The following is a 72,089-nucleotide window of genomic DNA, read 5'->3' on the forward strand; positions in this document are numbered from 1 at the left end:
TCTTAGCATGAGTGTTTAGAGAGTTTTTGTTTCAGGGGCAGTTTAGGAGTTTGGGTAGTTAGGTTCAGCTTGTTGAATCTTATGGATTTTGATGTAATGACAGGCTATTTGGTTCTCTTTATTGATGTGTTTCGCTTGTCTTCACATTTTGTTTAATTTCATGCTTGTTTAAGGATTATTCTTCTAGCATGATAGCTTGTTATTTTGCTAGACTTTCTCTTGCTTTATTGATATATGATGTAAATTGCCTAGTATGATAGGGTGTACTTCAATTCATATCTCTCTATTCTATTATGTGTTGTCATCAATCACCAAAAAAGGGGAGATTATAGCATTTAGGCTCCTAAGTAAATGGTAAGTGTTTCGGTGATTAATGATAATCGTACATTGTGGCTAACAAATTTGTTTTGAAGGGTATCCAAAAACTTACTTCACAATGATGGCTGGATATTTTTGGTCCCTAAGTTGATTACATGCACGATAAAAGGACATGTGCATCAAGATTAAGGATCTTCTAGTTCTAAGTGTCGCAAAAGAGATGAATAACACTTAGAGTAGTATATGTCTTCTTTCTTAATCTTTTTAATTGTACTATGAAGAGGGGCTAAGAGTAGTAGTTTGATCTAGTTAAGTCTAGACTTAGTTTGATGCATACATGTAAAATTCTAGCACTAGGTAGCTCATAGAAGCTCATGGTTGAGATATCATAAAGTTAGAGATTAAGAAAAGATTGAAATGGATGATCTCAGTGAATTTAGCCCCACCGAATAGTCCGATGTTGTATTTTTCTGTTCTCACAGGATCATTATCCCTTGACCTAGAACAAAAGACATCGAGTGCACATGATGATCCGGTGTATAAGTATGGTATTCAACAGAAACTTTTCTCAGTGACATGTGACCAAAGTTTTGAGAAGTGTTACACCAGATAGCCTGGTGATAGTATGGTGGTAGCACCAGCCTATTTTCCATAGAAGCGAAATTTTCCAGAGAAATTGAAGTTGAACTCACCGGATTATCTGGTGATGAAAAATGAGACCACAGACTAAGTTTTGTAGAGAAATTGCTTTGGACAGTTTAAAGTTGCTCAGTTCACCAGATAGTCAGGTGATGGATAAAGTGAGCACATGAGCAATTTTTGTAGAGAAGGTTGTAGCTATTTGAAAATGGAAGATTAACTGATCGGATGGTACGGTGCTAAAGGTGTGATCACCGAATGGCTACACCGTTCTATTATCAGGAGTAACGGCTAATGACAGCTGGCACAGTGTGGTTTTGAAAGTTGTGTTCACCGGATTGTCCGATTGTGAGGAGATGCTCATCGGATCATCCGGTGTTAACAGAAAATGTGGGTTGTTAGGCAACGACTAAATTTGGATCTCTAGCCTATAAATATCCCCTCACTTGGTTTCAGTTGTCTCTCCGGCGACCCCAGAAGAGCTCATATATTATGTGTGTCATCAAGAAGCAAGAGAGTGCACTTGAGTGAATTTTAAAGTTCTTAATTGAAGGTTAAGGACATATGTAGTGCTTAGAGAGTAGCAAATGTGCATCTAGCTATAGTCTAGGCTTGATCTTGGTCAAGTGAAGCTATTGACTTGTTACTCTTAGTGGTTAGCAACACCTAGTCGGTCTTTGGTGATTGGAGGTGTCTCGGTGAGCTCTTGGAGTTCTTGTAGGAGCCCCGGGAAGAGCTATATACTTGGTTTGATACCCGCTAATCTAGAGATGGAGAAGTAGCAATCATAAGTCAGCACTTGAGACTTCATGACTCAAGGGGGAGCAATATACTTTGTGGATGCTCCAACGAGAACTATATGGAATGCCAACTCCTCGATAACTCGGGAAAAAATCGGTGTTCTCTTGTCCATCTCCTTACTTTCCGGTATTTACATTTAAACATTTTACTTACTTGCAAGCTTTACTTTCCACATTTACTTTGTGTTCTAGCTTGCTTGTTTTTCATGCTTCCGTCAAGTTTGATCGTGTAGTCGTATTTCATTTCATCATGGCTAAGGTTGCTACTTGTTCTAGAATTCGATAGGAGTAAATTTTTATTTAATAGCCTAATTCATCCTCCTTTTGGGCTATTCAATCTTTTCAGCGGTAGACGGCTATGGAGGAAACCCTAATCACCAGGTCGAGTTAGGTGTTGGTGCAGACGTGCAACGCCGAGTCGAGCCAGGGGTGGGGTGACGGGGTATAGTGATGACAATTATGGGTAATTTTCTCTAAGTTTTGAGGGCAATTTCATTTTATGGGTCCGCAAAAGCCACTATCTAGTGAGAGAAGCGGGTCCTCAGCTGCTTTTCGCTTCTAGTTCAGTGGGAAAAAGCGTAGTTGGGAGAAGCAGGTCAAAGCGAGCCATTTGGGAGCACGATGTTTTTTTTTTTTTTTTTGGATGAACTGACCGAAAAGCTGTGGCAAACAGGGTGTTGAAACTTTGAGGCGGCGGTCATGCTGTTGAAGCTTACACGAATAATACCCACAGCTTCTTTGCCGGCTGCTCTCCAACTGCACAAAATCATGTGCCGGTGAGGGCCACTTGGATGCAAGAAACGACCAGAGAGCGAGCTTCGGGTGTGGAGCCTGCAAGCTCCGGCCGTGGGAGAGCAAAGAGCGCGGAGTCTTCCCCGTGTGCTCCCATCTTCTCCATGCCGAATAGTTAAATCTAGATATGATGATCTAGTTCCTCGGCCTCGGTATTACGTGATGCACACAACCAAACTAGAGAAGCGCCTGCTCACCGCCGACGCCATGGACGAAGAGAAGAAACTAACAACACACGTTCCTTGTTATGATGCGTACTCTTAATTACCAGCAGGGACGACGGTTCCCATCTAAGGAAAATAAAGAGGCAAAAAAAGGGGGAGGGGGGGGGGACGAAAATATGCAGCATTATACACCATGCATGCACATAAGCCACACGTTAATTCACAACCAGCTATCTGGTAGGCCGATGTTTTGGAATCTGAAGGAGGAGTCCCTCGAGTCCTTGCTGCTGTGCCCTGGTCCCTCGCCGCCGCTGTCGATTTCGTCGGCCTTCTCTGAGCTCATAAGAGGTGACGGCAGCAAGAGCACCGGCGGCGGCTTCTCGATGTCGCCGTCCCTGGGGAGCGCGGCGGCGAGTTTGCGGTCCCACATGAGGAAGTGCAGCGTGATGGGGCGCAGCGCGTGGCGGTGCAGCGACAGCTTCTGGCTCAGCGACACGGTGTCGAAGCATTTGACGTCGCCGGTGGTGGACACCATCCAGGGGAGCACCTTCTCGCCGCCGACGCGCGACACCACGAGCAGCTTCGACGACCCACGCGCCGCGCGGTACAGCTCCAGGAGACCCGTCCGCGCTGACGCCACCCCGGGCGTGCCTTCCTCCGCCACCGACGACACGTAGATGAACCCTTCCTCCGTGCGGCTGATGGCGAAGCCCAGCCGCGTGTCCCCGGGCCGCAGACGCAGCTCCAGCGCCGCCTCGCCGGCCGCCGGCGTGTACCACAGCCGCACCGCGCGCACCACGCCGATGTCCACGCCATGGTAGTCCTCGAACCCGTACAGGCTCGCGTTCGCCATGCCCGCCAGATCAGACAGCGACCCCATGTTCACCGTCGAAAGCGCCATCTCGCCGGAGATCTTGGTCAGCAGAGCCTCCGCTTGCACGTTCATGAACACGATGGGCACACCGGAGGCCCGCGACGACAGGAGCCAGGCGTCGGCGCGGGCGAGGGTGTCGTCCAGAGAGTTGTACCGCGTGGTGGACCCGTCCATCGCCTTGGGCAGCAGCAGCAGGGAGAGGAAGCAGCTCGCCTCCGGCACTGGGAGCAGCTCCCTCATCTTCTTCTCCCATGGGAACGGCTCGAATGCGTGCCCGATCTTCGCGTCGCGCAGCGCAGACAGCAACTTGACGTTCTTGGAACCTTAATTCATTTCAAGGCAAGTATGAGATTGTGTAAATATGATGTCACTAGTTTCAGTTAAGCAGTCGTGTTTGTGTTCTTGACCACCGCAACTTGACAATATTATAGAAGTCAATTTGCATCCTAGTTTATTTGTGCTACGAAAATAGAAAAAAATGTGCAAATAATGAACAGAAGAATGCAATGATGAAACAAGCCTTGGATCCAGGAACAACAATTACTAAAATGACCACATGTTAATCTAGTGAAATTGAAATCTTGGTGTTTGTTTCTTTGACTTTCAGAAGGTCACAAAGCTCAAGACATGCTTACAATTTGCAAGCCATTTTCTTGTTAGTATCACTTAAAAAGGTTCAAAGATACGGAAGTCTGATTGTGCACATTCAAAAGTGACAATAAGCTATGCCGTTTAGAGCAAACTATCTTCCTAGGAATTATAGAGGAACACCTCTATGTCATGGTACCATTCTAGGAAATTTTACGGTCCAAATGAAACCTAACACCAAAACAAAATGTTCTGAAAATGCCAGTTCTTTCTACAACTAGTATCAGGCAACCCATTTATGACCTCACATTTAGAACCCCTTCAACGTTGCTTGCACTCTCAGGTGTAAGAATACAAAGCAAACTATATTATTCTCATTTCAGTGGATATAAGCCAGCAATGACCTATTGACAATTTTATCTGTGAGAAAGGGACTAATTAACAAATGAGATCTGCTACCGAATTGATATAGGCCGCCAATTTGATACCATGGGTCCAAAGGTATTGTTCTCATGGTCTAGAACCTTAGAAGGAGGCAGAGCACTATCTGCCTGTTGGACTTTCTGAGCTAAGAAAGCAACAAGTGGGAAAGAGACTTTCTCATTCCCAACTAGTTCTGCAGGGGACAATAAGAACTTCAGAGTGAAGACTTCTTTTAATTTTCTCTTGTGCACTTATAGGAATCTTGCAAGAAGTACAAGACCTAAAAGGGTGTTTAAGAAATTATCCAAATTCGAACTAACATTTTTCAGGTAGAATAATCAAACCACACCCTTTTGGCAGAAAATTAAACTACTTTTAACAACAATTAGAAGAGAATGGAAAACCCAGCAAAGATAATGTTCCAAGAAATTGAAAATGTCTTGTAACTTCCAAGAACATGACCCTTTCTTGTTGTATGGATTAGAGAAAATTAAGAAGACTTGCTTAGTCATAGCTGTTTACGTCACTGATACATTGGAAATTATGGCAATATCCAGGTACAAATCTAATGTCCTTGTCGTGAGTACATAGCCTTCCAACACACAAATCAGCCGTGATAGAATTTTATATCTAAAGGAATTCAGTGAAATTGGAATTTACAGCCTCTGCAAGTACCAATTCCTGACAGGACCACGACAAACCAATCACAAAATATAGCTTGTTGCGTAATTTTCTTTTTAGTAAAAAAGTAAAAACACTTTACTGTTCAACTTATTTCTCATTTTTCTAGTCGAAAACCATAACTTCCGCAAATGCAGTAATTCAATTAACAGAGAGAATCTGCAGCTTGCTGCATAGTTTTCGAAAGAAACAGTAGTAATAATATATTTTTGCATTCTGTAAGTACAATTTACAGCTCAACTTATTCTTATTTCTCAAATGCAGTAATCCAATTATAAGAGAGAATCTACACATACTTCATGATATATTAGATTTCACGCGAACGTTGAGGTTTATCTGACAGTATTACACAATGTCATGAGTAGGCTCGCAAAAATCCCCTTAACTGGAACTTACACAATTTTTTCTACCTGCGGTTGACTAGGTAAGAAAAGCACAAAACTCTACAAATAAAACGTTATAATTCTGTTTTACATAATTGGATTGTTGGTTTTCATTTCAAAATCGAACTAATTCTGAAATCTTTCCAACAAGATATCCTTCATCCAAGAATTTGTTTAATTTCACTTTGTTTTGGAAACAAGAAGTCCAGTTTTCACCAAAAACCAAGAAGGGATCAAACGGAGCAAGCAAGGGAAAAGGTAAGGAAGCCCGCCTCACCGTCGAGGTCGAAGCTCTCGCGGCTGGACCGGTCGCCGTCGACGGAGCCGTCCCCGCCGCGCCGCCTGGCCCGCCTCCCCGACGGCGGGCGGCTGCTGCTCGCCGAGGACGACGACTCGGACCCCGACCGGCTCAGCTGGTCCGCCTCCTCCCCGCTGCCCGCCGAGGGCGAGTCGCCGCGCTTGAACGCCGACCGGAGCAGCTTCTGCATCTTGCCGCTGCTCTTGGCCGCCGCCGGAGGCGGGGCGGCGGCGGCCTGGAGCTCGAGCGGCGCTAGCAGCTCCGGGTTGTCGCTCGGCATGGTGCCTCCGCCGCGGCGTCGACGAGACCTTCCCGGTGGTTTCTTGGGGCTGCTGGTGGTGCGTGAGAAATCGACGGGGAGGGAGAGAGGAAGCGCACGGTGTTTATATTGGCAAAATGGAAACGGAGGTCAAACGGCCCTGGGATCTGAGATGAGTATCTGGAATCTAAGCCGCTCGATCGTGCGCAGCGGCCAATGGAAAAATATGACTTTTTTGTTCGGTCAAATTTGTTGCGGGCGGTTCGATCTCCGCCGTACATCTGTCGATCCAACGACCCTCATGACTCGGAAATATCTTCCCCTGGTCCTCGTAACTAAATGGGGGGTGGGTGTGCTGTGTTTTACTGGATCACTAACAGTTCATAAGTGTGCAATGCTTTACAAGGAATGTGGTTTAACTTTTCTTGCTTCGATCACTACTAATCGAACAAGAATATGAAAGAAGAAGCACACAGAGAACACCGAATATAATCCGACACCACTCAATGATAATAATTTAAGTAGATCTTCCACCAATTTGTAACGGAGTTCTTGGGGCATGTTTGAATAACCAGAGTGAGGTTGGTTCCACTTTTATTTTGATAGGCCACTAGCTATTGCTTTCTTAGATCCTATGTAAGCGATTCCTCTTGTATTTCTCTTCTAGAAAATAAATATATTTTGGTGACTGTTTATTGATGTTTTTCGTATCACCACCTACTATCAGAGGCAGACCCACCCTAGGGTCAAGTAGGGCCGGCCGTTTCGGTCCGTGGGCTGAACCTAGAGTACGTGTCTATTGCCCTAGTCTAGTCTATTTCTTATGGGCTTGAGTTGCTCATTTCAGACATTCAACCTTTTGCTTCTCGAGCGGTCTACGTTGCAACATGCTCCCGAAGTGAGGCCCGATTTGCTTGCCGACTCACAAGCGGTCCACGTGCAACTGCAGCGTGCTCCCCAGAAGAGTTGGACAACATGTAGCAGGTGGCGGCATGGCATGGCATGCTGGCATCCATCCACCCCTGCGCCCATTCTCCGGTGAGGTGGTGAGGGCGTGACTCTTTGTGAGGCTGTGATCCTATCCGTCCAAGCCCCGTACAAGTGACGCTAGCACGACACTGAGCCACTGATTGTCCGATGACAATGGAAAGGAGCTTGGACACTGTGTTGCCCATTGCCACTTGATCCCCTATGCCTAATGTTCCATCCTTCCCCACTGACATCGGAATAGTAAGTTCCTCCAAATCATAATCGGCGTAGTGCGATACCGATTATCTAATCTAGAGTTCTAGACATCTATGATAAGTATTGAGAGATGAATATTATATTGATGTGTTGTTCTGTAATTATGAATGTTTGATTCCTTATGTTATCTTGTTTGTTGTAGGCACTATTTGTACAGTCAACGGAGATTTGACACCGCCGATGAATAGTTGTAGGCAATTATGAATGATTAGATTGACATCGGATGGATATGGTTCGTCGACTATAATAAGCCTTAAAATTCAGCCGTCTGACAGTTAGCATCTCCCATTTTACCCTATGGGAAAGCAGGAATCACGAGTCGGGATAAAAGTCTTACCACAAACCGAGGTACGAAAGACTGTTAAAACATGTTGATCTTAGCTGAAGTTCTCGGAGAAAGTAGCATCAAGTTTCACTTCAGAAAGCTCAGCTTGAGGAGGGACCAGCACGCATGCTGTTGTACGAACCGGCGAGGATTAACTTTGGCATTCCAAGAATACCGAATCCCTGTGCTGCTACAAAATTCCCAACCTTGGAATACCAAAGACACACTGACTAGGGTCAAGCATGTAGTGTGGCTCCTGGTCCAAATCTGCCGTCGAACTTCGACTTCTAATAACAAGATCACTTACTTTGACCTTCCTAAATTGTGCCGAAAACAATTCGTTGGTCTGCAGTTATCGCTTCAATAATTTGCATGTTAAGAGTACCAATGTTTGTCCCGACAATAACTCTATTTGCATCTGGTATAGCTCATGGAATATAATTTCACGCTTCCTATTCTTCATATGTCTGAAATTGCATAAGACTTCAAGTGACGTTCAAATTCCGCCAGCGAGGAGAGGTTAGGGTTCCAGGCTTCTGCCGGTGAGCTTTTCAAGTGAGGTCGGTTGGTGGTAGGCCGGTTCGGAGGAGGAGGTGGACGCGGGGTGGAGTGACGAGGCGGTGGGGACACTGCTGGCCATAAGCTAGGTGACAGACAGCCGGTGCTAGGGTAGGGAGCTTCAAAACGAAGATGTTAGCGTAGCTAGGGCAGCAGGCACAGATCCAGTGATGAGGAAATCACCGGAGACGATGGAGGGAGGCGATAGATAGGGGTGTTGTAGGAGGTGTCTGGAGCTTGAAGAAGGCATGATACACATCCGATTTGGATCGGACAGCTCTCCTCTCTCGAATGGGAGAAGGCTAAAAATCAGGCACTGACTTTTAGCATCTACCATATAATTTTCATCAAGAATGTTTCATTTGCATTGAACAAACATAAAGCCTCTAGCCAATTTGAAAGCAATTCCACACTTTGCCCCCGCCCCCCCCCCCCCCCCCCTAAAAAAAGAGTTCCGTACCAGATGAGGTTAAAGGTTACTTTAATCCTAACTGATCAATTAGGCTGGGAAATATCATTTACCTTTAGTTGGACTCGTAGGCGATGAGTTCTTTAGCTTAGGAACGCTCTTGGATCGCTTCATCTTCCAATCCATGCCGATGAAATCGACTTCTTGCAGTAGATTCTAGATCCTGCTTTTTCTAATGCTCCGCTTTAGGGATGAATCGAAGCAATCTCTCTTGTAACTCCTGGATTTCTTCATTGGTATGGTGTACCTGGTTTTACTAAGAAGGCAGGACCTCATATGCTGCCAATTTTCCTTGTCTCAGTGGTGACCTTATGCTAAGAAGCTGCCAAGAGCAAAATGTCATTTCTTCCAATGTAATAGGGTTTTCTGAAAATGAAAAATAGCTTCTACATGTTCGGGCTTCCCATAGAATGTATTTGCATGATGGTGATCCATTTGAAATGATAATAAAATCAAATTATTGTTTTGTATACTTCACCTCCAAAGCTGACTGCAACCCGACAATTTACAAGAAAGCAGATGGGGACAGCAGGAGGTTCATAGAACTCATCTCCACCATTGCAAGGCTAAACTTGAGCATCTGGAACTTACAAATCTGCCGTCAATGCCAAGGTTTGTGCCGAGTTAGATTGCATTGTTCGATAATACTTAGAAAGAAACACGATTGAATTGCCAAATCCACTCAAAAGTTTGGCTAAAGTGTTGGCTTTTTTTTCTTTCAATGTGCATTATTCAGCCAGGTAATCCGACAAGTAGACTCACTCTTCAGGTAGCAGAGTCAAGCTACATGAAATTCTAGTTTTACAGTGGCATGTTTCCAAAAATATAGATACAAATACAAACTGTAACCCTGCTAAATGTGTTGGATAACGTAATTAAAAATACAATATATGATAGCTGGTAGACCCAACATTTAATTTGCATGATTAATGGCTCTAATTTTTTTAGTGTAACAAAAAAAATTCGCCTTCTTTTCTAATGTCGAAACTGCACTCTCAAATGACGGAGAATTATCTTTTCAGGGCCAACCAATGATACATCCTTGACATGCAGGCAACATATCCCAAAGTGTCCTTAGTTTGTTGTGCGCCTTCTTCTAGTGGAATTAGTTTACAATTAGGTCAACTGCAGAAGTTATCAATTAAATACATGATCAAATAGTTGCAGCTTGTGTAGTAGCTTCGAGTTATGTAGTAGTACACTGTATCAGATGGTGTCCGTGGTCTTCGGGGGTTGGAAGTGCTGAGAGCTTCTATATTCTTCGATAAAAACACCGATAAAATATGGAGACCAGAATCCAATGCTGCACATATCGTATAGGTTGCAAAGTCAATAACAGGTATGGAGGTTGTTAACCTTCCACTGGGATTTCTCTTGGGATGTGCAGATGGATGCAAGATCCCTCATGGAATGATGAAAATGGAATCAGTGAATCTTCCTATCTTTTAAGTAATGACCTTTAATATTTTAAATTTTGGATCAGGAGAAGCAATCCAGTATCACTGAAGAAATTTGTGGCACACCATGTCCCATATAATAAAACGAGAGAGCTATAATTTCTGGACTTCGGAGTTCAACTATGACTTGCAAATAATTCAAGATAAAATTGTAACTGTTAATTGACTCGGAGTTGTTATCTTCTTAAAATTTAAAATAGGCTACTCAAAGACCATGGTTCATTTTCTCTGTCGTTAGATCTTTAATGCCTTAGCACATCAGTCCTTGTATTCAAGAACTACTCAAATTTGTTATACTCACTAAAGAAAATAAGAAAATATTTTATTTATCATTTTTAAACGGAGTCTCATTATCCTCCTACACAGAGATGAAGTCAAGCAGAAATATTGAATGAACAGTGTTGTCTTGTTATGTGTGTCCGCATTACATCATATCGATACATACCATCATTCTTATTTCTACACCAGCAAAGAGAAAGTGACACTTGTTATTTTTTTAAGACATTGCTTTCCAGGTTTTCAGCAGGACCAAAGGATATTCTTGCATCTTTCTGTAAGGAGCCTACCTTGAAAGATCCACGTACAGAACTTTGGAGGGAACCCCGCTTTGGATTTTGTGCATCTAGAACATTTACGGGAAAGAGGGAAGAAACAAGGGGCTCTTCTTGGACGATTCCCTAGACTAGCTTGGTTCTAGATAAAAAAGAAGCTTCCCTTCCAGCATGTCATAAGATGAAATAATCCTCAGTTAAGCTACAATCATGATGAACCAAAATTTTCTTGGTTCTGAAGAAAGTTCGACCCAATTTGCATAACTGGATATAGTTGTTTGAAGAAATTCTGAAATCTCTCAAAAAGCTGGATGTATAATAGTCATAAAAAACCAATGATCTATCATAATGGCATGGTAAGATCTGACTTGAAATGACCGGCTCTTTGGGAGGAGTGAAACAAACCCATCTACTAGGCTCACGACACTAAATTCTTCACATTGCTGCCAGATCAAACCCGTGAATTGTTGTGGAGACAAGGGTTTGCATTTTTCTCACCTTGATGCTCCATTTCTGAATACAGTGTGCAGTACATTAGAAATGCAGTGGTCCTCTGGGTCAACCGCATTCAGAGAAGGATTTTCTTCAAGACACGTATCAATGTATCATGCAAAGATACTAAAATTGAATACATTAAGATGCTACAACAAAATCATTCATCAAGCAGTTAAATCGCTGGAAAAGAAATTTCATACATGATCCACAGAAATAATAATTAAGAAGATTGCTCAAGAGTGCAAGCGGGAAGTAAACCCTTTTACTCTATCCACAGCAGAAGGCCATGGCTTGTTCATACTTCAAAGCAGCCAAGAAAACCTGTCCAGAATCAATTTGCTATTGTTCTGCTGTATTCTAATGGCAGGGCCTTGTATAATTAAACTTACTGGGGTCGGGAGAATATTAAATACAAAACTTGCAACATAACATCCATATAGGATCAACATACTACAGACATCAAGCAATCAAAAATTAAATTTCCAGAGAGCTTCTGAAATGTCATTTTTGGTACAACAATTTAAGCAGTTGGCGCTGCTCTTGATACAACTTGACAATCAACAGCTGAGAATAAAAGTTGATACTAGCTCCCTGTAGTACGAGAGCAAGTACAGTGTATCAACTGTATATATGTTTGTGCAGGGCAATTTGAAAAGGTAGAACTAACTATATATAAAAGGAAAAATTCTTAGTGACTGTAGAATACCACATGATCAGATACCAAAAAGAGATATCAAGAAAATTACATATGTATATGAGTTAACTGTTCATGTAGACCTTCACATCTTCACTCCCAAGAATCCAGCTATTCAGTGTGTAGATATGGCAGGAGTAAATAGAAACTCCAACATCTAGAAACATGGTACAAATATTATGCTTAGGAGGACATACAACATGACGCCTTGGCTGGAGGGGCTGCCTCCTGACCAGGGACAACAATCTTTGTTCCTTTCAGTAAACTTGAGTTTCCACTAGAATCAGATTCCTCATTGGCAACAAGATTTTTCTTGCTGACAATCCGGTAAATCTCCGTCAGGACAGACATGAACGCATTTTCAACATTGGTGGCCTCAAGAGCAGAGGTCTCCATGAAAAAAAGGTTTTCACGCTCAGCAAACTCCTTCGCATCTTCTGTTGGGACAACACGAAGTGTGCCTAGATCAGATTTGTTCCCAATAAGCATGATAACGATGTTCTTATCTGCATGGCCTCGTAGTTCCTCAAGCCACCTTGCCACATGATCAAAGGACTGGCGCTTGGTGATGTCATATACTAACATAGCTCCAACAGCACCTCTGTAGTAGGCACTTGTTACTGCTCGGTACCTGTTAACACATTCAGTGAAGGTTCAGATATTGGGAGTGTGAAGGTTTAGACAATGAGAGTGCATAGATGAACTAAGAGACGCTTCCTTCGCTCTTTCTGTCTGATGCTTTAGGAGTGAAAATGGGTCACTTTTGTTTACATTGATACTATAGAATCTTGAGAACAGATAAAACTAATACATCCTAAAGTGTCCCTACCTCACTTAGTGCATATTACAATTTACAAGACTCAATACCTTTGTTCATAGGTCACTAATATTGAAGATAGGTGGTTCAAGAGACGAACAAATTCAATTAGGTGACAAGAGACACGACTTTAATAGGGAATTTTGGTTATCATGTGCTTTTTCTTATTTGTATGCAAAGATCTGAAACATCAAATAAAAAAGAATGGAGGGAGCACATCCAACAAATATTGCTAAAATATCAGTATACAATATTTGAATGTTGGTGTTGTGATGCAACTGCAATACTTTCTGACTTGTTCCAATGAGTGACCGTAAGTCATGGGTTCATGTCACTATACAGAAATAACTTTATTTCCATACCATTCACTTACACTTAAAAGATTAACAAAATGTCCGTGAGCAAAATCGCTATGACTTGATCTGAGATAAATTGCTAGACATATTACTAGTACTCTATTAGGTGACAGAAGTCATTAGGACTAGAATAATAACAAAGTTCAGTTTCTAGTCTTCCATTGAAACCAGAGGATGTATCTTTGGATATGTATTTTGTGCACCTAGGTGCACGTGTGCCCTTATCTACACCACTCATAGTGCATACGTTGGGTGCTAAATCATGTCTTTATTCAAAATTCAAAGTCTAAAGGTGCAGAACATATCCCTGTGTGAACTATGAATAGTGTAAGATAAGGGGTGCATATGCAAAATAATTTTAATCTCCATTATGCATATTCTAATAATTTTAATCTTTGAAAAATATTTGCTTGGTAATATTAACTACATGTACGTTCGGTTCATTGCTGAGCTGAGATATAGCTCACTTGGAAAAACTAGCCCATATCAGCTACACTATACTTGCCCCGGTTCATTATTTGGTTAGTTTAGTTTTGATGGCAAGCTTCATTGGCAAGTCATATGGAATGTGCTAGCTGCTGAAGCAGTCAACGCTGGAATTTGAGGAAGTTACCCAACGTTTCTTCCGCATAAGACTCTTGACGCTGAAGGAGACCCAATTTGACACTGCTCTGAGGACAAGGACTTTCTTGCCGGTATAAGCTAGGTAGCGTTGAAAGTTAGTTTATTAGGTTTTTTCAATTTTCAAACACCTAACCCAACCAAGATGAATGTACCTAACATAGTAACATGAATGCGAAAGGTACATCAATATGGAAAGAATGCACATGAAACATTCATGACAGAATATTTTTTATTCATCCTCTTATACTAGTTGCTTTTCAGCAATAGTTGTAGTATACAAATATTGCATTTAGCATTACGCACAGGTATTACTGTTGCAAGACATCCTGTTACCAGCTTCTGCAAACATAAAACTAATCTTTTGGGTAAAATATTCATTTACGGACTCAGAGGCTCTTTTAAATGTATCATCTTCTTCCACTGCTTGTCCAATTTGCGAAAAAAAAAAAGAATTTTCTTTCGAAAATGGAGCATCTAATCTGCAAGAAACCTTTTTTTGAATAGAGGTTATTGACTGAATGTTTTCCTTCAGAAAAACAGAAAGAATAGTATAATGTTGACTAACTGGACCTTGATCCTTTCCATGGTGATAATTTGTCGAGAACATATTAGAAGAATGTCAAATGAAAGGCAGCTTAGATGCAGTATGTCTAATATTCTCTATTATTTTCCTTGATGTAGGAGATAACAAGGTATGGAGGCACTAATGATATTAGATCTATAATTATACTCAACTCACTGTCATACAATTCCATGGTTTTGTAACAAGAAAATTAACTGATTTGATCAAGTAACAGAAACATTTCACTATTTGAGCATGTAATTCCTTCTTAGCTTGTTTCCATGCTGTTTGGTCTCATTATTTATATAGTCATCTTGTTCCTGCTTCTTAATTTAATTATATGGTTTTGTAATTTGTACTAGGAAGAATGAAAGGCAATGGTAATATCTGGTAAATGTCGAATTCTACTATTTCATATATGTTTGCTAGGGAAAATAGCATTTCTGATATATCAAAAATTCAGAGTACATTTAGTACAGCAGTACTACGCAATATGAGTGCAATCTACTTATCAATAACATTTATCATTTTATCCATTGCAAGAAAATCAATTAATGATAAACATCTTTTCCAGCATTGCTATCAATTTACCATTCCATAGCAAACCAAATAGATCCTTTCCAACATACAGTCTCATCAATCCATGACCATTTCTCACAGTAAGAACTATTTGTAAAATGTATGTAAGAAAAAGACACAATAGAGGCATTGATAGAGATACTGCAGGGCTAATGGCAGTGATCCAAATTCCAAACCATTAAGTCTAAGCAAAAGCTGTATAGTTGAACACACCATTCAACCAAATCATGTTCGAGAACTGCTAACACATCTGCATTGTGTGCAGTCGATATCTACTCCAAAGAAAAGAAATAGAACCACTAACCAAAGACAATCACATCACCAGGAACAAAACCTCAGTATCCTGGGCATAACCTACACCTCCATCTCCAAACACTTATTAACGAAAGGAAGCAAATAACATGCTATGCCTATCTTTGTCCATAACCATTAGCATAACAAAAAGTATAAATAATATCGACCACAATAACAACAAAGCCTTTTAGTCCTAAACAAGTTGGGATAGACTAGAGATAAACTTACAAGATCCAATTAAAAAGATGATGAGAAATCAATAATAATAGAAGGCACTTTTAATAATAATAGAAAACAATATAAATAATATCGACATAGCAAACAAATCCTTCATTGCATACTTGTACTTTCTCCATACGGCAAGACGCAACACCATCAGTTCTTGGATCAAGAAGGCACTTTTCGTATCTTGTGGTGCTCGGCGGATATAAAAAAGAACCTAGCTACGAGGATGAAGAAGGGATCGATGGATGTGACGATTGATTACCAACCTTTCCTGTCCGGCAGTGTCCCAGATCTGTGCCTTGACGGTGCGCGCGTCAATCTGGAGGGTGCGCGTCTGGAACTCGACGCCGATGGTGGCCTTGGAGTCGAGGCTGAACTCGTTGCGGGCGAACCGCGCCAGCAGCTGCGACTTACCCACGGCGGAGTCGCCGATGAGCACCACCTTGAACACGTAGTCGATCCTCTGCCCCACCTCCCCGTAGCTCCCGCCCCGAGACATCTCCCCGCCGCCGGCTGAGTGACCCCAGCGCTACGATCTTGGCATCAAGAACTCCGAACGGGGGAGCTCTTGGTTGATCTCCCTGGCGAGTTTGGCAGTAGGGGAAGGCTTCTTTCGTTTTGCGAGAACAGGTCGTGGGTGTTAATGGGAGGGGAAAGCAGCAGCAGAAGATGAATTATATAAGTAATTAATTTGATTAATAACGATAAAATAGGGGCGGTGTTGAATTGAAGCGATCAACAAGAAGATGACATGGGCACGAGGTGGTGGAATGGAAAGGAGAGACCACCGTGCTCAGCCGTCAACGGCCTAAGCCAGACCGGAGCAGAGATTGGCTCCTCCTGTTCTTCATGGTGATCGTTCAATAAGAGTTGGCTTATATATTAGCGATCATATTATGATATAGTTAGGTTAGAGAATCTCGTAATTTTTTTTTATCAGATTAACTGTTCTGGTGTTAGTTAAGGTGATGCCTATTAAAAAATGATTAAAATGTAGATATTAATGTTTTCATAATACACTTTTCTTATAGAAATGGATAGAGCACAACAATCGAGATCAACACCTCAACCAGCCCTTAACATATTGAGCAGAGGATGAGTGAAAGATGAATTTGCTTGGATTATACATATTTAGCAGATATTAATGCGGGGAAGAAGGATTGTGCGGCCAGAGCAAAGGCAGGACTTGATCTGGTTGCGCATGGTAGCGGTGGTTGTGACACCTCTTGAGTGGTGCCACGAGCTAAGCGGACATGTTGGTGGTAGGAAGGACGACGGCGAGCAAGTCATCACCTGAGTAGGGGGCAAGTCATTTGCGGCGGTAGTAGGAGACTAGACAGAAAAAACGAACCGAGATAACTAGGCCGTGTGGTGGAGGCCTGGAGGGGATGCGAACTGATGTTGGACTTGGCATACACCCAATTTTGAGGAATACCATTTGTATTAACTAAGCACTACATACCATGTATTTTAATTATGCTCTAACAAACAATGAGCCAAGCATGAATTAAGGGGATTTGTTACCATGTGAAAATGAGTGAAGTAAACACATAAGGTTACGTGATGAGAGGATAATATCAGAGTATGTTTCACCTTTCCTTAACTACTTCAAGACTTCAATTTCCACCTCCATTGTCATTATCAGAGTTAGAGAGCATACTTACTAGTATAAAACTTGAGCTGCACTTGATCATGTTTCAAGCTAATTCAAACTATGAACATTTTATTGATAAATTTGTTATGATGATCTTAATTTTTTTCAATATTAATTAGGGTACATTAATGAAAGAAACAAACATGGATGCAAAGTACTTTGTTATGAAGAACAGAAGCAACTTATATATACATCTTCAAAATATAAATGCAACGATATTAATTGTTACAGAAAACACATAGAAACCGGCAGCAGAGACAACATATTTGCAGGACTTTGTTATTTATAGAGGGGAAGGGATTATTTATCAACAAACTACAAAACAAAGCTCAAATTTGACTCAGTCGAAAATCCCCGTGTTTTTCTATCCTTTTCATGATTGTTTAGATCATGCTCAAATCTTTTTCTCCATATACACATGCTATCATACCATCTAATTAATCTTTAGCATGTTCGGTAGTACTTTTGATCGGTTAGTTTCATTCAATCGTTCCAAATAAACAACAATTCGCATGTTCAGTAGTACTTTTGATCTGTTAGTTTCATTCAATCGTTCCAAATAAACAACAATTCGCATTTTTAACCACATATAGTACTTCTCAGTTCCAAATAAAAATTTAAGCAGGCACGTTGCTCATGTTGTTTGTCCTAAATAAAAAATGTGCTAGACCTTGCATTGCTAGATAAATAATGTGCATCCACGAAATTTTTTCTCAATTTATCATTTTTGGAGCACATGCTGATTTTGAAATATGTGAAAGCATCTAGGCTCCTAATTCGAGTTTTGGTGATTAATGACAATGCAATCCTCATGGCTAATATATTTTGTATAGGATTATTCAAAGTTAGATCACGGTGATGATTCTTCGGTATCCGCATAAATCCATATAGGTATTCATGGTGATTGTGAAAGGATGTGCATGAAGATTTAGGACTATTTAGTTCTATGTATTGTAAGGAGCTATGTTGACACTTAGAGTAGATGGGTCTCTTGTTTTTCCTTTGGTCGTGCTATAAAAGGGGATTGATGATAGTAGCTTGATCTAGTTTTAGCTAAAGAGATAGTTGTAATGCACACTAGTCAAGTCTAGAGATAGGTAGCTTAGATGAAGTCCAACAAAGCGAAGATCAAAGACATGACAAAGTTTGGATTGAATTAGAGATATCCCAAACTCTCTATGTACACCAGATAATTTCGATGATTGCATTGGAGAAACACCAGAAGATTGAACCGAAGGGTTCTCTGAAGCCACATTCACCAGATGTTCTGGTGATCACCGGAGCATGTCACCAGAACATTTAAGCAGAGAGAATGTTTGAGCAAATGTTCTAGAGGTATGACCACCAGATGATCTGATGATCATCGAATAAACACATCGGAGGAATTTTCCCGATAGCAAGAAAATTGAACAAGTTTGGTGGTATGTTCATCGGATAATCTAGTGATTACTGGAGGTTTTCACTGGAGTAGTTTCCAAAGAGCATGTCTTTATATGAAGTTTGGCAGCTACATTTATCGGATGATCTGAAAGTGCCTAGAGGGGGGGTGAATAGGCTTTTCTGAAAATTAAAACTAAAAACAGCGGATTAAACTCTCGGATACTCCGGTGAAGTCCGGATACTCCGGTATGGTCCGGAGTATCCGGTCTAGTCCGGAGTCTCCGGCCTGACAGGAAATTTCAGAATAAATTTGAACTAAAGGCCACAGCTAGATTCTAAGAGTTGCACTAGGTCAAGTAGATATTACTAAGCTAGAATAACAATTAAAACTAGCAAGATTGATACTATAGCAATTTAAATGACAAATTACCAAATGCACACGATCAAGTAAGTTTCACAAGTAAGAACACGAGAATATATCCCGGAGTTCGGCCACCTCACAAAGAAGTGCCTACGTCTCCGTTGAGGAGCTCACAAAGAGCCGGGTCTTCTCCAACCCTATCCTCTTCTAGCGACCACAAAGATCAAGCTAGAAATTCTTACTCAATATGAAGATGCTTACAAACTTCCCGAGGCACACCACAAGTTTTGGTTGCTCTTCGGGCGACTTCTTTCCTTCTAGAAACCCAAAGCTTCAAAGGAGATGATCGCAGTGAATGCTCGATGAAGAAATCAATACTCAAGTGGCTTGAACCCTCTCCAAACACACACTCTCAAATTTGTGCAAATTTGGCTCTAGGGATGATTGGAGAGGCTTTGAATGCTCTTAAAGTGCTCAAGAGGTCTCAAGGAAACCAGCCACAGCAAGCTCTAAATGCTATGGAGAGAGGGGGCATTTATAGCCCTCTCTCACAGACTAGCCGTTACTGTTTTTGTCAGAGCTTACCGGAGTATCCGGTGTACACCGGAGTCTCCGGTCCTATTTCCAAAAACGGCGTCAGAACGGTCACGAACGTGTCAGAACTAGCCGTTACAGTTCTGTTTAATTACCGGAGTCTCCGGTGAACACCGGAGTCTCCGGTCCTGACAGATTTTCCAAAACAGACTAAGTCCGGAGACTAGCCGGATCCTCCGGCATCTCCAGGTACCGGAGTATCCGGTGAACACCGGAGACTCCGGTCTTTACTACTTTTTATCAAAAAGATTAAAAGCTAACCGAGAGCTTCTGCCGGAGTCTACCTCGGAGACTCCGACTGCACACAAAACATTTTACCGGAGTATCCGGTGAACACCGGAGACTCCGGTCTTTTTCTTGAAAAGATTAAACCGTAACCGAGACTCTCTGCCGGAGGCTAGCTCGGAGACTCCGGCTGAACGCTGAGTACCGGAGTATCCGGTGAACACCGGAGACTCCGGACTCTGAAGATTTTTTAGAAAGAGTTTCGTGTCCGTGAGTGAATGTGTCTCTCAATTGGGTGATTCTAAAGGATCTCTTGAGCATTGAGACACTAATCAAGCAAATGAATTCATCCATCTAAGAAAAAATCTATCCTAGACTCAATTTCAAAAGTAAAAAGAATTTAAGCCCTATCTTGTATCCTTCGTTGATTCTTCAATTGTTTCGACGGGCGTCAAACGTCATTTACCTTCACAACTAATGCTCATACCTGTTCAATACTCACAAAGCATGTTAGTTCTTTAATCGTTTTGTCATCAATAAGCCAAAACCCACTTAGGGGGCCTAGATGCACTTTCAATCTCCCCCTTTTTGGTGATTGATGACAACCCGATTAAAGGATACACAAGGATATATGAAAAAGGTTTTGAATTCTAGAAGATATGGTAAGCTCCTCCTAAATGTGTGCATTGTTTTAAGCGAAGTTAAACAACAATGCATTTATTTAGGAATTTGAATCCACAAGAGCTCCCCCTATATCCTAGAATCCGTGGGATGCAAAAGTTTATGATAAGACATAGAGCACACAAAACTAATGAAAGTACAACAATCATCATACTAACATAAAAGGTCTTATGAATTTAAATAACACAAGGTTCATCACAAACAAGAATCCAATTGTCCAATGGCGAAAGAGATTAAAGGAGACCAAAACTAAGGAAACTAAGAGAAAGGTAACTATCTCTCCCCCTTTGGCATCAAGCACCAAAAAAAGAGAGCCTACTCGCTGCTACCATCTTCCTCATCATCTTCTTCCTCGTCTTCACTTCCTTCGTTGCCATCAGAGGAATCGTCTTGAGCTTGTTGTTGAGAACTCTCGACTGCTGCTTGAGCTTCATCATACCATGCCCAAGGGTTCTCAACCTCAAAAGGTGCACTCTCCGCTTCATCTGACTCAATAGGAGAGCAAGGAGGTTGGAGATTCATGGATGTGTACATTTGTTTCTGACGATTCTCCATTTTCTTTAAGCGAGCACCTTGATCCTTGATTTGAGTGGCATTATGGGTGTAAATCTTGAAAATTGCTTTGAGAGCACTCTTGATGAAAGAAGACCCTCGAGGAGGAGCGCGTCTCGAGGCAAACGGTCTTGAGCTAGGAGGAGCACGAGGAGGTGATGGAGATGGGGAGGGAGCTCGAATGTTCAAAGGCCTCATTCTGTATGGTTCATGCTTAATCTCCTTTACAAAAGTCTTCTTGGATATCCTTTCAATGATAAACATGAGATAAGGGGCATATCCATAACTTTTTATGGGCGACTTGGATGTAAAAACAATTTTCTCCCAAAGAAAGTGAGCCACGCTGAAAGGAGCATGATCATTTGACATGGCTGCAAGGAGATTTCTGGAGATACTTTGAACTGTTGTTGCATCTCCACTCTTGGGCGCCAAGGTGAGCCGGAATAGGGAGTTCAAACATCGATAGAAAGGCCTCATCCCTGTGAGTTTTCCGAACTCAACTCGTCCATGATTTAGATACATGAACCCAATTTCTTCCAATGTCAGTTGATTCTCATTGTGAATTTGATCCTTGGAAGTATCTCTGGCATCTAGATGGAAGTAGTGAGCGAAGCCTCTGAAACTGATCCTGTATTTGACTCCCTCTGTCATCCAGTGCATAATGGGATTTTCACATCCCTCAAACCACACTGTGGCATAGAATTGTGCGATAACCTCCTCGCGCCAATCATACCTGAAAGCCATAATATTTTTTACCCTTTTGCTCTCACAAGCTGCAATCACTTCAGTGAACACCGGGTCGTTCTTCCTGGCCATATAATCCCAATCAATCCATTGCATGGGAGTAATAGGCTTCTTCTTGGCCAAAATTACTGTCTCATAGAAGTCTGCCTGAAAGTCATTCCAGAAACGATAATCGGCAACATTCTTCTCAAAATCATATGGGTTGTTCAACCTTTCACTAACAACCCTTGATACATTCTTCATGTAGTTTACTGTCCTTTTTGGAGCATCAACAACAGAAGCAGTTCTCCGGGGTCTGTGAAGCTTTAAGGGTCCAATGACTTCATCAGCTTGTTCTTCTTCATTATCCTCGGATTCAGATGAGTTATCTTGTGCAACACCTTTGCCTCTTTCTTCAGTAGAGGGCATTCTTCCTCGACCTCTTCCTGCAGTTACTTTGGCTGGCCCCTTTCCCCTTGCAGACTCTCGGCCTCACATAGCTTGAGATTTGGTTCGGCAGATGGTCACAAGGTCCCTGTCACAACTTCCAGCAACTCCGCCTTCCTCAATGTGAATACCACCACTTGCGGCTATTTTGCGGACTCTTTCACCGCTAGCATGGCCGCTTCCACTATCTTCTGATTGGGCAGGAGCACTTGATTCTTGAGCACGGGGGTCACTTCTTTGTTTCTTCTTCCTCTCGAAAGTGCGACCCTTCTCAAAACGGTCTCCAGCCATTGCAAGAACACCTAGAAGAAATGGAATGAACAAAGAATTTTGAGGAAAAAAGGATTGGACAGGAAAAGCTGAAATTTCAGGCTGATACCGGAGTATCCGGTCTACACCGGATACTCCGGTCGGCCCCGACAGAAAACCTAACCATCTAGGGTTTGGAAGATATGGCCAACTAGAGATGAAACAAGTTTGGGAATGGGTTCTAGAGGGTACTAGAAACTATTCTACCAAAGGAAAACAACTCTAGACGAGAGCATTGAGAGATCGGAAAGATTGTTGAAAACGGTACCTTTGAGCTCAAATCCTCCGGGGATTTTTGAGAATAGGGATCTCCGAAGATTCCGACCTTTAATCCAAGAGAGAAACATAGCAAGACTTGAAGATTCTTGGGTTCCTCTCAAAATCTCCGGAGAGAAGGTTGTTTAGAGAGAGGACAAGAGAATAGATGGGAAAAGATAACTGCTCGGGCTGGGGGAATATATAGAATTCTGGAGACACCGGAAACTCCGGTGTAGACCGGAGAGTCCGGTCCTGACACTTTTACCGGATACTCCGATGGAGACCGGAGACTCCGGTCCTGACACTTGTACCGGAGACTCCGGTGAATACCGGACTATCCGGTAACTGGAAACAAAACGGAATACAGCTGAGGCTGTGAACAGTGTCAGGTCCGGATACTCCGGTGAACACCGGACATTCCGGGACCTGGAACTGTCACAGCAAGATTTAGAGCTGAAGAATTGGGAAAAAGATTTTCTGGAAGGAAGATGTTGGACAAGAGGATTAATTTGTCAAATGTGATCAGCCAATCAAGCATCATTACATAACTATGATCACAAGTTACAAATTATGATCGAGAGATCAAAAAATCCAAATAATTTTGAGAAAAACACTCAAAATGCAGTTTTCGCAAACTCTTAACTAGAAAAGCTATAAATCTACAACAATCAAGTGTATGCAACAGTTCAAGCCACGTTCCGAGAATCTAGGATATTTAATTCACTTCTCAACTCACAAAACCTTTGCTCATCTAGTGGTTTAGTGAGGATATCGGCTAATTGTTTTTCGGTTCTCACATGGCGAATGTCAATATCCCCTTTTGTTGCATGATCTCTCAAGAAATGGTGTCTAATATCTATGTGCTTGATTCTTGAGTGTTGTACGGGATTGTTGGCTATTTTGATGGCACTCTCATTATCACATAAAAGTGGAATTTTGGGAGTTTTGAGGCCATAGTCTCTTAGAGTTTGCTTCATCTATAGGAGTTGAGCACAACATGCTCCCGCGGCAACATATTCAGCTTCGGCAGTGGATAGAGCTACGGAGTTTTGTTTCTTGGATGACCATGACACTAAGGACCTACCCAAGAATTGGCAAGTTCCCGAAGTGCTTTTTCTATCCACCTTACAACCGGCATAATCGGAGTCCGAATAGCCGATAAGGTCGAAGGATGACCCTTTTGGATACCAAAGCCCAAGGTATGGAGTATGAACTAAATATCGAAGAATCCTCTTAACGGCCATTAAATGGCACTCTTTGGGAGCGGCTTGAAATCTTGCACACATGCACACACTAAGCATGATATCGGGCCTAGATGCACATAAATAAAGCAAAGATCCAATCATGGAACGATATACCTTTTGATCCACACTTTTGCCTTCTCTATTGAGATCAAGATGTCCATTAGCTTGCATGGGCGTTTTGATTGGTTTGGCATTCTCCATGTCAAATTTCTTGAGCATATCTTTGATGTACTTGGTTTGACAAATGAAGGTTCCTTCCTTGAGTTGCTTGATTTGAAATCCGAGAAAGAACTTCAATTCTCCCATCATGGACATCTCAAACCTCCTTGTCATGATCCTACTAAAATCTTCACAAAATTGTTGATTAGTAGAACCAAATATAATGTCATCGACATATATTTGGCAAACAAATAAATCATTATCAACATTCTTAGTAAAGAGAGTAGAGTCGGCTTTGCCTATTTCAAAGCCCTTTTTGACAAGAAAATCCCTAAGGCATTCATACCATGCTCTAGGAGCTTGTTTTAGCCCATAGAGCGCCTTATGGAGTTTAAAAACATGCTCGGGATGTTTGGGATCTTCAAAGCCGGGCGGTTGCTCCACATACACCAATTCGGAGATTGGTCCATTTAGAAATGTGCTCTTCACGTCCATTTGATATAACTTGAAATCATGGTGAGTAGCATAGGCTAATAAAATACGAATTGACTCTAGCCTAGCTACGGGAGCGTATGTCTCACCAAAATCCAAACCTTCGATTTGAGTGAATCCTTGAGCAACCAAACGAGCTTTGTTCCTTGTTACTATCCCATTTTCATCTTGTTTGTTGCGGAAGACCCATTTTGTCCCAATCACATTTTGTTTTGGCCTTTCCACCAAAGACCAAACTTCATTTCTTTTAAAGTTGTTCAATTCTTCTTGCATAGCCATTATCCAATCCGGATCATCAAGCGCTTCTTCTACCTTCAAAGGTTCCAAAGAGGAAACAAAAGAGTAAAATTCACAAAAATTTACAATTCTTGAACGAGTAGTTACCCCCTTTTGTATATCACCAAGGATATTGTCCACGGGGTGATCTCTTTGGATACTTTGATGAACACGTGGATGTGGCACTTGTGATTGATGTTGGATGTCTTCCACTTCATTATTCAAGAAATTGTTCGGATCTTCATGGTCTTGATGTTGATCTTGTGATCTCTTGTCGTCTTGATCTTGGGTTGACGTTGATGGTTCAACTTGCATTGATGAAGATGGTTGATCCCTATCGATTTGAGCTTCTTGAGTCTTTTCTTGTTCTAAGGGCTTGATTTCGCCAATTGCTATCTTCTTGATTGCTTCGCTTGGTATTTCTTCATCACCTAAAACATTTGTATCCACTTGCTCCACTTGGGAGCCATTAGATTCATCAAATGTTACGTCTCTCGCAATTTCAACACATCCGGTGGTTTTGTTGAAAATGCGGTAGGCGTAGGCATTTGAACCATAACCAAGCATAAACCCTTCATCTACCTTTGGAGCAAATTTAGAACTTCTAGATTTCTTGTTTAAAATAAAGCATTTGCTACCAAAAACTTTAAAATAGGAAACATTTGGCTTGTTACCGGTTAGAAGCTCATATGAAGTTTTGTTCAACAACTTGTGTAAATATAACCGGTTGATGGCATGGCATGCGGTGTTGATTGCTTCCACCCAAAATTGATCCGATACTTTGTATTCATCAAGCATTGTTCTTGCGGATTCAATTAGAGTCCTATTCTTTCTTTCGACCACTCCATTTTGTTGAGGGGAGTATGGAGCCGAGAACTCATGCTTGATTCCTTCTTCATCAAGAAACTCTTCAACTTGTATGTTCTTGAATTCGCTTCCATTGTCGCTTCTAACTCTCTTGATCTTTACTTCGAATTCATTTTGTGCTCTTCTCACAAACTTCTTGAGAATGGCTTGAGTTTCGCTTTTATCATGCAAGAAGAATACCTCCGATACTTATATAAGTGATTGGCCCAAATAAGTCCATGTGAAGAAGTTCCAATGGTCTTGAAGTGGTCATCACATTCTTCAAGGGATGAGATGCTCCAACTTGCTTTCCCGCTTGGCATGCACTACAAACTCTATTTTTCTCAAAAGTCACATTCGTTAGTCCTAGAATATGTTCGCCCTTTTGAAGTTTGGACAAATTCCTCATGCCAACATGAGCAAGTCGGCGATGCCAAAGCCAACCCATGCTAGACTTAGCCATCAAGCAAGTTTTAGGCATCACTCCATCCGTTGAAAAATCAACAAGATAGAGTTTACCCTTCAACTTGCCGGTGAAGACCATAGAGGCGTCCTCCCTTCTAGAGACGACCACACTCTCATTTGTAAAAAGACAATTATAACCAATTTCACATAATTGAGATACGGATAATAAGTTGTAATTGAGTGATTTTACTAACAAGACATTTGAAATGGAAGTATCATTTGAGATGGCAATTTTACCTAGTCCCATTACCTCTCCTTTTCCATTATCGTCAAAGATGATGTTTTCATGAGGTCCTCCATTTTCTTCAAATGAGGAGAACATACTCTTTTCTCCGGTCATATGATTGGTACATCCGCTATCAATGACCCAACTTGATCCACCGGAGGAGTATGCCTACAAAACAAAGTTATGCCTTTATTTTTGGTACCCAAATTTGTTTGGGTCCTTTAGCGTTAGTCACAAGCACTTTTGGCACCCACACATTCCCTTTTACAATTCTATCTCTTGTGCGGGGACCAACATAGAGAGCAACCACTTTACCACGGTGGTCTCTCTTTAGCATGTATGAAGCATAAAAGGAACATTGGGGGGCATGAGCCTTCGGTTGCCTTGTTTGAGTAGGGTGATCAACTTGTTTGCCTCCTTTGACAAACTTGAGGCATTCCACTCCATTCAATACCACACGATCATTTGGCTTGTTTGTATATTGGTCAAAACTAAGACCTCTCGTTTGCTTATTGTCTTTGGCTTGAATAGTCTTGTAAAGTGCATCCTTTGACTTATAAGTTTTGATGCACCCATATTTGACCAAAGTATTTAGCCTCTCATTTTCCTTTTGTAATGCTTGCAAGGATTCAATATTAGTTGTACAAGCATTCATTTCAAGGTTAGAACAACGAGAACATCCATTGCTAGTAGATGCATTAGATAGTAAATTTGCTTCACTAGAGTTAGAAGAGCCTTTCTTAAGAATATCAATTTGTGTTTCAAGAGTTCTATAATTTTCATCTAAACAAGATAATTTCTCTTGAAGCAAGAAATTGTTACTCTTAAGATCGGCAATTGAGGAATTGGCTAAATCACAATCTTTAGACAATTTCTCAACTTTTTCTTTCTCTTTAGCAAAGAGCTCCTCGAGTTCAAGGTTTCTCTCCTTTTCAAGGATGAGCAAGTCTTCTTGTCTCTCAAGGGTCTCTTTATGACTATCTATTGTATCCATTAGCTCCTTTATTTTAGCCATGACATTTTTATTCAAACCTTTGAACAAATTATCACAATCACTATCATACTCACTATCACTATCTAGGAGCTTGGATTGAAATTTTACCTTGCGGTTCTTGGCCATGAAGCATTTTGGGGAGTCTCCATCATCATCATCATCATCATCATCACTCATTAAGAGTGATTTTCTTGGTGTAAGCTCATGAATAGCAATGGTGGCGACTCTTTCATCATCGGAGTCCGAGTCGGAGTTGGAATCCCACTCTTCTCCAATATGTGCTTGACCCGAATATTTCTTCTTGTACATCTTGTTCTTGTCTTTCTTGTATGACTTGACTTTATTGTCTTCTTTGTCCTTTCCCTTCTTCTTGTTTGGACAATCGGCTATAAAGCGACCAATTTCGCCACATTCATAGCATGCCCTTCTTGATATTCTCTTCTTGGGCATGTCTCTCTTGTACTTTGAATAGCCTCCTTTTCTCATGAATTTCTTGAACCTTTTCACAAAAAACGCCATTTCTTCATCTTCGGAGCTTTCATCATCACTTGTGCTTGATTCTTGGACTTGCTTGCTTTTGCTTGCCTTGAGTGCAATTTCTTTATGCCTTGAGGTTGAGCTTTGTTTAGCATGAATCTTCACTTCATTAGCTTCTTCTTCCATGAGCTCATGAGCAAGAATCCTTCCAAGCACATCACTTGGTGTGAGCCTCTTGTAATCTCTTCTCTCACGGAGGAGCGTCACCAAAGTGGGATTTCTAGGAGCAAATGCTCTAAGTAGTCTCTTGACCACTTTGTGATCATCAATGTCCTCGCTTCCAAGTCCTCTTAGCTTGTTCACAAGCACCATCATCCGATCATACATTGCTTGAGGAGTTTCATGATCCTCCATCACAAATCTTCCTAGCTTTCCCTCAAGCAATTCTATTTTGGATTCTCTCACACTTGTAGTCCCTTCATGAGCAACTTGAAGTGTGTCCCAAATTTGCTTAGCTTCCTCAAGTCCATCCACTTTGTTGAATTCCTCCGGACTCAAGGCACTAAGCAACACACTTGTAGCTTGAGCATTGCGATGCATATTTTGTTCTTCACTTGAGGTGAGCTCTTGGTCTTCCTCCGGCAGCTCAAAACCTGTGCAAACAATCTTCCAAATACTTGGATGAAGAGAAATTAAGTGCATTTTCATTTTGTGCCTCCAAGCGGCATAATGTGTACCATCGAAGAATGGTGCACGTCCGGAAGGCACGGAAATGTAATTGCTAGAAGAATTCAAACGATCATAATTGAAAGGAATCTCACTTCCCTTTCCTTTACCATTACCATCATCACTTCTTGATGGATCATCTTTGGGACCCCTCGGACTTCCGGATGTCGACATAATGATTACCTCCAAGCGGTGAAGTCTTGTAGGAGGTTAGGCTCTGATACCAATTGAAAGTGCCTAGAGGGGGGGTGAATAGGCTTTTCTAAAAATTAAAACTAAAAACAGCGGATTAAACTCTCGGATACTCCGGTGAAGTCCGGATACTCCGGTATGGTCCGGAGTATCCGGTCTAGTCCGGAGTCTCCGGCCTGACAGGAAATTTCAGAATAAATTTGAACTAAAGGCCACAGCTAGATTCTAAGAGTTGCACTAGGTCAAGTAGATATTACTAAGCTAGAATAACAATTAAAACTAGCAAGATTGATACTATAGCAATTTAAATGACAAATTACCAAATGCACACGATCAAGTAAGTTTCACAAGTAAGAACACGAGAATATATCCCGGAGTTCGGCCACCTCACAAAGAAGTGCCTACGTCTCCGTTGAGGAGCTCACAAAGAGCCGGGTCTTCTCCAACCCTATCCTCTTCTAGCGACCACAAAGATCAAGCTAGAAATTCTTACTCAATATGAAGATGCTTACAAACTTCCCGAGGCACACCACAAGTTTTGGTTGCTCTTCGGGCGACTTCTTTCCTTCTAGAAACCCAAAGCTTCAAAGGAGATGATCGCAGTGAATGCTCGATGAAGAAATCAATGCTCAAGTGGCTTGAACCCTCTCCAAACACACACTCTCAAATTTGTGCAAATTTGGCTCTAGGGATGATTGGAGAGGCTTTGAATGCTCTTAAAGTGCTCAAGAGGTCTCAAGGAAACCAGCCACAGCAAGCTCTAAATGCTATGGAGAGAGGGGGCATTTATAGCCCTCTCTCACAGACTAGCCGTTACTGTTTTTGTCAGAGCTTACCGGAGTATCCGGTGTACACCGGAGTCTCCGGTCCTATTTCCAAAAACGGCGTCAGAACGGTCACGAATGTGTCAGAACTAGCCGTTACAGTTCTGTTTAATTACCGGAGTCTCCGGTGAACACCGGAGTCTCCGGTCCTGACAGATTTTCCAAAACAGACTAAGTCCGGAGACTAGCCGGATCCTCCGGCATCTCCAGGTACCGGAGTATCCGGTGAACACCGGAGACTCCGGTCTTTACTACTTTTTATCAAAAAGATTAAAAGCTAACCGAGAGCCTCTGCCGGAGTCTACCTCGGAGACTCCGACTGCACACAAAACATTTTACCGGAGTATCCGGTGAACACCGGAGACTCCGGTCTTTTTCTTGAAAAGATTAAACCGTAACCGAGACTCTCTGCCGGAGGCTAGCTCGGAGACTCCGGCTGAACGCTGAGTACCGGAGTATCCGGTGAACACCGGAGACTCCGGACTCTGAAGATTTTTTAGAAAGAGTTTCGTGTCCGTGAGTGAATGTGTCTCTCAATTGGGTGATTCTAAAGGATCTCTTGAGCATTGAGACACTAATCAAGCAAATGAATTCATCCATCTAAGAAAAAATCTATCCTAGACTCAATTTCAAAAGTAAAAAGAATTTAAGCCCTATCTTGTATCCTTCGTTGATTCTTCAATTGTTTCGACGGGCGTCAAACGTCATTTACCTTCACAACTAATGCTCATACCTGTTCAATACTCACAAAGCATGTTAGTTCTTTAATCGTTTTGTCATCAATAAGCCAAAACCCACTTAGGGGGCCTAGATGCACTTTCATGATCCGATGGCTTCATCGGAAGGTTAGCAACGGATGTTCCGGTGCTCATCAGATTAATGCATCAAACTATTTGTGCAGAGGCACTATTTCTAGAGATCAAGGCTGCCATGTGCACTAGATGTTCCAGTGTTGACTTTCAAACCTCGTCCGGTGAGTGTTGCCGTACAATACTGGCACATGATATTAAGAGGTAAGGATTTGAATGTCAACGGATCATCCGATGTTGGCAATTTTCCTGCTCCAGGGGGTAATGGGTAGTTTGGCTCATAGGGCTATAAATATGCCCCATCTGCACCTTTAAAATTCTCTTGAACCCTCTCCGTGCCTTTAAAATCTTCTTGGCTAGTCATTGAGCTCATTTACATCCTTGGAGAGTCAAGAGGAAGAAAAAGTACTTGAGTGATTTTTTAAGCTCCTTAATTGCAAGATTAAGGATATCATTTGTGTTAGGAAAATATCTAGTGTGCATCCATCAATCTCTTTGGCTTAGATTAGATATTGTTACTCTTGGTGATTGGTGACATCTAGATAGCTTGGTGGCATGTGATTTGGTGAGCTTCATGGTGGAGTAATTGTTGAAGTCCTAAGGTGAACATGTATTAGTTGGAAGTCCACCAATCTGAAGTGGAGCAAGACTACCACTAGAGAGCACTTGGTGTCAGCCCCGTCCAATTCACACTCGGCTTAATCGACAGTGCCGACTATTTATAAAGATAATAGCTAGCACACTCCCATCATTTAACATGTCGAGTGCTAACACTTATCTAAAAACATCCATCATAGCTACTATTCGATTAAAACGAGAGTAATTCTGGCAATTCTGATATATGCTCAACATATGAGCTTCCCTGCGCTATTCTGCGTCAATTAAAGGTTGTGGACGTGATCCCCGCCCCTTAATCACTTCACCCCGGCCATTTCCCCCTCCATTACCCCTCTCAAATGCGGAAACCGCCGCATTCAACTCCTTTAAGGCCACTGGCCAATCTTTTCGAATCTTGACCGATGCACTTCCCCTCTCGCGCTTATAAGCCGACCTTTGTCTCCGTGGCAAGGTTCCGCACCAATTCAACCTATTTCCCCCTCCTTTCCCACTTGGTTTCACCCTCAGTGCTGTCATCTTCTTTGTTGCCAGTGAGAGCTCTGCCACCATCGCAACTCACCATGGCCAAGCTGTTTCTAACCCTTTCCTCCCCTCTGCAGCTTTGCAGGGTCATCGGAGAAGCTCCCGGTCGCAACTCGGTGTTGCCCAACCCACGGAGCGTCGCTTGTGCCGTGACCGAGCCCCGTCGTCTGCCTCTCTCCATCACCGGCCTCCCTCCACCATTCTCCGCCGATGAGAAGTCCACGGTGATGATCCCCTCGCCCTCCTCATCATTTTTGCGCCTTGTCCTGTCGCGATCCATGGCTGGATGCGTGATTTGGCGCACTTCGGCGATGCGCCGGTGACCCCTTCGCTGTTGGCTAGCCGCTACGCATGTCCGCACCGCAAGTCGAAGCCCCCTTTGCCCCAGCCATCCGATCGAGATTCAATGGCCGAGATCGCATACCCCTTCACCATCTCATAATCGGTCCAACATCGACCCGTGGATTGGCCTTCAGGCCATGGTCCATGAGACCACGAACCTTTTTCACACATTTTTCAATTGGAAAATAATCCTGTTTTGATTTATGATGTCATAAATAAGATTTTCAGTATAAAAAATTGGTTTATTCTCAGAAAACAAGTAAAATCTGCAGAAAAAACCCCTAGAACTTCAAATGCTCATAACTTTTTGCTCGTAGCTCTGGTTTGGGCGATTTTTGCGCTCAAATGTTTGTAGCGATGTGTAAAATCTTTTTATAGGGATTTACCTAGAGTTAGTAATATTTGGTGTACTTATCTTTGTAGTTTTCCTTGTGTGCTTTTTCTGGTATGTTGTTTAGGAGGTGATCAGTTCGAAAATATGCAAGAACAAGTTTTTGAATATTTTGAGCAACCCTTAGCTAAAGGCAACCCCTGAACATCTTGCTCCTATTTTAGGATTCATGTGTAGTTATTTATCCTTCATTGCATGCTTGTCAAAATTAGAATCCCATGTTAGGGTTTACTAGCTTTTGTATGATTATTCCTTATCGTCGTTGATGAGTCATGGTTAAGGAAGTGTAGATATGCTAGTGTTGTCATAGTTGGATAAATGTTAATCTTGACTAATGTTTATGCAACAAGAATTAGGTATGGTAATCTTGTAGCAACATGATATAGGGATCCTAATTGGATAGTTGGTTTGAGGTGGTGCTGCACAGCAGGTTTGTGGTTGTTCCTCTGTGGGATCGTAAGGACCGGTTCTTGAATATGTAACCAAGATGATCCGCACAACCACGAGGCCTATATGGGTACGGCCTGGCTAACTAATTAGCCACCCCTTCGATTCGTGGGCACCAATGGACGGTTGAGTGGCACAAGAGGGGCTTCTGCAGTGATGGAATCGTCTGTTAGTGGTTAAACCACAGTGGATGCCTACGGATCGGCGGGAGCTTTGTAAAGGCCTTGTAGTGAGACCCCAACTCCACACCCCAAAAGTGTGAAATAACGACTCGTGGGGAAAGCTATATAAACTCTATAGAGTATCAAACTGGTTGGATCAGCCGTACTCATGGTCAAGAGCGGGCTTGGACTTCTTCTTGATTAGCTGGGATCAGGGTTTTGGTATGGATAGTCAGGTAGCTGGGTTGTAGAATTACCTGGTGAGTCTTGGTAGTCGGATGGAATTCGATGAGTCATCCCTTTTGTTATAGATGTGTCTTCACACTTAGTAAATAGGATGCCTATTGTTAAAGTCATAGGTCATAGTTGCTTAGAGCAGTTAACCAATGTCTAACCTTTCCTTGACTTAGCCCCATAGCATGTTTCCCCACATTTACGGAGTACATTTTGTACTCACACCCGTCTATGAAGTTGCATTCTTCGATGAGGATGGCTTTGACCCAGAGCTCCTGTTCTAGGCTGGTGTGCCACCGGTTGATGCCTATGGAAGATGGAAGACCCGTTGGCGCGAGCTCTCTTGTTCCACTGTATTTTCTTTTAGACACTTGTCACGTCCCAAATTCTTGATCTCGCAATTAAGCATAATCATGTTTTTAAGCATTATATTTAATTTGCGTAATTATAATTCAGAATACTAATGCAATTCGTTTGAAATCATTTGGATGAGAGAAAGAAATCTAGGAGAGAAAAGGATTGAATTCGCAGCGAAAATGGACTCCTTTCTCTAACACGTGGGCCCCACACCTCACCCACTCCAACCACTCAAGTGGGCAGCCCCCACCTGCCCTCTCTCTCTCCCACCTGCTCCCACTCTCACTCCCGTGCTCCAACCAGCCACAAGGAGGAGCTCTCCCCCTCCCACTCAAGCTCTCACTCCCTCTCTCTATTTCTTCCAAAATCCGAGCTCAAGAGAGGGATTGAAGGTATGCATGTGGTACCATTGCATTCTAGAGCTCATAAGCTACTCATCCATCCAATTCATTTTCGTTTTCTCGAAAGATTTGAGCCGGATTTGATGTCTTTTGGTGTTCTTGGTTGAAGCACAAGGAACACCGGAGTTCTTCTATTTCCCTCCATTTCCTCCATTCCTCGGCGGTCACCCAACTCCACAAGCATCTTGAGTAAGTCTCTTAGGCTTCCCATGGCAAGAATTCATGATTTGGTTGATCGATTTCGAGTTTTAGCAAAGTTCATGAGTTTTTGAGGTTTTGGACAAAAATGAGGATTTAGATGAGATTTGAGTTAGGAATCGAGTTTCTAGGTTGATGAGTGAATTCTAGACTCCATAAACCATCTCAAACATGTTCCTCCTTAGTTGGAGAAGATCGCAATTCAATTTGGCAAAAAATTTCCCAAAATTAGAGAAGTTCTGGGCATTGCGGAGTATCCGCATAAAAGTGCGGAGGTTCCGCATCAAAGTGCGGAGGGTCCGCACTTTCTAGGAAAATGGCAATTTGAATTGTATTCAAGATTTTCTTAGGGTTAAGCTACAAAGTTAGTCTAGAACCCTTGGTATGGTATATACGCAGGAGTATGTAGCATAGATTCAAGTTTGGGGTTAAATCGATCAACGAATCGTCGAAAACATATTTTCAACCCAGGTCCAGAGTGTCCGAACAAAAGTCCGGAGGGTCCACATATGTCCGGAGTATCCAGAGAATTCTCCAGATAGTTCGGAGTTTGCCTGAATTACGTAATGTCTAGATGTTCCGTATAATTTTGCGGATAGTCCGCATATTCCAGAGAATTCTTCGGAGGTTCCGCACTTTTGGCAAATTTTCAAATCGGTTTGAGTCCTAATTTTTTTCTAGCTCGCATATTTGCACTTTTAACATGTTTTGCGCATCTTATGGCATGCATTGATGCATTTCATCCATACTCATGGCATTGCACGCGTTATTCTTTTTAGAGAACGCCGAATTGATGATCCCAGCGAGGGAGGGTGATCCGGAGGTACCCCACCTTTGTGAGCCAGTGCATCAAGGCAAGCATCTAACATATTGCACCCTGTTAGTTGAATTGAATAAAGTCTAAATATTGATAAATTATGCTTATGTATAGGTTTGCATGTATAGGAAGTCGATGTCGGGCTTTTATGGGTAGAACCTATGTTGATTGCATTGTCTCTACCTTGAATTATTGTTGATCTATATCCTTGTAGCCTGGGTTTATTCATGATAAGGTCTAACTTAAAAGTGATGCGAGATGCTTAGCAATGCATAAGTCCTCGGTAGAAGTTGAGCGGTGAAACGTCTCATCGTTCGCAAGCTATAGGTTAAATTACTTTCACAATGGTTACCATGTTGGGTTGTTTGTGTTGGTTGGTCGAGCGATGAGTATGAGGAGAGGTGTGAGCGGTGCTAGGAGGTGTTTGTCCTGCCCGGATGTAGAGTTCCCCTGGGTAGGTCGGTAGAGTAAACCGGACACCATAGACCGCTTTGCACCGGTTAAGCACCGATCGTCAGTGTAGTCAGCTTTAGCACTTTTCTTACTCACCACATACCGATCTAATGGTATGACGAGCTGAATACCTTCGCAGTTGTGGCTTTATGAGGTCTGAACATTGACAGTGTGAGCGGGCGGGCTTGTAAGTGGTACTAGTTTGCTCCGGGAGTAGTTCTAGCACCGTCGCGCCGAGCGATGCATGCCGCACACGGTTGGGGCTGGTTGGGGAAGGTTGACACGGCTACCCCCTTATGTGCACTTTAGCGGGTGGCACAAGCCGTATTGTCCCCGAGTCGTATGGGTCCAGGAGTATCCCCTGCATGGTGTATAAATAGTTCGAACTGCCGCACTCTCGGTCATGAGCATGCTATTGCTTATCTGCATCAGTCATAGAGTTTCGAGTATGGTTTGTGGTTCGATATGTGGGAGGTGGTCGAGATGGCACTTGTTATACATTGATACTATTGCGGTTACAGTTTCATATGATCAGTTGGTAGTTGCAGGGTAATTTCATACATGTTGGTTAAGTTAGTTGCTCACACATATGTCTAGGTTGCTTACCGCTTTAATTAACTTAAACGCATGTTTATATTTGTGCTAACAGCTCAATGCATAATCCTTGGAGTCGGGATATTATATACCCATATTGTGTAAGTCTTGCGAGTGAGTACCTTCGTACTCAGGTTGCTACCCGTAAGTTGATGCAGGTATTCCGGCTGCTAAGGAAGGGGTGGTGTTCGGCTACTTTGTGTCTGCCGATCAGGGTGGCGGGCAGGGGTAGTGCATCCTACTTCGAAGCTCGAGCTTTTGGAGTGGAGCCTAAGGGCATGTGGCTCCACTCTCTTTTGTTGTCTAGTTTAACTTTCCGTTGCGTACTTATCTTGTGGTTAGGAGTTGAGGGGTTACAACACGGACACACACAAACATACCACACGCCCACACACACACACACCTCACCACTGCTAGATTACATTCGCGCCTTTTACAAACTAGAAAAACGACCTAATGTTATAAAACTCATGATCAGGTAGATGGGCAGTCAAGAAGGAGATCCCTCGAGCCCCTGCCAAAGACCATAATTGACGCTCTTCCCCTGCTAGAACTAAAGCCTGAGACATGCTAGGGGATATTCCATCAAACACACAACGATTCCTATGGTTCCATAGTACCCAAGCTCCAAGAATAATGAGAGAGTTGAGTCCCTATCTCACCAAACCACTGGTTGCTTCATTAGCTTTCTCCCACCATGTGTCAAATGAGGAATCTGTAGGCTATGGGGAAAATGCATGAAGCCCGACCTGTCTCAACAAACTGAACCAAAACTGTCTAGCAAAGACACAAGAGGTCAACATGTGATCAATAGTTTCTTCCTCCTGATCGCACAAGGGACATTGTTCAGGGTGTGGCAGTCCCCGTTTCGCAAGACGATCCGCTGTCCAACACCAATTGTGGGCGACCAACCATGCAAAAAATTGACATTTAGCGGGCGCCCAAGTTTTCCAAATCCTCTCCCATGGTCTGAACTGAATAGCACCCAAGAACAAGCTCTCGTAGGCCGATTTAGGCGAGTACTGTCCGGTCGACGAGAATTGCCAAACATGAGTGTCTTTGACTTCTGGTTGTAATGTGAAATCTGCTAGGAGATCCCAAAGCTGCAAATAATCAATAATTGCCCCCACTGACAGAGCGCCCTGTATATCCAAAACCCAGGTGCGATTTGTGAGGCCCTCCTGGACAGTACGTCGCTGCACTTTGTATCTTGGTATTATGGCAAATAAGCGAGGTGCCAAATCAGCAATGCACTGACCATGAATCCATCGATCAGTCCAAAACAGAGTACGTGAGCCATCTCCTACTTCAGTTTTGAGAGCAATAGAGAAGAAGGCTTGGGTTCTTGTCCCATCTTTCTTCTTAATTTAATGAAGCGCAACTCTCCTGCGTTTTCGATAAAAAAAAAAAAGGAGTTGAGGGGTTTTTGTCTCCTCTTAGCTCGCTTTTGTTGTAAATTATTGAAATCAGTTGCATGCTTAATACTTGTAATATAAATATTTATTACTCGCTCTTTATTAAGCTATGTTGTGATGTGCATGTTGGAAGGCGTGTGTTCCGATCCTTGGGTACAAAACACGTGCCGGGACTACCGGAACAGGATTTTGGTTAATTGTCATGGTTGGATTATAAATAATGATCCTCCTGATGATTAATAAGAATACTATTTGGACGGTTCCTCACAACACTTGGGTCCTTTTGTAATAAGTTACTAATGTTACTGTAATAATGAAACTGTGATGATACACTGATGATGTAGCACATGTATGAAACTTGATCCTGGCATACATGTGTTGTGCCTAGGTTTGTTCCATTAAAACTGGGTGTGACAATCCTCATCTACTCAGTTCTTTCTCGACTGCATCTCTCTCCCATACAAGCATCACAATCACATTCATTACCCTTCGCATAAGAAAAACAAGTATTCGTGCGAACGGTGCTTGTGCAACTCGCCGCACAAGCGATGTTTCATATGTTGCTGCCAACGTATTCACGTACCGTACTGGGTATTACAATCCTCATCTGCTTGTTTCTTTCTTGACTGCATCTCTCTGCCATACAAGCACCACAATCACATTTATCACCCTTCGCATGAGAAAAAATAAGTATTCGTGCAAATGGTGCTTGTGCAACTCGCCGCACAAGCGACATTTCATACGTTGCTGCCAACGTATTCACGTCCTGTACCATCACCTCACGGGACACCCAATGTAATCACCACATGGTTAAACGACCATATCTACCATCGTATGGTGGATGCTCATATATTATTGTTAATGTATTTACTTCTCGTACCATCGCTTTACGGGGCACATCGGGCCCCTATCTCGCACCAGTTGAGCCCTCGATACTTGTCACTATCGGGATGCGTTAATGCAGCATAACAAGAAATGACACAATGCACAAACAAACAATCCAAGTGCACCAAGCACGCATACGTTACTCTTAGGGGCATATTATAGCAAGTTCATACGTATTAACCCGAGGAGGCATAAAAGAAACTTTAATGGGTTGCTTAGTGGATTTGACACTTTACTAACCCACATCCCAAGCATGTTTAGGCTACTTCTTTCAACCAAGCTCTGATGCCACACTGTAAAGAACCATCCAGATAGTATTTTAATTAATCACTAAGTCGATCATTTGCATAATCACAACTACAATGATTAACCATAATACTACCCCGATAGTCCCGACACGTGTTTTCTGCCCAAGATCGGAACACATGCCTCTCCAACATATAGCATAACAATGCAGTTTAAGAAAGAGCAAGTAATTAAAGTTATATCAAAAGTTCTTAAGCATTTACGAAATTATTACAATTTACAACAAAAGAGAGCTAGGAGGAGATAAAAACCAACTTAAGCTAGGAGGAGATAAAAACCGACTTAACTCCTAACCAACAAAAGAAACTACGCAACAGAAAATTAAAGACTATACAACAAAAGAATGATGGAGTCATATGCCCTTAGAATCCATCACAAAAGCACGACTTCCAAGTATTTGCCTACTCATGGCTGCCACCACCCTCGGCGAGCGTGAAGTAGTCAAAGATCAACTCCTTCTCACCGGTAGCATATGAAATAGCAGTGTGAGTATGAAGGTACTCGCAAGACTTAATCCATAATGGGCACTTATAAATAGCCCGACTCTAAGGATTATGCATTGGGATGTTAGCAAGAATACAATCGTCATCTTGAGCCATCCATCATCTCTGGCTTACGAGCTCTTCAATGGACTGTGTTCATGCCCACCAATCAACAAGTCCACAGACCCGGTCCACCAATCCGAGCCATTAGATCCGAATCCAATGGTCTAGATTGGATCTAACGTATTCGATCCTTTGCCTAGTCAACACATGTGCCATGTCATCCTATCACCTCAATGCCACAACAGCAATCCCACTAATGTGTCAATCCTTATCGTCTGCCACATCATTGAATTTAGCCCAGTCAACACCCAGTCAGTAATTCAATCTTTTCCAGTACAAAAATAATTTCAGAAAGTAGCCTTTTCTCTAGAAAAAACCCTTGGATCTTTAAATACCCATATTTTCTTCATTTTAGCTTTGATTTAAGTGATTCTTGTGCTCAAATTTTTCTAAAAATATGATCTATCCAACCATGTCTGTTTTAGGTATCAATTCTCATAGCTCTACAATAGTTATCTTTTATTAACATCTAGATCCCTACAACATGAAGATATTATTTTGATTAGTAAATTTATGGTTGTCACAATGACATATAAGTCCTGGCCAGATCTACATGTCACTGTACCACAAACATAAATTTATGATATTAAAATAATATACTAATTTGTAGGTTACACATGTTAATGCTTCAGTTAGTCTTTTCTGTCATTTCATGTGAAACCCTAGATCATATCGCTTTATCTTTCCTCATAAGAAGTCCAGTCAATTTCGTTCTTCTTGCCTAGCTCAGCCAAAATCCCAGTCAATCGTTCTCTTCCTTTTATGTTTGCAGTTTGGAGTTTATCAAGTGTTTATTCGATGTTGCTTTTGTTTATCGGTAGAATTCGCATTTAGTCGATAACGTTTCGGAATCGTTCAAGAGACTTCAAAATCATGATTTCGACAACACTGAGCAGCACATTGGGTAAAAGACAAGTCTATTTCTTGATCATATTGCTCCTATGTTTTAAATTGTTTGTTTAATAAAATTGCATATAGTGTCAATTTGGTGGGTAGTCACCTATGGTAGGGTTTACCTAGATATTCCCTTATCATTCCTTGAAACCTAAGTGGTTTATGGTTAGGTGTCTTTCATGGGTAGAGTTGCTTAGCCTTATTGTCGGGATGTTAGAAAGTGTCTTATACTTGACTAATAAACATATGCAGTGATGATGATGTTTTAATGGTATAAAAATATGAAACCCTAGGCCTTGAGTAAAGAGGTATTTGTGGTGATGATCATGGCTATGTTGATGAGTTAGTGTTTGCTCAAGTGACATAAGTAAGGATCGATTCATGGAGCAACAACTCAAGAAGTATCATACCAACTATAAACCCTTATGGGAGGGTCTGGCTTATTAATTAGTGGATTCCAAATTGTATGTGCCAAACAGTGGGAGTGGACGTGTGGGGACGGCTTTGAGCTAGAACTATTTGGTTAGTGGTAGTGGACATTTGGGGAAGGGATTGAGGATCCCTAGAACTATCTGGCGCAAGAGGGGGCTTCTAGGTAGGAAAGATGTGTCTGTTCTGTAAAACCTGGTGGTGAAACCTCAGAGGGCATGCATATTTTGGAGGAAACTTTGTAACAGTTTTGCAGTAATCTTCTGGCTGCACACCTTAGGTAGTATGAAATGTGTCTGATCAGCATTGGGAGAATGGAGACTTTAGTCACCTTCTTGCGGGTGATAAAATCACATCTCGTGGGTAAAGTTGGACGATTTCTACAGAGTGTAAAATCTGATATATCAGTCGTGCTTATGATCATAAGAGACTTGGATCCTCACATGATTAGTTGGTTATGGATCTGGTTGTGGTTATGGTATGGTGATACCATTGGTATGAGATGGTTATAGTTTGCAAGGTGGTTAACCTTATGTGTTACTTGACAATTGAGTTAATTGAGTTACACTCACTTAATAATTGCTCAAAGTTTTAAGTTACATTGTTTTCTTTACTCGCATTTATGCAAATAAACCCTTGAGCCAGCCTGTCATTGTTATAAGCCTGCATATCATTGTTCTTCTGTACACTTGCTGAGTATGGCATGTGCTCACCCTTACTATTTTTTCTATGCCATGTGACATGCGTGGTGCTGCTTAGTGAGTGAAGGTGTTGAAGATTACCAAGACAAGGTTGTGATGTCATAGATGCGTGTTTCTCAGTCAGTTGTTGGGCACCAATATTTCTGTTCCACTGCAGATATCTATATCGAAGATAATATATGTTATTCGATGTATGAGTTAAATGTTTATTCTATAAAAGTATTGATTTTGCTACTTCACTTGTAACGTCCTTATGCGTATTAACATCCTTTGTCCATTAAAACCAGGTGTGAAAGGAGGGAGGATAGGGAAGAGTTGACCAGGGTCAGCCTTCTAGCCAAAGCCAAAAGGGAAGAAGTTGCTGTGATTTTCGTTCAATTTTGTTCATCAATGGGGTGTGATTAATAATTGTAGGCTTGGTGGAACCAAGAGGTAAGCTAAGGTAGGTGAAGGGGAGGGAGACAACTTTACAACCAAACATCTCAGCAAGGATGAGGATCTTGTCTTCCAGGACATTGATTTGGGACCATATAAGACTTGTGATAGTTAACCTTGAGACTAGTGGAGGCAGAGAAAGACTGGAGGATGACTTTCAGACAGAACAACTATCTTTTAGACATTTCATGAACATAACTATGTCATCTGCATACTGGATGATGGGAAAATCAGGCCCCAAAAGCTATTTGATCGAGTGAGTGAAGATTCCCCTCTAAGTAGACATGTTAATGATATGTTGGAGCAAGTCAACTGCTACCACAAAGAGCAAAGGAGCCGTTACTCCAGGTAAACTACCTACAAAGGGGATTTCCATGAGCCCAAGCTTCCCAATGATATCATCAAAGGTATACATGTCGTTTACATTAGCCCCTGGTTTGTTTGTCATCGGCCAATCTATACAAATTAAAATCCCCAATAAACATGGAATTTTCGTCTAAAAGGATGTCAAGATTATACAACCACTGAACATAGAAATCTCTCTCTAGACCCTAGCAAGGGCCATAAATCACAAAAAAGAGACCATTCTTCTGCATTGCGAAGAGGCAAAAAACCATTGTGATAGCAAACCTACAGGAGAAAGAAACATGGCCCGCAAAAATGGATCCATTCCAGCCAACCAGAATGCCACCCGAGGCACCCACCGAAGGGACAAAGGCAAACTTGTTAAAATCTTCTAGGAGCAAACATGCGAAGGAAAGAATTGTCAATGCACTCTTTTTTTTAGTTTCTTGGATATAGAAAGCAATGCATGCACTTTCCTCAATCTTGCATCTAAAGCTGCTCCATTTGTCCTCGTCGTTTAAACCCCTGATGTTCCAGTTGAGGATATTCCACGTTCTATTGTGACGATTCATTGCTAGATGGAGGAAACAAAAGATGAAAAACTCTCGAGTCTAAGACATAGGAGCAAAAAGCTAGCCCCAAGCTATTGTCAGACAAAGAACAGTAACTCCGATTGATCCGAGAGCAACCCAAATGACCTTTAAGAAAGGAACTTGGGTGCCTGCTAAAGGAAAATAGAGCCCATTGAGACGCACTAAGGCCGTTGGGGAAGCGAGGAATAGTAATGGGAAATGACCAAGAAGAACTAAAAGCGAGAATATACTTCCAAAAAGATAGCCAATAGACAACCAACAGATACTTCCGAATAGAACGCATACAATATATCAGTAAGTATATTAGTGAGATCATTTCAACATCTAACCAAAGTTGTTCCCCAGACACAGCAACAAGTGAAACCAAATTACATCCGGAAGGAGCCTAAGGCTCCCTAAAATAAACAGTCCCTTCACTCCAGAAGTTCAAATTAGATACTATCATTGTACACCACTGCAGAAAGGGAGAGGCTTCTCTGCACTTGCATCAGCTCCAGCAGGAGCTCCCTTGTTACCATCTGCTCCGGTATGCTGCATCTCTCCACCGCCACTGACTGTAAATGGCTCATAGGAATTTCAGGGTAAGAGATAAGCTTCAAGATCAGAGATTCGGGAATTTGACAGGCTCCGAGAAAGAAATAAGGGGGGCAAGCTATACTCCATTGACGGGAGCCATTTATAGGTTGATGATGCAACATGTACGGTTATTAAAATTTTAAATTTGCAAACTGTACCTACATCAACCACTTCATATGTGGTGTTGGTTCATTCTTAAAAAAAATTATGAATATGCACAGTATATATCACCATGGAGGGCCTAGACACAAAATAATAGATCTTGATGCAAGTCCGGTCATGATAGTGAACCAAGGCGTATTAACTGGATAACGAAGTAGCATCCACCTAATTTGTAGAAGATCCCAATACTCTAGTTATGCAGGGAAATCGACCACACCAAGGATCAAACGCAGCTTAATTGCCAACTGAGCTACAAAAGATGCTCAAATTTGGCTCATACAAATATTCTAGTGCAATCTATTATTTGCCTTGTTTCCTTCGTGTTTTTCTATTCGCGCTCATCAATGAATGCAACATTTTACTGCATGAAGACACCTAAATTAATTCAACAAACCCTGCACGTTCGGCAGACTATCATTCACAAAAGGATACCCCTCAATCATCACACCTGCACTAACAATGCACTACTCACTATTGTTTATGGAAGTATCAGATAATTTTTTTTAAAGGCAGTCCATCAATTAGTTTTGCCAGCTTGTAACAGCTGCTGTATCAAAATACATGGATGAAACTAACCCAAGTGCAAGGTGACCTGCCATAGCAATTCACACAAGCAATTAACTGATCATACTACCTATGGTCGACAGTTCTTCCGATGCAGACCAGACAAACGTTACACTTTTGTAGCTCATTATTCCCACATATGACCAGAATAAAAAATATTTGTGAAGTGAAGAAAGTCCCAACAGAAGTTGAATAATAAGTAAAATAGTTTTCATCCTTCTTGAGAGCAATACATCACTAATTGAAACATGATTGATGTACATTGAAAACACACCACAAAGAAAAGTGTATTTGATATAAAAAAAAATGAACACTAGGCAACATCGAAGCCACTGCTGAAGCCCCAGATCTGTGGCATTCCAAGATATATGCTGAATAAACAAACTTCTTGGCTATTCTGCTGATGAACAAAAACTTACAATGCAGTTAGCGATATCTCCAACCACTAGTTAGTTCTGTTAACAAAAAAATGCAGCAAATTGGTGCCTTACATCTCCCCAGATGAACATCTCATGTGTCAGTAGTATTGTTTCCTGGGATTGTTCTGGAAAAAAAGGCACAACCATGAGGCAGAAAGAGATAACAGACAGCTCATTTGAGAAGTTAATGGCAGCCAATATACCAGAGGGTTTGGTCTATAACGGTAGCCAAGCATCATTCGTTTCTTGTATTGCTCGTAGATGTCATCTTCAGCTGAGACCTCACCGGGCTGGACTGCACCAACACCAAGATGGTCCTTCTTCACATCTCCAGCCATAATGGGATCTGCACGACCCCTTCTCTCGCTGCCAAGACCCTCACCTGCAGAGTAAACCGCATTTAGCACTTGGAAGTGGAATGGAGTATTATAGAACTTACAGCCTGCTTAGGCTTCAACAAAAAGGTTCAACCAGGACAAGGTTGTTGACAATCTATGCGCGCAACAAATTTCCGGGAAAACAGAATCGACAAAAAAATAGTTTCTTTCTGGTGTTTGGATCAAGGATTTCTGACCTTAATGTTGACACTAGATTTGCTTAATAATAATCATTTGCTGGAAGAACAAGACAAATCCTAGAGAGATGGCAGACAAACGGAGGAGATAGGGAAAATGCAGCAAGAAAGAGAAAGGTTAGGATTCTGATAGGCGTTGACAATAAACTTAACCATCCAGCAGCCACCCGGACAGCTTGTCGGGGACTTGGGGCTTGATCTGTATTTCTTTACTGGTAATCTTCTCTACACAGTTTTACCAGAAAGATTACGGAGAACCATGATATTTGATATTCAATGACTAACCTTCCCTCCAGCCCATCTTAGATAGAAGTTTGTGCCCAATATTGTCTGCCTGAATCTTAGCCTTCTCGGCAGCTTCTTTGGTAGCCTTTTGTGCTGCAGCATCATTACAGCGTGCCATGAACTTTTCAAATTCTTCTTGAGGAATGAAGTCACCCATGTGGTGTCCCTTCTTAGGAGGACCTGCAAAACAAGAAATAGTTGTACTGAAATAACTATGGAAGTCCTTACATCCTTCCAGTACAGCGAATAATATAACAGAAAAGATACCTTGAAGGGAAGGAGGTGGTGGCATTTCATCTTTTGACTGCCTCGGTGGCCTCTTCCGCTCTTCCTGTGCAGCCTTCTTCATGTAGAATTCCATCAATGCTACTGGATCTGAGGGTGCAGACATATTGGGATCACCTGTAACAAGATGAGCCAGCACTGAGCACATGTACTAATAATAATAATATTGGGCTCACCTTTAACAACAGATCAAACAGTTCAAGTTGGAAGACAAGTTAACAACAAAAACAATAGAATATATCTATTTTATGCATTAGGCTCCAAGAATGAGACAGAATCGCAGAACATTCAAGACACCGGTAAGAAGAAATAAAAAGCCGCTAAAACAACTGAAGTTCCAGACTTGGATGACTAGCAAACTCAAACAAACTATTAGTAACCACGAGAACCAAGTCCAGAAACATAGAGAAAGTAATCAAACAAGATAAGCTTAGAAAAATAACTTGACATATTGCACAACACAGAAAAAAAAAGACAAGCAAACAATGAATATTTACCATAACTAAAGCTTCCTTGGGAAGAACTACCCTCATATGTCCCATACAACGCTGATGCAGGTGTTTGATAGTTAGACTTTTGTTCCAATGAGGTTCTATGTGGACCAACTGGTGCTTTGGAACTTGCAATGCTAGAGTTAGCTGCATTAACAAAAGCACAAGGCATCAAGACTTGCACAGAAATTTTGAATTTTACAAAAGTAAAGAAACTGTATGCCACCAACCATTTTTTGATGCTTCAGCTTCCTTTGACTGGGCAAGAACCTTTTCCTCTTCAGTAAGACGAAACTCATAATATTTGTAATCTGGACAGTGCTTATCAAATAGAAACCTACAAATAAATGAGGATTTATGTTAAAAATTTATTACAATATCAGATCTTAGAAGTTGAGTGTCAAAAATGAAAGATATGGCAATCTATGGATCCTTTTTTATTAAAATAAATCACAACAATGAAACAGATGCTATTGATCAGAAAAAAAGGGAGTGCAGTCATACTTGAATGGTGTATCTCCAGGATTCCTTTGCCGTGTGATATTCTCAAATTGTCTCCCATTTTTGGCAACAAAGCTTGCTAATTTGTCAGCAACTTGCCTCACTGTCATGTCATTTGGTGGTGTTGGGGCTGCATGTCACTTAAAGAACTGATTAATATCAAGCACATGAACAAGGCAATGTAAATTACTGCAGTAGCAGTATTGCCACATTCCAACTCTTTCAATCAACATCCTTCCCAGCAATGTCGATACAGTTAATCTATAAGCTGCAGTCATAAGAAAAAGAACAAGACCTTCACGACTTTCTGCAGGCAATAGCGACTAATATGAGTGCAGATGCTGCGAAAAAGAAGTTTATTTTGTAAACGAAACAAGGTATACATGAAGCATAAAAGGAGAGTTCACAGCACCTTGGTGCAACAAAAAACAATCTTCATGGTTAGCTTCTAAAGGATTATTAAAAACTATTATCAATATACTATTGCTACTTGTAGCAATTTCACTACCAATATCCATGCAATGCAATTTGTTGCCACTTGTTAGATACATTTTGGTGGTTGTAGTAAATGGATGAACTAAATACTATTAGTTGTATTAGTCATTAAATTTGACTAGCAATACATATGCAATGCAGTACTAGTTTCTTGTTTCCTTGGTCTACAAACAGATGACATAAAAAACTATATAATTGACTACCAACATGCATGCAATGCAGTTTGTTGCTAGATGCCACAATAACACCCAAAAAGGCATGGAAGCAAATGTTGAGGACAGAAAATTATACATAAAACACACACAATATAAACCTCTGTACTGGCAATGCATACTCTGGGCATGTGGATCCAAATTTAGAATTGAATTCACAAGTAAAATCCAAAGATGCATCACATACATATAAATTCTGTGCATCTAATTCAGTGAAATAATCTTGAACATAATTGAATTCAAAGGTAAAATGGGCTAATTGCTTGGAAAGAAAAGGTAATATATTACTAGTGTTTTAGTACATTTATTCAATTAAAAGTCTTATCAAATAGTGGTATTAGATCATATGATGTCAACTACAACCCACAGAGCACCAAAAAATCCAAGAAGGTACAGCATAACAAAATAAATACGACAATAACAAAAAATGAATAAATGATTACCAACAGCCCCTGTTGGGGCAGCCACAGCAGGAGCATCAACTTGCACGGACTTCTGGTTCTTGGCGGGCTCCTCCCTCTCCACATCTGCCCCATCTTCATCCTCGTCATCGGCCGCAAAAACAGGCGCGACCACAACCTTGGCCTTCTTCAGGCTGAAGGCCAGCTTCCCACCTGAGGCCACCGGCCCGGCCTTCTTCAGCTTGAACGGCCTCTTGTTCGCAGCCACAGTGACTGCCTGCTTGGGGTTCACAGGCTTGGGCGTCGCGGACGAGGCTGCAGTGGCGGCCTTCTCCTTCTCCTTCTCCTTCTCCTGCATTTCCTGCTGCATCTGCTTGAACCTCTCCATGAAGGAGCCGTCGTTGGCGAAGAGCCCCTTATCCATGGCTCGCAAATCCTTCGCTCCCTCCAAGCTCTTACCGCCTCAAACCGCTACAATTCTTTAACCTCCAATTAACATACCATCGTTGCGCAAAAAAGGCACTCACAGACACCCGAACCCTAGAAGGTAATCGGTGGCCGCGCGGATCAAACCAACTTCCTCTCCCCCGAAATAATCACCCGAAAAATCCCCAAAAACAAAGATGACGAGGAACCCTACCTCTACGAAGCGCGAGCGATCCGGGCGACTACAGTGGATGGAAAATTGGGGGAAGTTTCAAGCTGGAGGCGCGAGGGCTGGAATCGCGGGATCGGATCGGCTGGGGGAGCGGATGGGCAGGGGAGATTTTACCTGGTGTGGTCGAGAGGGATCGAGGGGGAAACAACCTAGAGAGAGGAAAGCGTCGTGCGTTGGGGGTCGGGAGAGAGAGAGAGAAAGAGTATCACGGTGAGCAGATACCGATCCGGCTCCGCGTGCGCGTGGGAGAGAGAGAAAGCGGGCGGGCGGGCAGGCAGGCAGGCGCCTCGCTTCAGAACTAGACCTGATCATTTTTGACAGCTCGGCTCGGTAAATCTGACCCGGCTCAAAAAAAAAAAGCCTGACTAGTGCATCGGATTGGGCTTGGGTTTAACTTCTTAGTTGCAGATTTTATTTTGACTGAGCTCGGGTTTAACTTTTATTGTAGATTTTTTGGATCAAGCTCAGGCTTAATTTATAGTTGCAGATTTCCAAAAATATCCAAAAACCCTCGAGAAAACACAAAAAATCGAACAGGCTCGAAAAAAATCGATGTCTGGTCAGGCTCGGACCGAGAAGTCGAGCATGTGGTTTACCCATTATGCTTTTTATAAAGCCTAACCCAGCCTTTGAACCGCGTCGGTCCATCGACTAAGGAAGAAAAATCTGCCGGCCCGTGGGGGCCAGTGGTGGGATGCTGCAAAGGATTTTGAGGTATTTTCAATTTTAAATGTGTAACATCCTAAAATTCGCAACTTTTTAAAAGACGAAATCATCAAAAGTCTCTCCTTTAAATTTACGAAATGTTGGTGGGATCTTAAATGATTTCTATGCCGCACGCTGTTCTTCTTGGTATCTTTATTGGATCTTATTGCTGCAGCATAATTCGTTTCCTTTAAACTCTGGCCGAGAAAAGAAATTCAAACCGTATGTAACATGGGCCTGTCACCCTTTTGTCCAGCCTGCTCTGTTTTCTTCAGGCCCACCTAGGAAATTAGACAAGCAGCAGAAGCAGCCCTCGTGCACACGCTAAAGCCCAGCCCAAGGTTGCTTCGTGGACCAAGCCGAGCCTCACGACGGCAAGCAGCGCCGTCTCCGTTTCTTGACCTGCCACGCTCGCTCTCGAATCGGAGGACGCAGGCCACGCGACGCCGTTGCCGAGCGCCACGACCCCGCTGTCCCTGCGCAAGCGTGCCACGGGATCAGCCAACCCGCTTGTCCTTGTCCTCGCTGCCCTACTCGCGACCCAAGCTGCGCGCGTACGCCCACGAGCGCCGTTGCACTCCCCGCTTAGGACCTAGTTAAGCATGGGGGCCCGGAATCCTGAACCCCAAACCCATCACCAGAGTGCAGTTTTTACGTCGACTGTGCAACCTCAAAATTCAGTGGCCTGATGCCTAGGAAAGTGTAAACTATATACTATGTTAGACTCCATTACATCCTCATGGGAATTCTCATATCAGTTCGGCACTAACACTTGCGTTGTCACCTAGTTTATTCTTGTAGCATTAACATGTATGTTGGCCCAATATTACAACGTTTCTACTGTCTATCAGAGATATTTAGGATTTTAATCACACCGATCACCTTATTTAAATTTTGGTTTGTTCATCGGACCAACTCCAAAAAGAATTTACTCTAGACACAGTCGAAAGAAGCAAAACCATGATTGGACGCACGTTCACTTGTATGCCATCAAACGAGTAATCGACTCGTTAGCCAGCAAAAATAAATCTCTATATACTAATATAAAGCACCAGTTTCGACGTCCTCCCCCACCGATCCCGTGTTTCGTCGCGCCAGCATTGATACCTCCCACACCCCGTCGGACCAAAATTCCGGAACCAGCCTGTCGACCAACGTTCAGCTCCCACCTAGACTGCCCGTTTATAGCAATCATCACCACGGTGGTTACACTATTGGAGAAAATATTTTTACAGACGATTCAAAACCCTGGTGCGGGACGTTTTTTCGAACCATCTGTAAAAAAGAGTCTATACAAATTAGATTTATGTACAAAGAAAAGATTTGTACAGACAGCTTGTAATTGGAGCTATCTGTACTAATTATTATCACAGATGACTCCAAGTTAAGAGGCGTTTGTGATATAGGAGCAGTACAGACAGCTCCAATAACGAGTCATCTGTACTAGGAATATCACAGATGGCTCGAAATCTAGAGCCGTCTGTGAATATGGTACAGTACAGATGGCTCCATTTTTGAACCGTCTGTACTGTGAATTTATACATATTGTTGTAGTTTGAGAACCGTCTGTACTGTGTATTTATACAGTACTCAATTCACAAATTACTGAATGTAAACCGACATATATGAACAACATGCACACAACAGATCATTTACATTCAAATAATAACAAATCGAATAACATACACATAGATCATACACACAACAAATCGAACATATTCATTCAATAATACACATAGCCATTCACAATTAAAGTTATACACATATATCACAAAGTCATACACATAAACAGTAATAAAATATCAATATTACAAAGTCTGACAACATTGCAAAGCATTCTTCATTCTTGCGTCAACCCTATGAATTAAAAGGAACTAATGAGTTCATTTGCTTCATTTCCTATATCATTAGCCATAAAAGTATATTACATTAATACACTACAAGATGCAAGTATTTTCAATATATTGAACTGGCCAGCTTCTGTTGAGATTACAAATCTTGACTAATAAAGTTTTCGGGATCATAAATTCGCCGGTCTCCTTTATAATCTCCCCAAGTATGAAACTGACAAGCCTTTTTTGAATATACATGAGACCGTCCTTCGTGAGATTATTTGTAGAAAAATTATATGTCTGTAGAAGAAACTTAAAATAGTTAGACACAACGATAAAAAAATACATTTTAATATACTATAATTACACTAACCGACAGATATACTGGTGGAGTAGAGCCAATGATTTGCAGCATATACTGGGCAACATAGAACCCGCATAGGTTGGTTCGCTGCGGCTGCCTGTGACACTGCAGAAATTTGTTCACGGTACATTTAGTTCTACGAAATGCATATTATAATATTAAATTAATGTACGATGGAGGAATTATTATCGAAAACTTATGTTGGTGGGTCACCGAGGGTTTATCTATTAGTACAATCCCGCCCATCGAAACATACTTCGCGAACGCCCTTGCAAACAAATCTGTCATATCTGAATACCTCTCTGGCTCGTAGTACATTGAGTCAAAGTATACGCAGTGTTGATTGTATGTATAGATACAAACTAACATCCAATGATCTCGGTAGTTGTATGGTAGAAGAAAAAGGTCCTTCGATCCACAGAGAGTGACCATGGCCTCCGTGATGTATTTTTCGACTTCCCCCGGAGACCAAATGATCGTTGACCCACATATGAGTTGTGGGTTAAGGCATCCAATTCTCGGATTCTCTCTCCTAGCTTCTTGAATCATAAGTCTATGAATAAGAGTAATATAGATGAATGAGCATATCAATGAGTTAGGCAGTTCATTAATCATAGACCACGATTAGTAACACTTACAGTGTCTAGCATCTCACTAGACATTGTCCAGCTTGTCAAGACGGTAGAGGAGGAATAAATTCTCAAAGGTAACAAGCAAGGATCCAGCAGGTTGCATAAAATGTTGCTGCTGGTACTTGGCACTGAAACTATGAGGAGAAAGATGTTTCTCCTCATGGATCCTCTTCATGTATAGGTTGTGCAGAATCATACTTGTCCAGCCCAATTGCTCTAACAATTTCTTGCTCAGTAACGGCTGGCCTACCATGTAGGTATTTGACAGATATTCTTCTACCTCCTTGCTCTTGTCCTTCTATTTGTTGGCTCTGCGCTCTTCGGGAGGTGCTGTTTTGGCAGATTATTGGCCAGATTTGCTAGACAATTTTTGTTGCTCATGTGGTGCGGAAGGAGATTTGAGCTTTGGTGGAGCATGACGTAAAGAGAAGTCACTGTCATCGTGTACTGGAGACAGAGGCTGCGAAGGTAGTGGAGGTGCAACCAGTGTTATGAACTTCTTCAACCACTGGATGAAGGAGTGGACGGCCTCCCCAAGTGTCCTGACATCATCCTGCAGCACCACAATCATCATCATCTACACCAAATTCCTCATCATATTCTCTTCTTACGTCGACTTCGGGTTCTTCGACGATACCAACGTCTTCATGCAACACATTCTGCTCTTCACCATGTTGCTTCCATCCATTTATCCACTAAAGGAGATACTGTGACATAACCGGATTTGATTTGTTTTTAATTTAATGTTAGTTCCTCCTATTGGGTTTACATGTAAGAAGACAGTTTTTGAGTATCGTAGCTTATAAGAATACAGCTAAGAAAACCCTAAACTTGTGTGCCCTATCAATATAGGTTCCTTTTGACCAGTAATTGAGTTTAGGGATGAAAACGGTAATGGTAAAATTCAGAATTCTGGAGACCGTTTTCAAAGTTTTCTGACCGCACAAGCCGTAAACAATATTCCAAAAAAGTGAAAATGGAAACATTAAAACTATGCAAAAAAATTTAGGGCACTTCCGATCGTTTTTGAGTTTTTCCTTTTTCGCAGGTAATTTCCGGCAGTAATTATCAGATTTCTTGGCTCAACCACAGAGCTCACACCAGCACCAAGATGCGGCACGGGGCTACCGTCGCACCAGCACAACAAGGTGCGACACGATGGTGAGCCCTCGGATCAACCTTTAATAGATCAATGACAAAAGGCAAAGCACATCGGCCGGCAGCGAAATGAACACGCACACACACGGACAGGATAAAATGCACTCCAATAGATCAAAGAAACCGGCATGGCCCGAGCGGCAATGAGGCGCCACCCCCTTCTCCTCTTCTCCATCGGGTGACAACATCACGTAGATGCAGGCAGCAGTAGGGTGCCACCGCTCTACTCTTCTGTGTCACCCCCTCATCAATTGTGGTGTGAGGAACCGTCCAAACAGTATTCTAATTAATCTTTAGGAGGATTATTATTCATAAATACAACCTCAATGATTAACTAGAATACCATCCCGGTAGTCCCAATACGTGTTTTGTGCCCAAGATCGGAACACATACCTTTCCAACATGTATATCACAACATAGCTTAAGAAAGAGTGAGTAATTAAAGTTATATTACAAGCTCTTAAGCATACAACCATTTGTAACAGTTTACACAAAGAGATACTATGCAACGGAAGATTAAAATATTAACGACAACAAAAGGAGAGTGGAGTCATATGCCCTTAGGCTCCACCCCAAAAGCTACGTCTCATCAGAGTAGGATGCACTACTCTTGCCCACCACCTGCATTGGCGGGCACAAAGTAACCAAACACTGCCTCACCCTCACCAGCAGATCCTGAAAGCGCAGGCATAAGTACGAAGTTACTAGCAAGACTTAAACCATATAGAGCACATATATGTAGCTCGACTCTAGGATTATGCATTGAGCTGTTAGCAAGAGTAGACCACAAGGTTAAGTAAAACATATGCGGTAAGCAACCTAGACACATATGTGTGAGCATCTATACTTAACTAAAAAACAACTACCTTTCTACCCTGTAAACCACAACTTGAATATGTATGTATAGTAACTATAGTATATCATCAACAAACTACCAACCAATTCCATCATACCATAACTTTATCCTACATTCGTAAACTCTACGACCGATACAAATAAAACAATAGTATACTCATGAACGAGAGCGTGGTATTTCGAAATATTTTTGCACCCTACAGGGGGTACAACTTTACCCACACGACTCAAGGACTATTCGGCTTGTGCTACTCACGAAAGTACATGCAAGGGCATACTCAAGTCAACCTTTCTCATACCTGGAACCACCCACTTGCAATACCCCTATGGCACCTGGGTTACCGCGAGCATGTCCGGACACCTCCGGCTCTCCGCCATATTGCTTCTCCTTTTCTTTTTCTCTTACGCGTCATAGAGCCGCAAGGCAAGTGTCGGCACGGAATATGATAATCGGCTTACCTTACCACAGATCAGCATGTGGTGAGTACGGAAAGTGCTAGAGCCAACTGTATCCACGGACGGCCTTAAACGATGCAAGCGGTCTATGGCATCTGGGCTCCTCTCCCGAACTAACCAGAGGACTCCTCCTGGGCAGAAGATACCCCTAACACTACCCACATCTCACCTCAATTTCACATCTCAACCTCATCTTTGTATCTATGAATAGTGATTAAGCTCTAGGCTCGCGAACAACGGCAGCACCGACGCTTGACTTCTACCAAGGACCTAAGCATTGCTAAGCATTTCGAATAAACCTTGAAGCTAGACACCAACCATATAATGAAGGCTACAAGGATACGGATTTATCAATAAGTCAAGGCAGAGATAATGCATCATCATAGGTTCGACCTATATCAGCCCGACACTGGACCCAACACATGCAAACATACACAAAGCATAATTTATTAATTTAGACTTTATTTAATTTGAACAAAGGGTGCATTATACTTAAATGCTTGCCTTGCTGCTCTAGGGTTTTCCCGATACTTCCCGAACAGAACTCGCAGAAGTGGTGTGCCTCAATGTCGCCCTCGATCACACTCGAGTCACGTTCCGGACCTTCGTTCACTAATGAAGAACGCATGCAATGATGAGCATGAATGACGTGCAAAGACGGATGCTCCATAGTGTATGATGACAGTGGAGATGCAATGCCTCATGACAAGAGTTTAAAGCATCAAATATTTCTTGATTTGGATTCATTATTAAACATTTAATACTTTTCTGGATTTATTTATCTTAACTCCAAGATTAGCCCTAAATAGACAATAAATTCATACTTAACATGAGGGTGATTATTTTTAATGAGCAGGGAATCAGTCAATGAGATTCACACAATTGATTTCATCAATTTTGGATCCACCAATAATTAATTATGCATTAATGAAGATCAAACCATATTTTATTAACCCATGTAATTTAAATACACATTTCATAGCTCCCAGTATTTTTATCATGTAGATTATGATCATAAAAATCTAACAAAATTGGTTTCACTATTTTTGGAGCAATATTCTATTTTCTATGCATTTTACAACTCTCAGCCGAATTGTTAGTTGAACCAATATTCAAATTCACATTTTCTGGTTTTCCTGAATATTAAAAGGCCTAAATCCTTTTTGCACCCACGCTGAGCTAGCCACGGTGGCTGATAGTAGGCCCGACAGGTTTGACTTTAGTCAAAATCGACCGAGGGCAGGGCGGCACTGTGCCAGCGGCACGACCTGGCATCGTCGGTGGCGAGCGGCAGTGCAGCTCGACCAGCCAAGGGCACCAGTGGCACTACGCGTGCACACGGTCCTGACTGACACACATGTGGCCGACGGTGATAGCCGGAGGATGGCAGTGACGGCGCATGGTGGAAACAACACGACGGTGGGTTGGTTCAGCTCACCGGCGGCTAAATGACGATGCAATGGAGTCGGACGAGGGAAGCTAAAGCTTCTACGAGGACACACGAACCAAACCATGTGCTCGCCAGCCGATGGGCCCGGTCGGAACTAGGCCGGCGGTGTGCGGGCATGGGCGGTGGAGCTCGATCGCCAAGGAAAGTCGCGTCGGCGACGGGCTAAGGGCCAAAGCACCTGCGCACAAAGGAGAGAGGAGAGTGAGGAAGCTAACTATGGGTTCGGTCGGGCTAGAGAAGCTGTGGTCCGGCAGCTCGGTGGTGAGGTGCGGAGTGAAGCTGTCGGAGATGAAGAAGATGGCGGCTCGACCTCTAAATCCGGCGAGAAATGCGCCAAATTGACCGATGAGGGCTCGGTGGAAGCTCTGGCGCCACCCTTCAGTGCTCAGAGGAGCTTGGCCAGGGCAGATTTGATCTCAGCTCAACAAATTTTGGTTGGCAGCATGTGCGGCTCTGAGTTCGCGCTCTGCTCTGCGTGCTCTATGCTGGGCGGCCGAGTGAGAGAGAGAGGAGAGTAGAGAGAACGAGGGGGGAGGAGATAAGGGCGATGCCCAGCACCTCGGGAAGGAGCACAGTGTCGTGCTCGACTCATCCGGTGATATGGCTAGCCTCCAAAGTCAAGGAAAGCGGCGGGCAGAGGTAGAGAGCGCAAAGAGAGCCGGAGAAATGGGTGATGAACAGTTGCCAACAGAAAAAATATCCATCCCACTTCTTCTATTCAAAAGGACACCTTACCGAGGTCCAAAAATAACGGGACAAATTTTGTGTGAAACTACAATTCATGTGCAACCCATTTTAATTTGTTTGACCCATAATTCCTAAGCCAATTTCAATCTAAAATTCTCCAAAATGCAAGCTTTTCTAAATTGTGGTAATTTTTATACCTTCAAAACCATTCCCAAAAATTTGGAAAAAAATCACCAATATTCCTCATTTAACATGGACTAATTTCTAAAATTATTTCCAACCTTATGTTTCATTGCAATATTGTGAGTTGCTTCACAAAGCACCGCTTAACATTAATTTTCACAATTTAGGTTTAATTAGAAATGCATGTTCATAATTTCTCAAAACGATTAAGCAGGATGCCAATGATGCTTATGATTCTTAATGACATGCTTAAGTCATTTGGGCTATTACAAAACTCCCCCCCGCCCCCTCCTTAAAAGAATCTCGTCCCGAGATTCGGGTGAAGTGCGGGAAAGAGAGCAAGGAAAAGGAGTCTTCAGGATTGGAACAACGTTGACATCACTAGGTGATACGGCAGTTCTGCATGACATATTTCCCAGACCTCGGGAAAATTCCCAGGTTTCTGACTACCATATTCACCTAGACAAGTTAATCTTACAACAAGGATATTACACGATAATAAGACAGGTGCCAGGTGAGTGACGGTGGTGTCATCATCCTTTCTCATCTCAGTTCATTGACATGACAAAGTTACAACTTCTATTTGTATTCATGAGAGAACAAAGGTGAGGGTGATCTCCTTGGTGACTTGATGGTGATTGTGTATATATATAAGAAAAACAGGAATACAAGATTCCTACTAACCCATAGGTGGTGTGGGCGGAACGATGGAACTTTCATCTACTCAAAAGTGAACGCATCTCAACATCATGCAGGTGTTTCATGACGTCTATATTACTATAGCACCTACACGCGGTGATACCACGTTGTGAGGAATAAAAACTAGTGCAACCCTCACAATTTTGAGAAAAACTCGGGATAATCGGCACGAAGCCGATCCTCACATTCCCACGTCGCTTCACCTTCGGAGTGATTACTCCACTGTACCTTGAGAAACTTAATTAACTTGCGTCGCATCTTTCATTTGACTTCCTCAAGAATACGATCCGGATGTTCACAGTAGGAGAAATCTGGTTGCAATCCTTGGTTTGCAACTTCAATGACTTCAGTTCGGACTCGAAGACATTTCTTTAATTGAGAGACATGGAAGACGTTGTGCATAGCGGAGAGGGACAGAGGCAAGTCCAACTGATAGGCCACCTCGCCATGCCAAGCAACGATTTTAAATGGACCAACATAGCGAGATGCTAGCTTCCCTCTGACTTGAAAGCGTCGAACTCCTTCGAGAGGAGACACCTTAAGATAGATAAAATCCCCAATCTCAAACACAAGATCTCGTCTGCGGTGATCCACATAGCTCTTTTGTCGGGACTAAGCTGTGAGGAGACTCTTGTGAATCGTCAGAACATGTTCTTCTGCCTCCTTGACCAAGTCTTGCCAAGAAAAGCCCTTTCACCAGATTTTGACCAATTCAACAGCATTTGGCATCGTCGGCCATACAAAGCTTCAAACGGTGTCATCTCAAGGCTCGCTTTGTAACTGTTGTTGTAAGAGAACTCCACAAATGGCAAGCAGATTTCCCACTTCTTCCCATATGTGAGGACACAAGCCCTCAACATATCTTCTAAGATTTGATTCACCCTCTCGGTTTGACCATCGGTCTGAGGATGATATGCAGTACTATGGAAGAGCTCGGTTCCCATAGCTTCATGAAGGCCCTTCCAGAAATGGGAAGTGAATTGAGTGCCTCTATAAGAAATGATTTTCTTTGGAATCCCATGGAGGCAAACAATCCGAGTGAGGTACAGCTTCGTGTACTGCTTGACTGAAAAGGTGGTCTTGACGGACAAAAAATAAGCGGATTTTGTCAACTGGTCCACAATGACCCAAATTGAGTCATACCCATGAGAGGTCTTCGACAATCCGGTAATGATATCCATACCAATCTCCTCCCACTTCCAAGATGGAATGGGCAAGGGCTAAAGCGTACCGACCGACTTAAGATGATTGGCCTTCACTCTTTAGCAGACGTCACACTCGGCTACATATCAAGTGACCTCTCGCTTCATGCGAGTCCACCAAAATCTAGGCTTGAGAACTTTGTACATCTTGGCACTCCTTGGATGAATAGATAGCAAGGAATCATGAGCTTCATCCAGGATCTTCTTTCTCAACTCCAGAACTTTAGGGACCACTAATCTCTTCTCAAACCACAAGACACCCTCGTCATCTTGGGTAAAGCACTTGGCTTGCCCCTCCTTGATCTTATCACGAATCATTTTCATGCCCTTGTCCTTCTTCTGAGCTTCCTTAATTTGGTCTATGAGAATGGATTTCACCTCCAAGTTGGAAAGGTAACCCTCTGAAACCATCTCAAGACCAAGTCTTCGAACATCATCATAGAGGGTGGAATCATTGGGCGAGACCATAAGACAATGACAATGAGTCTTTCAACTTAAGGCATCGGTGACCACATTCGCTTTGCCGGGACAATAATGTACTTTCAGCTCATAATCTTTGATCAGCTCGAGCCATCTTCTCTGCCTCATATTCAGATTAGCTTGAGTAAATATGTACTTGAGAATTTTGTGATCCATATAGATATGGCATAGATTTTCCAATAGATAATGGCGCCAGATCTTCAAGGCATGGACAACTGCTGTGAGCTTTAAATCATGGGTTGGGTATTTCTCCTCATGGCGCTTCAATTGCCGCGAGGCATAAGCAACAACTCGGCCTTCTTGCATGAGGACACATCCAAGGCCTATGCGTGAAGCATCACAATAGACATTATTAGCCCTAAATAGACAATCAATTCATACTTAACATGAGGGTGATTATTTTTAATGAGCAGGGAATCAATCAATAAGATTCACACAATTGATTTCATCAATTTTGGAGCTACCAATAATTAATTATCCATTAATGAAGATCAAACCCTATTTCATTAACTCATGTAATTTAAATACACATTCATAGCTCCCAGTATTTTTATTATGTAGATTATGATCATACAAATCCAACAAAATTGGTTTCACTATTTTTGGAGCAATATTCTATTTTCTATGCATTTTACAACTTTCAGCCAAATTGCTAGTTGAACCAATATTCAAATTCACATTTTCTGGTTTTCCTGAATATTAAAAGGCCTAAATCCTTTTTGCACCCAGGCCGAGCTACCATGATAGCTGACACACCCCGCCCTCGCTCGTTTTTGACTCGGGTCAAACCCGCCGGGGGCGAGCGGCAGCGCAGCTTGGCCAGCCAAGGGCACTAGTGGCACCAGCACGTGCACACAGTCCTGACTGACACACACGTGGCCAATGGTGATGACTGGAGGATGGCAGCGACGACGCACGGCGGAAACAACACGACGACGGGTCGATTCGGCTCACCGGTGGCTAAATGACGACGTAATTGAGCTGGACGAGGGCAGTAAGGACGCACAGATCTAACGGTGTGCTCACTAGCCGATGGGCCTGGTCAGAACTAGGTCGGCGGCATGTGGCCATGGGCAGCAGAGCTCGATCACCGAGGAAAGCCGCGCCGGCGACGGGCCAAGGGCCAAAGCACATGCGCGCAAAGGGGAGAGGAAAGTGAGGAAGCTCACTATGGTTTTGGTCAGTCCAAAGAAGCTGTGTTCCAACGGCTCGACGGTGAGGTGCGGAGTGAATCCGTCAGAGACGAAGAAGACGGCAGCTCGACCTCCAAATCTGGCAGGAAACGTGCCAAATTGACCGGTGAGGGCTCGATGGAAGCCCTGGCGCCACCCTTCAGTGCTCAGAGGAGCTTGGCTGGGGCGGATTTGATTTCAGCGCATTGAATTTGGGTCGACGGCGTGTGCGGCTCTGAGCTCGCGCTCTGCTCTGTGTGCTCTGTGCTGGGCGGCCGAGTGAGAGAGAGAGGAGAGCAGAGAGAGCGAGGGTGGAGGAGATAAGGGCATTGCCCAGCACCTCAGGAAAGGAGCATAGTGCCGTTCTCGACTTATCCGGTGATGTGGCTGGCCTCCAAAGTCTAGGAAATCGACGGGCAGAGGTAGAGAGCGCAGAGAGAGCGGGAGATGAGTGATGAACAGTAGCCAGCCGAAAAAATATCCATCCCACTTCTTCTATTCAAAAGAACGCCTTCCCGAGGTCCAAAAATTATGGGATAAATTTTGTGTGAAACTACAATTCATGTGCAACCCATAATGCCTAAGCCAATTTCAATAAAAAATTCTCCAAAAATGCAATCTTTTCTAACTTGTGGTAATTTTTATACCTTCAAAACCGTACCCAAAAATTTGGGAAAATCACTAATATTTCTCATTTAACATGGACTAATTTCTAAAATTGTTTCCAGCCTTATGTTTCATAGCAATATTGTGAGTTGCTTCACAAAGCACCACTTAACATTAATTTTCACAATTTAGGTTTAATTGGAAATGCATGTTCATAATTTCTCAAAACAACTAAGCATGATGCTTATGATGCTTAATGACATGCTTAAGCCATTTGCGCTATTATAGGCGGCAAGGGTAGGGACTCCACCATTCCTTCTTTGCCCCCCTGGCCAACAGATCGATCCCAAGTCCCTATGTATAGCCGATGACTTGATTTGTAGCGAAGAGATAAAGATGGAAATCGGTTGGGATTTGAGGCTAACTAGACTCAAATCAGTTGGGGATAGATGGGGATTACTATAGTCTAGGACTTGGGGGTGGATTTGGCTGGGATCAAAGGGGGATTCCATTTAGGACTCGATGCTAATCCCGTTTGAGTGATTCTAGATAGACTTCGACTCATATGGAGGTTGAACTCAGATGGATTTTTTTGGAGCTGTTGGCTTCGGTTTGTGGAGATAGAGGGGGCGGTTGTGCATCAGCTTGAGGAAGGAGATGATCTCCTCAGCTCATTGGGGCAGGGAAAGAGATAGGGGGGGGGGGGCAACGGGCCGGCGCAAAGCAATAGAGGAAGTTGGCCCAACTTGGTGTGCAAAGTAAAGATGGAAGGGTCCGGCTGGGCTAGCTCAGGTTGGGAAAAAAGAAAGGGGAAGGAGGGTAGAGGAGAGAGAGGTGGACCGTGAAGGAAAATCGAGCCCGTCTGCTCCTTTTATTTTTCTTTCCTTTTTTTAGTGTATGATGTTATGTATGAATATGTGTATTGTGGAAATATATGACAAAATATCATCGTACAATATGGAAGAAACTTGATTATTCTTCTAGGTTTGAATTATCGATTCCCGATCGATATCGACATGTTTCCGTTCCGATAACATCGTTTCCAATTTTCTCGTATTATCAATGTCATATTCGTTTCTAGTATTATCGTTATCGACTTCATTTTCAAGCGAAAATGTGAAACTGAAAATGGTTTAGGCCTTTTTTGATTGTTTTTTAACTGTTTTCATCCCTAATTGTGTTATTTTGTCAAGACAGTTATTTTGTCTAGACTTTACTTATGACACCTTTTAAGCTTTATCTTGTGTTGTGCCTAATTTAATTTGTGTTGTGCCTAAATATGATTGTAGTGCATATACTCATTTCTCTTATCCTCAAACATTAGTGACTTAGTTGATCAGCTCTGTGTGGTCAAATATGTCCTTTCCCCAAATCAATTGTGTGTGATTGCCAATGAATCTTAGTCGAAAGAGAACATATGCAGACTCTTCTCACCACCCAGTGGTTAATAGATGAGTTCAATTCATTTGTCAAAACAAAACTATAAAAAATCGTAAAGAAGTAAAGCTAAAATATGTCTTATATACAGATTCAAGTTATTCAACGACATTGAATTTTTGGACCTGGAGACATCATGGAGTGTCGTTGTTAGGATAGATGTGAAGTTCTCGGTCCAATCTCCTCATCGTGATAGCCAACATTTTATTGTCATGGATATTAATGTAAGTCGCTTGTATAATGGATAAATATAACGATCATGTTATAAGAAATTTTATCACAACCTGACTTAGTTTGTTATTCAATTTTAAGGGGTCCAAAATAGAAGCAATTGCATCGAACAACAACATTGAGAGACTCAACAATTTACTCGCAGAAGGTGTGTTTATACCCTGCATGAAGTGAGATTCGATCCTAACTAGGAGAAGGCGGTGCTATTTCGAAATATTGGACATCGGTACAAATGTCTTAAATGACTCCACTAGGGTTGAGCCCTATACCATACCTATTCAATTTCCGCTCTACCCGAAGAATCTTATGCCCTTTTGTGAAGTGTACGTATGTACTAATAAAACTTTTGTAGGTAAGGTTTCAAGCTTCCCATCTTATACTTAAATCAAAGAAAACTTGAATTTTCACACACAAAAAATTGACCAAGAATAAATGGTACAGACATAGCTGAAATAGTTGTACATGGGGCACAAATTGAGCATATTGGCGAAGCGCTTACAGATAGGTCATGCTCATAGACATGAGGTATTTTTATTTTTGTTAGTACAAAAAGGTACATCTAGATAAAATACGCTATAATTTATATCCAGAAAAAATTATGAGTTTTCTATGTTCATTTTGTAGGTGCAACCTCATTGTTATTGGGGTTTGGTGCAAACATTTGACCGGACACGCTCTCAGGTGGTCATTAGCTAATGCTAACAATGACATAGTCATAGGAACGATGCTTCGAAATAATAGGAGACATGGTAATTGGTTCCTTATTATTAACCATAGCATACTTTCAACATATACATATTCAGTTATTGTTCTAACTAAAAAAAATCAACTTAACAATAGGGTGCTTGAAGACTTCAGACCATACAACTTTTAAATTCAATCCAGGTCATCGCGCAACACGTGCATTGCAGAGTGAGTAGTTCTAACACCATTAATAAAAGTCACTACATTCACAAATATTATCACTAAGAAATTAAGAAATATATATAGTTTAGTCAAATATTAATTGAAACAATCCTGTTCGAACATGCAGGCGTGCGAGGATCGGTGATCACAGGATCTATGGATCTCCATTTTGTTAAAAGATTTCTTGAAAATAGATGTGCGTACTTAGCAACCATGGCTTGAGTGTGACTGGTACAGGTGCTACTGGTTCTTAGAAGACTACTATAGCTAGACAATATTCACACATGTTAATGTGTCTATCAGTTATCAAGATTTTTGTTTCCATTGTGATGTTTGAGTTGTTTAAGTAATCACCAATGGATACTGGCAGCTACCTTTGTGTCTATAATATATCCTGAATGTTTGTAATGATGTCTTGTCTTGAAGGATCAAAATGTGCTCTCCTCACCTTCTGAACCTTGTGCTTATTATCTTGATTATATTTACATGAGTGAACCATGCCAAATAACGTTCCTGGAAAATATAACCTTGTTACTATACTGAACCGAAACAACTTGTACTACTAGGAACCAAATCAGAAGCATGCAATAGTAAGTTGAATCTGAAGCATTCCTAAGATATGCACGATCACGATTGATACAGTAGTGCACAATGTCGACGACAATCCTCGTGAGCATCATTCTGCTTTAGACCAAATTAGACTCCTTTCTCTTCTATCTTCAACATTAGTCTGTTTGTATTGCGCATAAGATTGATGAAGTGAGGATTTTTCCTTATGCACTATAAGGCGTATGCCTTATTTTCTAACTATCGAATTATCAAATAATATAATCCTATTTTAGGGTATAGCACATTACCAACAAGTTGCTTGAATGTCGGAAAATCAAAACCAGTCAAGAAGAGAAGAAAAAGAAGGTATGCATTCACGCCTAATTGTAATGTTAGCTATATAGCCCATGCTACAACATTAAACTAATATTAAAAACATATGTGCTACTTTTGATTTAATCTTTTTATAGTATAGATGGACACTGCACATGAAAGAGGTCTCACCACAACTATATGCCACATGACCCTTTTGGAATTTCTATTCAAGAACTATCCTATGCTTCATATGATAGTTCATCAGATGACAAAGATGGGCCACATCGACTACCATCCTCATTTGTAATTCCTGCACAAAGTACCCACACATCGGTGGGGCTATTACAAGGCAAAGGCTCTAATGGTACAAGCTCATGTATGAATTGTGGTAATGCTACAAGCTTAAATAACCTCTCATGTAATTTGATTAATGAAACATTGTATACCTTTGAATAGGAGGGAATCATAACCTTGATTTTGTGGCAACTCTAGCCATTGCTACACCAGAACAGCAACAACAAACAAAATTAGAACAAACAAACACTCGTGGGAGGGGACAGTGGACCGTTCAGAAGCAATGCGACAATGTGATAGAGCAGTTGTGCAAGCATGATGCCCGAGCAAGTTGCAAGCAGTCGGGCTTGTGCTAGTCAACGTTATGCAAATATGACACCTGAGTGGAGGCAAATAAGGCAAGATAAACAGAACCAACCAAACATGGGAAGATGAAGCACTCCCTGTACAAATTGTGTCATAGGTACAAATATTACCGATGCAAAAAAATACATCTACGGTTGGCTCTAACAATATTGATACAACCAAAGTTATCTACCAGAACCTACCAAATAGCACTAATATGTTGAAACCTCAGCTAGACTATCACCATTGTGGTGTGAAGAGGTTTGAATATGAGTCATTGGAATTTTGTTGCAGGGATGGGAAAATCAAATTGGAGATGCCAGAACCACCTGAAGAGCTCTAACTGCTATACACAAGTGGGGATCCTGAATCACAGCATTTTCGGGACATCATTAGGTTTTAAATGGTCATTTCTCGTTCACCACACTCTACTGTAATTATGGTAAACTCACAAGTGCAAGAGATAGAGTGTACACATCTAAAGCTCATGGACAAATGTACCACAATATACACTCGTTCGGACAACGAGATGATGACTCGAGCCATTTGCAGCTATACTTCTATGATGATGATCCTTCCTTATCACACCATTTTTGACACACCTGAGATGAGGCATATAGAGCAAGATATAGGAGTGTTATTAGAAGTTTGGTGGGCATCCTCAGTGACAACCCCTACTCTGAAATATTCAGGAGCTTAGGACAAGTTTAAGACATGGATGAATATCGTATTATGCAAAATACTGAATACAAACTGGATCAAAGAGTATATAACATGCCATTAACATCAGAGGTGGCTATTGTGTGGGTCGAAGGGAACGAGCTGCACAAACATTTTGATCATAATAACTCTCTTTGGTAATAACGACACATATTATTCAATCAGGCCTCGTCAAGGGTGCTATGACCCTTTGTCATATCCTCTCCTTTTCCCAAGCAGGGAGCTCGGTTGGCATCCAGAGATACCAAAACAAGGCATTGCTATTAAACAGATACAGAGGTCTTGGTCTGCAAATCCCGACAACCCAGGTTAGTTAAGTGATATATAGTTGCATTCATCCATTTTCTCATGGTACTTATCAACCTTCTACTAATTAACTAACCATGTTTATTCTTTTCTTGATAGACACTAATAGCCAGTTGTGTGTCATGATGCACAAATATTATTGCTACAAGTTCCAGATGCGCTGTGGAAGCTTGAACACCATCTTGCATGGGAAGCGCCTACTCCAGCAATTTGCAGTTGATACCTATATAAAGCTTGAAACATCACGCCTGAACTACATTCTAAACAACCAGTCAAGAATACTTGCAGATCTTTACCAGGGCTTAGCCGATAGTGTATCTGCAGGGGAGAATCGAGTGAGTGCAGTGGGCAAAAGATGGGCCCTTCCAACATCATTTATTTGTGGCCCGAGGGAAGAGACGATAATACATGGATGCTATGGCCTTGGTGCAGAAGTATGGTAAACTAGGCATCTTTCTTACCATGACTTGCAACCCTAACTGGGAAGAAATACTTATGGATCTTGAACCTGGCCAGACACCACAAGACTATCCTGATCTTGTCGTATGAGTACTTAGAGCTAAACTAGAGGATCCCAAGGTTCAGCTCTTCCATAACCACATCCTTGGTGTCATTGCATCACAAGTCCAAGTCATCGAGTTCCAGAAAAGGGGGAAAACTTGGGGAAGTCCTCTGGAAAGCTCATGGGAGTTCCCACCTCCGATCTTCGGCTTTTGAACGCGATGAGTAGAGCTCTCTTTCTCTCTCTAGGGTCGGATGGAGAGAGGGAGAGTGAGAGAAAAGTGAGAGGGAGAGAGCAAAAGGAAGTGTTCAATCCTCTTAACCCAAGCCTCTATGTGTTGGTGGTCAGACCGCGAGTTCGGGTGGTCAGACCGCATGAAATCCACGTGGCGGTGTACTTGGCGATCGTACCGCGGGTTATACCGGTCAGACCGTGAGGGGGTTCTTTTGCTAAAATTTTCCTAAGTCTCCCCTCATCATCCTCCTTATATTATTTTCCTTCTCTATGGCATGTAGGGATTCTCCAAAGTACTCTAAACCATCTCTAAGGTGTTTAAGACATGTTTAACCGGTTTTTGATAGACGAAGATGTGCAAGCACATACGATAATGATTATGCATGCCTAATTACGTAACTAGCATTTTGGGATGTGACAAACCTCCCCCTTAAGAAGAATCTCATCCCGAGATTCGGTAGACTTAGGGAGAAGGTGCTAACGATGAAATGGAAAAGAATTCTTTGCTATTGGGGAAAGAATCATGTCGACCTTCATCCATGGAACAAAAGGACAGCGGGGAACCTTCACATGAGCTAGCAGTCAGACCGAAGCTAGACCCGGTCAGAGCGTGGCTCGGTTAGACCGCGAAAACGGTGGTTCGACCAAAATCTATACAGAGAGTTTTGGGCTCCTACGGGCAGACCGACGGTGTGGTGATGTCCAGACCGTCAACCAATGGTTAGACTGTGGACCTTGGGCGGTCAGACCATCCAGGGAACATAGAATTTTGAGTTCCACATGACACTGGTGGTCAGACCGACAGACCAACAATGGTTAGACTGCCAGGAGCATGACTCTCCCAGATGGGTAGTTTTTGGGCACAAACCTTTAGAACAAAACTTACATTCTACATAGCGATGAATATAGACATGTGAGATGTTCCAATGTGCAAAAATCACAACGGTATTTACAAGTTATCAAAAAGTTCAGGATATTCAGAGCGGATTTTATCCTCATGCCGCCGAGTCACTTCATATTTGGTGTGGTTGCTCCATTGGACTTTGATGAACTTAGTCAAATGCCGCCGAGTTTTGCGTCCCTCTTCATCCAAGATTCGGATTGGTCCCTCACAATATGAAAGATCCGGCTGCAACTCTTGGTTTGCAAGTTTGATCACTTCTGTTGGAACTTGAAGGCATTTCTTCAATTGCGACACGTGGAAGACATTGTGAACGGCGGAGAGGGATGGAGGCAAGTCCAATTGATAGGCCACCTCTCCATGCCGGGCAACAATCTGGAATGGTCCCACATATCGAGGTGCTAGCTTTCCTCTGACTTGAAAGTGCCGAACTCCTTTGAGTGGATAAACCTTGAGATACGTAAAGTCTCCAATCTCGAACACAAATTCTCTGTGGCGGTGATCCGCATAGCTCCTCTGTCATGACTGAGCCATGAGGAGATACTTTTGAATAGTCAAAACACGCTCTTCTGCCTCTTTGACCAAATCCGGGCCTAGAAAAGCTCTTTCACCAGATTTGAACCAATTAAATGGCGTTTTGCATCCACGGCCATAGAGAGCTTCAAATGGGGACATCTCAATACTTTAGTGATAGCTATTGTTGTATAAGAACTCGACGAAAGGCAAGCATATCTCCCACTTCTTCCCATATGTGAGAGCACAAGCTCAAAGCATGTCCACCAGAATCTGATTCACCCTCTTCGTTTAACCATCAGTCTTGGGGTGGTAAGCGGTGATGTGAAAGAGCTCAATTCTCATAGCTTCATAAAAGCTCCTCTAGAAATGAGAAATGAACTGAGTGTCTCGATCAGAAATAATCTTCTTCATAATCCCATGGAGGCAAACAATCCGAGTGACGTACAGCTCTGCATATTGCTTAATCGAATACGTGGTCTTGATAGGGAGGAAATAAGCGGACTTTGTCAATCAGTCCATAATGACCCAAATCAAATCATAGCCTTGAGAAGTCCTCGACGATCCAGTAATAAAATCCATTCCGATCTCCTCCCACTTCCAGGAGGGAATAGGCAATGGCTGGAATGTACCAACTAGCTTGAGATATTTGGCATTCACCCTTCGGTAGACATCACACTCAGCAACATATCAAGCGATCTCCCGCTTCATGCAAGTCCACCAAAATCTGGGCTTGAGGTCTTGGTACATCTTAGTACTCCTTGGATGAATGGATAGCAAAGATTCATGAGCTTCATCCAGAATTTTCTTCCTTAATGCATCGAATCTCGGAACCACTAGCCGGTTCCCAAACCACAAGACACCTTGATCGTCCTCAGAGAAACAGATAGCCTTGCCTCCCTTCATTTTGTCTCATATTTGGGCCATGCCCTTGTCATCCTTCTGAGCTGCTTTGATGTCATCTAGGATGGTGGATTTGATCTCTAAATTTGTAAGAAATCTCTCTAGAACCATCTTGAGTCCAAGCCTTCAGAAATCATCACAAGGTGTGGTGACCCTGTGCTGGAGTGAGAGGCAATTGCATCGAGCCCTTTGACTTAGCGTATCGGCGACCACATTCACCTTACCAGGATGATAATGCACCTCTAGTTTATAATTCTTGATCAACTCGAGCCATCTTCACTGTCTTATGTTCAGATCGGCTTGAGTGAAGATGTATTTGAGACTTTTGTGATCCGTATAGATACAGCACAAATTGCCCAACAGATAATGGCACCAAATCTTCAGAGCGTGCACCACTGCCACAAGCTCTAAGTCATGGGTTGGGTAGTTCTCTTCATAGTGCTTAAACTGACATGAGGCATAAGCCACAACTCTGCCCTCTTGCATAAGGACACATCTGAAGGCTATGCGGGAGGCATTGCAATAAATATTGAAACCTTTGTCCACTTCAGGCTGAGTGAGAACATAAGTTGTTGTGAGCAGTTTCTTCAAGATTTGGAAAGCTAACTCACATTCACTTGACTACTCAAACACACTCCCTTACTTCAACAGCTTAGTCATTGGCTTGGCAATCTTAGAGAAATTCTCGATGAACCGACCGTAATAGCCCGTAAGTCCAAGAAAACTCTGGATATTAGTGATATTCTTAGGTTTAACCCAATTGAGCACATCCTCCTCTTTGCTCGGGTCAACTGCAACACCATTTTCAGATAACACATGACCCAGAAAGTGACTTCGCAGAGCCAAAACTCGTACTTGCTGAACTTGGCATATAGTTGGTGACCTCAAAGTTAGCAAAGAACAACATAGAGATGCTCAGATTGTTCTTCTTCGATCTTGGAGTATATAAGAATATTGTCAATAAAAACACGACAAACTTGTCAAGTTCCTCCATAAACACAGTGTTCATCAAATACATGAAGAATGCCGGCACGTTCGTCAAGCCAAAGGACATGACAGTGAACTCATAAAGCTCGCAGCGAGTAGAGAAAGTTGTCTTTGGAATATCCTCCAGTCAGACCTTGAGTTGATGATAGCCCAGTCTCAAGTCAATCTTCGAGAAAACTTGAGCACCAGTCAACTAATCGAACAGAATATCGATCCTGGGAAGCGGATACTTATTCTTGATCGTGACCTCATTCAGTGGACGGTAATCAACACACATCCACAGAGTACCATCATTTTTCTTCACAAAGAGTGCCGGGCATCCCCAAGGTGAGGAGCTCGGACGAATGAAACCCTTTGAAAGCAACTATTGAATTTGTTTCTTCAACTCGGCTAACTCATCTGGCAGCATCTTATAATACTTCTTCGAAATTGAGGCCGTTTCGGGAAAAAGATCAATTGAGAATTCTACCGCTCGATCGGGCACTATTCCTAGCAACTATTCTGGAAGAGTATCTCATTGATAATAACCGATGCCTTGGTCACACACTGATTAATAAGAATCTTGGCCTTGGATGCATCTATGAGATAAGGTGTAGGGGTAGCACTTTAGCCCGTGCCACCAAGTATAACTCATAGCTATGAAGGAGTGAGAAGCCCCGGAATCAAATAGAACCACTGCTGTAATGACAACAGAATTAAAACTCATAAGTAACGTACCAATCAGTATGTTGTCACCCTCGTGAGCCTCCTCGGTGGTGGTGTGGCACGCTCGGCCACAATTGGGGACGTGCGTTGCCTGGGAAGCATGTGGAGTAGACTGAGCAGGTGGTGCCCTTGGAGCAGTCACCACAGCTCCTAGCTTCGGGGATAGGCAATCTTGAGTATAGTGCTCAACACGGTCGTAGTTGTAACATGGGCCGTTGGGGCCACCTGTCACACTCCCCTGCGAACCGGTAGGTCATGGAGTTTGTCCCTATGGAGCAGAGAAGGATGGGTGCTGCACTATCCACATCGGCCGTGCAGCAGTTGAGGTCGAGACGCGAGATGGTGTAGGTTGACTCTCCATACGGGCGCATTGAGAGCTCCCACCCTTGGAAGGCGATGGAACCCTTTTACGCTTCTTCTCCACATGGTGGCTCTTTAGCTTGAACTCCATCGTGAGAGAGATGCTCACAAGTTTGTTGAAGTCGGTGAATTTATGTGCTGACAACCGATCCTACATCTTAGAGTTGAGGCAATTGACAAAGCGGTATTGCCTCCGCTCATCGGTGTTGAACTCACCCTGTGCAAGGTGGTTGAACACATGCACATACACTATCACTGATCTGCCTCCTTTCTTGAGATTCGTAAACTCTTGCCTCTTAATCTCTATAAGGCCCTTAGGAATATGAAAGTCACGGAATGCCTGGCGGAACTCTGCCAAGACACTCGGTGATTGGCGGGGTGCATGGCCAAGAAGTTGGACCACCACACACCCACCGCGCCTTGGAGCTGATGGGCGGTGAAGAGTGCCTTCTTGTGGTCCTCGCACCGAAGGAGCATGAGTTTATGCTCGATGGTGCGAAGCCAATGATCAACGTCTAGGGGGTCCTCAGTACGCCTGAAGGTAGGAGGCTGAGTCTGTAGAAAATCCGAGAAGTCATCTCGGCACCCGACCCCACCTCCTTCATGAGGTGTCGTGTTGTGCACGAGAGCCTCGAGGAGTGTTGTCTGGGCTTGACGGTTTTGTTCGATCTGCATCAAAACATCCGCCCTACTCGGCAGTGGAGGCGGCAGGGGGTTGTTCTCATTGGAACCCTCGGGAAGGTCACCTAAGTTTTGGTGGGTTCTCATCTGTTTCAACGATAAGACGGAGAGGGAAAAGTCAAATTCTGACATAGCCTAAAAGCATTCGCTATATAACATTTGCTTAGACCCGTAATACCGTGTATATGCAAATATGCATGCACATGAGCAATAGGGAAAAATGAATGCATTCTCGATTCCTGTCTACCGTTTCTTTCTCGAGTGCATCTCTCCATAACAAACATCAAGATCACATGCAGTTGTATATATTCAATGATTATCAAACATCACCCTTCACGCGAGAAAGAATAAGAGGTGCAAACAGTGTGAGTTGCACAAGCACCGTTTCATACGTTGTTACTAACGTGTTCACGTCCCGTATTGTCGCCTTATAAGACACCTCATGTAAACGTCACATGAGTAGACGACCATATCTACCATCGTATGGTGAATATTTATACGTTATTGCTAACATATTCACTTTCCGTATCATCACCGTACGAAACACATTAGGCCCCTGCCTCGCACCA

General features: G+C 42.4%; 3 protein-coding genes across 9 annotated transcripts; all 3 read right to left on the reverse strand.

Annotated features, from left to right (window-relative positions):
* Positions 1-2,764: 2,764 nt before the first annotated feature.
* Positions 2,765-6,407, reverse strand: LOC133902479 (uncharacterized). Its single transcript, XM_062344076.1, has 2 exons — positions 5,940-6,407; positions 2,765-3,910 (listed from the first exon to the last, which is right to left on the reverse strand). Exons 1-2 carry the CDS (start codon positions 6,238-6,240, stop codon positions 2,934-2,936), a joined length of 1,278 nt encoding a protein of 425 aa, XP_062200060.1. The 5' UTR covers positions 6,241-6,407; the 3' UTR covers positions 2,765-2,933.
* Positions 6,408-11,770: 5,363 nt separating this feature from the next.
* Positions 11,771-16,334, reverse strand: LOC133901802 (ras-related protein RGP1). The gene is made up of 2 exons (XM_062343308.1): positions 15,737-16,334; positions 11,771-12,644 (listed from the first exon to the last, which is right to left on the reverse strand). Exons 1-2 carry the CDS (start codon positions 15,967-15,969, stop codon positions 12,197-12,199), a joined length of 681 nt encoding a protein of 226 aa, XP_062199292.1. The 5' UTR covers positions 15,970-16,334; the 3' UTR covers positions 11,771-12,196.
* A 26,728-nt stretch (positions 16,335-43,062) lies between these two features.
* Positions 43,063-48,433, reverse strand: LOC133901322 (SURP and G-patch domain-containing protein 1-like protein). Of its 7 annotated transcripts, XM_062342645.1 has the most exons (10): positions 48,133-48,431; positions 47,535-47,963; positions 46,388-46,514; positions 46,114-46,220; positions 45,890-46,030; positions 45,375-45,509; positions 45,108-45,287; positions 44,452-44,630; positions 44,321-44,373; positions 43,988-44,229 (listed from the first exon to the last, which is right to left on the reverse strand). In XM_062342645.1, exons 2-9 carry the CDS (start codon positions 47,914-47,916, stop codon positions 44,347-44,349), a joined length of 1,278 nt encoding a protein of 425 aa, XP_062198629.1. In that variant the 5' UTR covers positions 47,917-47,963; positions 48,133-48,431; the 3' UTR covers positions 43,988-44,229; positions 44,321-44,346. The 7 variants fall into 7 exon arrangements, with proteins under 7 accessions (XP_062198627.1, XP_062198629.1, XP_062198628.1 ...); XM_062342643.1 differs by lacking the exon at positions 43,988-44,229 and adding an exon at positions 43,063-43,081 and having other exon boundaries at positions 45,108-45,509; positions 48,133-48,433; XM_062342644.1 differs by having other exon boundaries at positions 45,108-45,509; positions 48,265-48,433.
* Between the last annotated feature and the right edge of the window lie 23,656 nt (positions 48,434-72,089).

This window comes from Phragmites australis, chromosome 20, assembly GCF_958298935.1.
Source record: "Phragmites australis chromosome 20, lpPhrAust1.1, whole genome shotgun sequence".
NCBI classification, from domain to species: domain Eukaryota; kingdom Viridiplantae; phylum Streptophyta; class Magnoliopsida; order Poales; family Poaceae; genus Phragmites; species Phragmites australis.

Excerpts from the sequence above, each read along its gene's own strand:
- LOC133901322 (XM_062342643.1), bottom strand. The coding sequence starts at position 47,916 with ATGGATAAGGGGCTCTTCGCCAACGACGGCTCCTTCATGGAGAGGTTC. Across the intron at positions 46,221-46,387 it reads CCTGGAGATACACCATTCAA|GTTTCTATTTGATAAGCACT; the intron begins GTATGACTGCAC and ends ATTTATTTGTAG. Across the intron at positions 44,374-44,451 it reads GTTATAGACCAAACCCTCTG|AACAATCCCAGGAAACAATA; the intron begins GTATATTGGCTG and ends CTTTTTTTCCAG.
- LOC133901802 (XM_062343308.1), bottom strand. The coding sequence starts at position 15,969 with ATGTCTCGGGGCGGGAGCTACGGGGAGGTGGGGCAGAGGATCGACTAC. Across the intron at positions 12,645-15,736 it reads GACACTGCCGGACAGGAAAG|GTACCGAGCAGTAACAAGTG; the intron begins GTTGGTAATCAA and ends ATGTGTTAACAG.
- LOC133902479 (XM_062344076.1), bottom strand. The coding sequence starts at position 6,240 with ATGCCGAGCGACAACCCGGAGCTGCTAGCGCCGCTCGAGCTCCAGGCC. Across the intron at positions 3,911-5,939 it reads CGAGAGCTTCGACCTCGACG|GTTCCAAGAACGTCAAGTTG; the intron begins GTGAGGCGGGCT and ends AAATGAATTAAG.